The sequence below is a fragment of the Eupeodes corollae genome, chromosome 1 (genome assembly GCF_945859685.1).
Source record: "Eupeodes corollae chromosome 1, idEupCoro1.1, whole genome shotgun sequence".
NCBI lineage: Eukaryota > Metazoa > Arthropoda > Insecta > Diptera > Syrphidae > Eupeodes > Eupeodes corollae.
The window spans coordinates 123,651,027-123,723,115 of record NC_079147.1 but is presented as its reverse complement, the minus strand read 5'-3'; the positions used below and the strand labels follow the sequence as shown (position 1 = coordinate 123,723,115).

The 72,089-nt window shown below is 31.4% G+C and overlaps 1 protein-coding gene across 2 annotated transcripts; it reads left to right on the top strand.

The window, feature by feature from the left end:
• Window positions 1-36,844: 36,844 nt before the first annotated feature.
• Window positions 36,845-63,181, top strand: LOC129942683 (CD151 antigen-like). 2 transcript variants are annotated; one of them, XM_056051723.1, is made up of 5 exons: window positions 36,845-37,076; window positions 62,253-62,447; window positions 62,512-62,685; window positions 62,739-62,954; window positions 63,013-63,181. In XM_056051723.1, the coding sequence occupies exons 1-5, from the start codon at window positions 37,020-37,022 to the stop codon at window positions 63,154-63,156; spliced, it is 786 nt and encodes a 261-aa protein (XP_055907698.1). In that variant the 5' UTR covers window positions 36,845-37,019; the 3' UTR covers window positions 63,157-63,181. The 2 variants fall into 2 exon arrangements, with proteins under 2 accessions (XP_055907698.1, XP_055907699.1); XM_056051724.1 differs by lacking the exon at window positions 36,845-37,076 and adding an exon at window positions 62,038-62,061.
• Window positions 63,182-72,089: the final 8,908 nt, after the last annotated feature.

Sequence of the window (72,089 nt, the reverse complement as noted above, 5' to 3'; positions counted from 1 at the left end):
CGAACACCCGAAACTTCTCCATCTGGGAAGGGGCAACGCTGAACCACACAGCACAACCATAAACGATCATTGGCCGTATGAGGGCCATGTAGCAAATTACCTTCACTCTGGGGTCAAGCCGACTGCTAAAAAACAGCCGTTTCGTCAGAGCGAAGGCTCCTCTGGCCCTGGTCAGAGCAGCATTTATATGTCTGTCGAAATATAAATACTGATCTAACCAGATACCGAGGTACTTCACTACACTTTTGCTCGCTAATGGCTGCCCGTGAAGATCAACGATGACCATCTTGCGCCAATTTTTACACGTATCCCTCGTGGCCCTAGCCAACGGAGTCCGGAACAGAATTGTCTCTGACTTCTGGATATTTATTTTCAGTTTCCAGTCGTCGCAATATCGCTGAATCTTGTCGAAATCACGCTGCAAGAGAATTCTAATAACCTCAACCTTTCGGGCCGTTCTGTACGCAATTAGATCATCGGCATACGCAATTGCTTTTGTAAGACTACCTATCAGATCGCTGGTGTAAATGCTGAAGAGAATCGGCGAATTCACCGCTCCCTTTTTTAATTGAGAATGTTGTGGTAGAAGTTACATTGCCACTTTTGACAACAAACTTTCTACCGTTAAGCATATCATAAAGTATATACAACAATGGCTTGCTTATGCCAAGCCTGCTTAGTTTTAGGTAAAGACCCTCTAACCATACGGTGTCAAAGGCCTTTTCCAAATCAACCAGAACAGCACCTGTGCATTGTTGTTTTGATTTATTCCATTGGATATCAGAAACGAGTTTAGACGCAGCATGACCCGCCTTGAACCCGAACTGTTTATCCGGAATTATTTTGTTGTCCGCAGCCCACTTAGTCAGAGCCCTATTAATGATCTTTTCGAAAACTTTGCTGATGCTCGGAAGAAGACTTATCGACCGAAGATTTGACGGGTTGGAGTTGTCCTTTCCCTTTTTCGGGAGAGGATGAACCACAGCGGTCTTCCAATGCGCTGGATAATATGCATTATTCAGTGCATTATTGAAGAGCGTGGTGTATATGTCAATTCAGTCCAACACACTAACCATCATGCCACGGGTACTACCCACAGGCACTGCTTCTTTTGAATAATCTTTGATAAATTTTCTGTAATAGCCCGTAAGTGTCCCAAAAATGGTTTTATTTGTTTATTTGTGCATGGAATAGGTATTTCATCAATAGCTTATATTTTGTCTGGATTTGGTTTTATACCATTTGTGGTTATAACATGTCCCAAGTATTCTATACTTTTACTAAAAAATGTGCATTTATCTATGTATTTTTAAATTATTTTCCTTAATTTTCTGAAATACCTTATTTATTGAAGAAATATGTTCTTCTAATGACGTGCTGAATATTAGAATGTCATCTAAATAAACAACACATATATTTCCTATTTGTCCTTTTAAGACGTGATTCGCTGAAAAGTTGCCGGTGCGTTTTTAAGTCTGAATGACATCCGATTAAATTCGTAATGTCCATTGGCTGTAGAAATGGCTGTTTTATTCCTATCTTCGGAATTCACCAATATCTGATGAAAACCTTTCGCCAAATCTAATGTATTTAAGTATTTAGCTCTTCCCAATTTGCTAAATATATCATCAATGTTCGGAATAGGAAACTTGTCTTCCACGGTTATTTCGTTAAGTTTTCTATAATCCATACAACACGCCATGTCGTAAGTCCTGAATTATCTATCTTTTGGGTACGATCCAGATAGGAGCATTATATGGACTACTACTTTCTTTTATTATACCTTGATCTAGCATTTAATTTATTTGCTTTTCTACTTCTTCTTTATGCACTTCTGGATATCTTTATAATAGTGTATTATTGGTTTGCTATCCTTCGTATCAATTTTATGAGTAACTTCCTTACATTAGTTGAGGCTTTTACTCGAAAATTTGATGTATTATGAGTAATATGATCTACTTCCTTTGGTTCTGGAATATTTTGCTAATAAAGACGCTTCGTTATTAATAGAATTATATTCAATTCTTTTATGTTCCAATAAATAATATTTATTTTTTAATCTTCGGAGAACGTCGGCATAAGAATTATATAACTGAATTATATTTTTGGTATAGACTTTATCAGCTAATTACATTAATTTTAAAAACGACTCTTTTTCACCAAAATTTCAAGTTAATAATTTTGTTATTTCTTGGCAGTTATTTGGGTCCCAACACCACCCCGTAATACTACCTCTGGTGCACTATCTGTGATTTTAGCTTTAATTTCGTTCATTATGAATTTCGTTGCTTCATTATATTGGCTTACTACATTTTATAAATACAATAATGTTTCATACTCTGCCATTCAAATTTGGCAAATTTTTAAAGAGTTTCAATGGTTCAATATTTATAGTTGCAATTTTTACATTATTTTCTAATTCCGCTTCTTGGTTGAAATTTTCTTCAGGTTCTGTTGACTTTATATCGGTTTCCAATGATGCTGGTACACTGTAGGGTTTGAATTTCTGCATTAATCGATCACGTTGGGGCTTTTGACTGCTTTTCCTTCTTTTTTTCTTCTTAACTTTTCAATTTTAAAAACATTTTTTTTTGTTCACCTTATATATCCGCTCTGCATTGTTTTTTTTTTCTTTTCACTAGTTGTATTTTTGTTTTCACGATCAGTTAAGCATTCTCTCTACGAGACAAATAGAATTGTCTTTTTAGATCTTTTATCACTGCTTTTCACTGATTTGTATTTGCGTATATATTTTTTTGTTTTTGTTTTTATCCTTATTATTAACTATTTAATTTAGTTGTAAGGATGATCTCGAATTAAAATTAAATATGCTGATATGCACTTTGATGTGTATCTTGTGTTAGCATTACAGTTTTATATTGATAAAGGGTGTTTTGTATAATTATAATGTGATGGTAGGGTGTTCTAGGAACGTAATAACTCCCACATTAAGTTTGATGCTCTCGTGAGTATCTATAATTTTATTGTCAATTTTCAATTTTTTGGTTTCTTTTATGTTGCAATATCGATATAAAATTTAATTACAACGACTATGATTATGATATATGATACAACATGTTTTACATTATTTTAATATTTAATTTCTTTTAATTCTTATAAATTTTCAATTTGGTTTATATGGATGTCTTCTAAAGTTTGATTTTTCTTCGTTAAATTCAATGAGTTATATAATGGAATTACAATATTTTGTTTAAAATTTTCTCTCTGAATTGAGTAGAATGTTTAATTTATTTGAATCTTACAATCTTTAAAATTTATTAAATTATTCTTAGTAATTTCATATTTAATGTTATTACAATATTCATTTAAATTTGTTTCCGCTAAGTTTTTTGTTAAGATGAATCCATCCTCTAATTCTAATAATTTATGATATTTATTTTATTTTATAATTTTGATATTTATTTTTAAATGAGTTTTGCATACATAGTGGACATTTTCTTAATGTTTTATAAATAAATTTTGTTCATATAATAAATTGTTACAAATTATACAGTTATAAGTTGATATTTCTAAATACTGGTATTTTTAAAGCGAACACTTATTGGTTATTTCTGGTTAATAGGCTACTCTCAATGTATTTTAATTTATCAATAGTTACATTATCGTATATTTTCATCCCTAGTCAATATATATCTTCCTAGAACCACTAATCTTGAAAACACTATGTTGTCTTTCAATTTTTCTATTTCATTATTTAATAACATAATGTCTGTTGAGTTGATAAAATTTCTTAACACGTATTGGTGTTTGTTTATTCTGTCTGCCATAGTTTCTAATTCTGTTTGGAATTGCGTATTTATACTTATTTGTTTCTTTGATTCTGTTATAGCGTTTATGTATATACATAGTTTTCTTCTATAATTTTTAAGTGGTTCTCAATTTCTAATATTTAATCGTTGTCCATAACTTCAAAAAGAAAATGGAGTACAATGCCTCCTATGTTTATTATTCCTCTCCTTTGTCTCGAATAATTGAGTTTACTATATAATTTTGACTTTAAATTTCCTAATGCTTCTGTCATAAGTCTTTTTAGTCTTAAGTCTTGGAAATTGTTATAACCTTTTTCTATAAAAATTTAAATTTGTTTAATAATTTCGTTTCTAAATTAATTATATGAAGTATTTTATCATATTTTTCAATTAATTGGGTGCGTTCTTGTTTAATACTTATGTCTCCTGTTTGATTATGAATTTCTTGCAACAAAAATGTTGACTTCGCCATAGCCTATAGTTAATGCGAACAATATAATTAAGGTAACGATTTTCATATTGGCTGCAAGGAGATTAAATTAATATTATCACTGTTTTGATATTTATACTTGCTCTTGAAATGTGTTTTATGTATTTTCTTATTATTCACATTATATTTATTATTAATTTTTTCTACTTTTGCCTTCTTATATTTTGCGGCTATTTTCTTTGATGTCCTTACTGCATCTGCATTGGTTCAACAAAATCTGTTTTGTTTTGATTTCTTTTATTCATATAATAGACACACCATATAAAGACCGGAATCTTTCGTACGTTTTACCCTCCAACACACATTTTTTTACATTATTGTATTTGTAATTTTGACATTACGTCCATTTTGAATTGTGAAATCCAACAAAAATTCGATGCGGTGCATTGACTTGTTTTAATAGGTTTTTTTTTGTTAAATTGCTGTGGTGGAATTTTAGATTTCATTTTAGCTGTCAAATGACGCATTTGTTGTTTTGTTAATTTGTTTAAAAATGCAGGATCTAAATGAAGATTCCGAATGGAAAGATGTCTTCCGTGCAAAAGGTATCCTTCCACCCATGCTCGAGAATGCCATTGAGAAGCGAAATGGTGGTGAGAAGCAGAAAAATATCGAAGACATGAACATGGACGAATTTGAAGACTCCGAAGACGAAAGTGTTCGCGATTAATATCGTCACAAACGAATGGCATAGATGCGAGCATTCGCAGATAAGGCTCTTTTCTGTTCAGTGTGGGAAATTTTCGGATAAGATTACATCAACGAAGGGACCAAAGCTGGAGAAGGTAACTGGGTTGTGTTGCATTTGTACACAAATGTTGTGCCGCTCTGTTTGCTCATACACCAGAATATGCAACACTTCCTGCGGTCGTAGCCACCACCTGCATTCCAAATTTAACAGAGAAGCATCTGCGAACCAAAAGGCCAAATGAGAAAGTAATTCATTGGTGCCTTGGAGCTTCGTGGTTAAAAATTGACCACCGATGAATTAGAATTCATGTTCGGTCAGTGTGACAAAATGCTCATCGACCTGGAATCCGTTGATTTCTATTGATTTAGCAATTAGGAAGAAATATTGTTAGATTTTTAATATTTATTTTTGTGTTCGAATGGATTTTTATATATTCAAATAATAATAAAAAAGAAAATGGAACCGTAGGTTCCACGAAAAGTTAAAAGCCGAATGCAAATTTTAATAGTGTTTTATTAACTCCGAGTCAGCCGAAAAAAAAAATTAATGAAAAAATGCTTAAACATTTTTAATAGGAAAAAAAAACATTGGAGCTCACTTGGACGTGTTCTTTTAATTTTTGTTGTTTTTAACTAAAAAGTGTGAATCCAAAGTTCTTACTCACACTTCAAGGATTCCAGGAAGGTATAAACCATTCCTGTAGGTACACTATTGTTCCAAGGACACGACCAAATGAATTCCAATATTTGCATTTTTAAACATTTTCGATAGGAAAATACGAACATTGGAACTCACTTGGAGGTGTTCTTACAAGTTTTTTTGATTTTTACCAAAAAGTGTGAATGCAAAGTTTTTACTCACACTTCAAGGATTCCAGGAAGGTATGAACCATTCCTGTAGGTACACTATTGTTCCAAGGACACGTCCACATCACGAACTCTTTATATTATTATTATTATATTCAAAATTAAAAAAAAAACTATGTTTTACATTTTTTGCTAAAATATTTCAGGTTTTCTTTACATAATACGACAAATGAATTGAAAAGTGTATTAAACGTGGTACACACTTTTAAATATAGTAATGTTAAAAATTAAAAATTTCTTGCCACTTCTTCTTCTTACAAAAGTTTCTTTTGCATTTAAATAAGCTGGGTTTAAGAAAAAATAATTTACCCTGTGTGTACCTTAATCCATATTCGATTATTACTATCAAAATAAGACTACGTAAATACCCAAGGAAGGAAAAAATAATTCAACTAAAATATATTTTTTTTGCTAATTTTCTCAAGAACAAGAAGATTTTATCTAGTTTTCAGTTTTTGATCATAAACAAATATGAACAATGAATTCTAAAAACAATAATAGATAATCTTAGTTTTAAAAATTACACTTCAAACCTTTTTTTTACATTTTTTGCCCAAATTTTGAACTTAAAACAATTTTTTTTCAAAAACTATGCAAATTAAAACGTCTGTTCCATTAGTAATCAGAAAATATGAACCAAAATATAATAATAAGCATTAAGCACGATCCTCTTGATCATAAAATATAATTTAAATATTATGTTACATATTAATACAATCACGTAGGAACATGTTGTTTTCTTAATAAGTGATTCATGTATAAGAAACCATAAGGTCTTTGTTTAACAATATTTAATGACAGTTAACAGCAAAAATGTTTTTCGATTTTAGTCTTAAGTTGGCATCTGAGATGTTTGGATTAATAAATATTTATTTAAAAATGTAATATCTCAACGAACTATTCTAATTTACACAGTTTTGACTTGATTTAAAGAAAAGCTAATGTGTAGTAAAATACTACCTTACCGATATGTATTATTATGTATTGTTCACTACCGTTTGCAGCTATGACAACACTGCTTAAAATTGAATTTTGCTCGCAGAGCATAGCGAAGAACGACAGAGTGAGGAACACTTAATAAACTTTACTATTGAATTGAAAATATAAAATAAAGTAATTTTAAATATAACTAGTGAACTTAAAACTAAATACAATTGTTATTTCATGGATAAAATATACCATGCTTGTTTTTATTATTAAATATGTATCTATTTATTGGGTGTTATACATAAGGCGTTGAATCTGTGAACTCTCGTTCTTGTACACCACATGGCGACCGTGAGAAAAAAAAGAGGTTGGAGAACACGTTTTCTAATTTTTTTGATTAAAAAAAAAATTATTATTAAAGTAAGTGAATAATACACACTTTTAATTTTTTGGCGCTTCTGGCCGTGTATTTGAAATTCTTTTCGTTTCATATGACGAATAAAAAAATTACTTGGGATCACCTTCATGAAACATATTATTAATTGGCAAAGGCGCCACATCGATAACAAATCAGAACACACAAAAAAATTCGTGCATCAACGTCACACCAGATCACACGATAAAATCGACTATATATATTTACATACATTCTTTGGTATGTACATGCAGTTCCAGCACTTTCATAAAAGTCCATCAGTAATACTACATATAAACATGAGTATATACAATACTATATACTAAATAACAGCAATCATATTAACAAAACAAAAAAAACAAATTTTTGCAACTATACTCATGCTGACAACAAAATTAAAAACATAAATAATCTACATATACCTACATATATATTGTTTAATTACTAACGATTACTTACTAAACTAAAATTATTCTAATTTTATATTATATTAATTTAATAATGTTTTATAAACAAATTATAAGTTATTTTTCCATTACTTCCGATTATAATACCATTTATTGAATGTAATGCTTTGATTAACTAGCTTTGTAGGCAACTAGCAATATTTTTTATATTCCATTTTTTTTTGCATTTTACCTATTTTCGTTAATTCCTTTGCTTTCATTCCGTATTTCGTGACATTAACTCAAGTTCGTGATATTTACTCAATGTGCGACCAAGAAATTAAACTCAAAAACTATTTCTATAAACTGAGTGTTTTTGTTGTTAAGGTAAAAAGAGAGAACGTATACTCATCAAACGAATTATCAAAAGCCAACACAGTAAAAAATTTAAAAACACTATTTGATTCTTATATTAAATATTTTGATGATCATTTTGAAAAATTTCCACAATATAAACAAAAACTTTATAAAAGACAAAAGGATTTAGCGGTAAAAAAATGCAAATCTTGTGTTGAATTCTTAGGATTTGAATATGCTACAGACTTTCAATTTGCTTTGGAATTGTGTGAAGACAAAGACAGTTTAGATTCAGATTCAAATTCCGATTACGATTTAAATAGAAGTAAATTTGTTTTGAACTTGGATGAAGTTGTGAAAGATACTCCCTTCAATCCAAAAGTTGAATTGGAAATAGAGAGCTATTTAGAAAAACAATTAAAAATGGCAGCATTTGATTTGAAATTAGCTAACTCATTAATACCAGACTTTGATGGAAATCCCAAAAACGTTACTGATTTCCTAGACAAATGTGAATTTTACAATGATACACTTAATAATACTTCGAAAGAAACTTTGTTGCAATTCCTTTTGAAGGTTAAGTTGTTGAAAAATGTAAAATGTAAATTTAAAACGGAAGTTGTACGAACGAATTTTGAGTCTTTTAAAAAATCTATAAAAGATAGGTTCAGTGACAAAACAATTAAAGAAGAGAAAATAAATCAAATAGAAAAATTAAAACAAAAAAATTCGGTAGCAAGTTTTGCAACTGAAATTGAAAACTTAAGTGCCGAGTTGATTGAACTTAAAATGCAAAGTAAGGACGAAATTGCTCGTCCTATAATAAGATCCGAAGTAGACGAAATGGCTATACGAATTTTTTCAAGGGGTTTAGAAAGAGTTGAAATTAGACAGGCGTTAATTTATAAAGAACCTAAAAGTTTAAGCGAAGCCATCAAATTTGCGCTCGAAGCAGACTCAAAATTTTGTCGTATTCAGGAAACTAATATTAACACATTACGATCACAAAATTCAGAAAACGATAGTGAAGATAATCAAAATTGTTATTACATTAGAAATTCAAGGAATCCCAGAAATAACTCATTTACCCAATTTAGAAATAATAACATGCAAAACAGAAATCAAAATTCAAACAATAGGTATTTCGACAATAATCAGAATAACTCGTATTATAATACAAATATATCACCCATGAATAGAAATTTTAACAGAAATTATAACAATTACAGAAATTATGACAATAGAAACCAAGGAAATTATAGACAAAATCAAAACCAACAAAACAGTAGAACGTTTTTTAACCAAAGCAGGAATAATAACGTCAATAGCCAAAATCGTTACAATAACCAAAGTAATAACCGGAATAATAGCGAAACCCAAAATCAGGGAAACTTCAACCGCCCTCAACAGGGTCGCCAGGTCGTGGCTCAGTTGAGGGATTGTCAAAACTAAATATTTATTCAGTTAATGCTCTTTCAGGATCAGATTTTGTTAAAGTAAGAGTCAAAATGACAAATAATAAATGGTGTTATTTGATGATAGATAATGGAGCCTCTATTTCAATTTTCTCTTCTAAGAAAATCGATCTAAATCAGAAAGTAATTTTAAGTGAGAATTGTGTTATAAAAGGTATCACTCAAGGAAAAATAGTGACTATAGGAAAAACTTTTACAAAACTCACTTTTGAAAATGAATTTTCTCTTATACATGAATTCCAAATAGTTCCGAAAGATTTTCCCTTAGAAGTAGATGGCATTTTGGGAAGGGATTTCTTAAAAAAGCTGAAAGCAACAATTAATTATTCAACTTATCTATTAGAATTTAAATCTGACTCGGATGATTTAATTTCTGTTCCACTTTGCGATAAAATCGATGACCTAATATATGTACCAGGTAGATCAGAAGTAATTAGACGTTTAAATGTTGAATATAAAGAACCCAGTTTAATACTGTCTGAAGAAATCGAACCTGGAATTTTTATTTCAAATTCCATTGTACATAATACGCCATATTTAAAAATAATAAATACAAATATAGAAGACAAAAAAATTAAAAATTTTATGCCCAAAAGTTTACCGTTGGCAGAATACTATGTTCTTGATCCGTCCAAAAGAGAATTCAGCATTTTTAACCTTAATTTTTCGAGTGAAATTCAAGAGCAATCAAAAGTAGAAACTATTTCACGATTAGATAAAATTAAACAATCTCTCAATTTAAGTTCAGTTCCCAATTATGGAAAAGATTCAATTCAAAATATTTGCTTTGAATTTGAAGACATATTTTATTTGAAAGATGACTACTTAACTACAAATACATTTTACAAACTGAAAATAAATCTCACTGATGATATACCAGTTTATACAAACAACTATAGAATACCGCAAGCACATAAAAACGAAATTGAGAGACAGGTAGAAGATTTGCTGAAAAATGATATAGTTGAGCATTCTTTTTCTCCATATAATTCACCTTTGTTGTTAGTACCGAAGAAAAATAGTTCTGATATTAAAGGCTGGAGAGTAGTTGTTGATTTTAGAAATATTAACAAGAAGGTTATTTCAGATACTTTTCCTCTCCCCAGAATTGACGAAATACTCGATCAATTAGGAAGAGCGAAATATTTTTCAATCTTGGCCCTTTATTCGGGATTTCACCAAATTGAAATCAACCCTGATTTAAGAGAGTACAAAGGTTTTTCTACAAGTTCTGGTCACTATCAATTTAAAAGATTACCATTCGGTCTGAAAATCTCACCTAACAGTTTTCAACGTATGATGACTATAGTATTATCAGGTCTCTCTCCCGAATCCTGCTTTCTTTACGTAGATGACGTGGTTGTTTTTGGTTGCTCGCTCAGTCATCATAATAAGAATCTTATTAAAGTGTTTGAGGCTTTAAGAAAGCATAATTTAAAACTCAACCCAAGTAAATGTCAATTTCTTCAAACCAACGTTACTTATTTAGGACACCAAATTTCCGATAAAGGCATCCTTCCAGACCCTTCAAAATACTCAGACGAAATACGGCGTTTCGTGGCATTTTGTAATTACTATCGTAGATTTGTTCCCAGTTTTGCAAGAATTGCACATCCTCTAAATAAATTATTAAAAAAGGATGTTGAATTTGAGTGGACACAAGAATGTCAAACAGCTTTCGAAACATTAAAAAAGAAATTAATGCAACCCCCAATCTTACAATACCCAGATTTCTCGCAAGAGTTTAAGTTAACTACAGACGCTTCCGATATAGCCTGTGGAGCAGTTTTATCCCAGGTTAAAGCTGGCCATGATCTTCCTATTTGTTATGCGTCAAAAACTTTCCAAAAGAGCGAAAAGCATAAAAATCCCTCATTAAAGAATGTATTGCAATACATTGGGCGGTGGAGTATTTTAAGCCATATTTATTGGGTCGAAGATTTAAAATATTTACTGATCATAGGCCACTTACTTATTTGTTTGGAATGAAAAATCCCACATCGAAATTGACAAGAATGCGACTTGACCTTGAAATGTATGATTTCACAATTGAATACGTCAAAGGGAAGCACAACGTATGTGCCGATGCACTTTCAAGAGTACCAGTAGATAGCGACGATTTAAAACAATTGTGTATCAACGCAATGACAACTCGAAGTATGACGAAACAAAATGTTCCTAATTATCATCAAAACTCGGATACCCATACCAATATTATTGCTGACCTTAATGTATACTCAACCTTGAACGAAAGCGAAGTAAAGACGTTTCATGAAATTAATTTCATTATTCAACCAAACTGGGAAAAGGAATTTCAAACCATTACGTATAACCAGAAAATGAAATCAGTCTCCTTGAATACATTTTTAAAATCAAATCTTTTAGAAGATACTGCTCTAGAGCAAGCATTTTCGCTTTTAGAAATCAAATTAAAATCATATAATATACGAAAGTTTAAAATAAGTCAAAATGATTCGATATTTAAATTTATAACAGTTAAAAACTTCAGAGACATTGGGAACCAGGTACTAAAAATATTAAAAATTGCACTTTTACCATTAAAAATCAGTTTAAACAACCAACTTGAAATACCCGAATTAATTCAAAATTATCATGAAAGCCCTCTAGGGGGACATGTTGGAGTAACAAGATTAATTAAAAAACTCACAGAAATACACATTCCCAAATATGAAAAAAACTAATACAGACATATATTTCAAATTGTAAAACATGCAAAATAAATAAATATAATAGAAAAAAATACAGAATTTCTCCAAATCACAGATACCCCGAACACTAGCTTTGACACAATTTCAATAGATACAGTAGGACCTCTACCTATAACAAACAAAGGCAATAGATATATTTTAACAATAATTGATGAATTAACCAAATAAATAACACTGTGCCCTATTATAAATAAAGAAAGTAGCACTGTAGCTAGATCGTTTATTGAAAACTACATTTTAAACTTTGGTGCAGTTAGAAAAATAAAATCAGATATGGGAACAGAGTACATGATTTCACTTTTTAAAGAAATTATGCAAATCCTAAAAATTCAACACAGACATTCCACACCATACCATCCAGAAACAATAGGTTCATTAGAAAGGAACCACAAGAATTTAAATGAATTTCTTAGAATACATGTCAATAATGAACTCAGTGATTGGGACGATTGGGTTAAATATTACGAATTTTGCTATAATACAACACCATGTGTTGTTACCGGTTATACACCTTTCGAGCTTGTGTATGGTAAAAAAGCTAATCTGCCAATTGATTTTAAAGCTGCGGAAATTGATCCAATTTATAATATTGATGACTATAGCAAAAAATTAAAGTTTAAATTACAAACAGCTCACGGAAGAGCCCGACAAATGGTAGAAAAGAGTAAAATGCAAAGAAAATATAATTTAGACTCAAGAATTAAAACGCCATTAGATTTTAGAATTAATGATAAAGTTATGCTAAAAATTGTAAATCAAAACAAATTAGAACCAATAAGGAAAGGACCATACATTATTGGTAAATTATTTGAAGATTCAAATGCTTTGATTAAAGAAGTATCTACAAGTAAAACTAAATTAGTACACAAGAATCTCTTGTCAAAATATTAAAAATAAAATTAAATTTAAAAACACTTCCACATTTTAATATAAGACTATACCTAACAATTTGATAAAATGAAAAATAATTCTTTATTATAGAAACGATGATCAACAAAAAAAAAAAAAAAAAAAAATTGTAAGACTAACAAAAAAAAAATTACAACTCTGCAAGTTAATTTTTTTTCTCAAGGAGGGAGGTGTAGTAAAATACTACCTTACCGACATGTATTATTATGTATTGTTCACTACCGTTTGCAGCTATGGCAACACTTCTTAAAATTGAATTTTGCTCGCAGAGCATAGCGAAGAACGACAGAGTGAGGAACACTTAATAAACTTTACTATTGAATTGAAAATATAAAATAAAGTAATTTTAAATATAACTAGTGAACTTAAAACTAAATACAATTGTTATTTCATGGATAAAATATACCATGCTTGTTTTTATTATTAAATATGTATCTATTTATTGGGTGTTATACATGAGGCGTTGAATCTGTGAACTCTCGTTCCTGTACACCACAAATGGACAAAATTGTTGGTTTTGAAAAATTTATAAAACTTAGTTGTAAGTATTAATAAAATAAATAAATTGGGTGGCGCAACAGTCCGTTGTGAACCAGGGCCTAGTGACTTACAACTCTCAACCATTCCTATGTGCGAGTACTGTTGTCAGGAATGGAAGGGACCTATAATTTAAGGCCAGTACCCGCGCAAATTAATTTTTTTAAATTAAGGTGGCACAGGCAGGGATTGAACCCAAGACCCCTTGCATGACAGTCCAACCCACTAACCATCTTGCTACGGGTACTACAGGTTTAAGTATTACCATTATTTCTTTTTCATTTAACTTAGATATTTTTTTAAAATGTCCCTACGTCCTAAATGGGGGGAAACAAACCCGCTCCCATAGTAAAAAAGGCTTGTTTTTAACTGTTCTACACATATCCGTCATCAGCCTTTGTCGCCTGAGTTATCGTACTCTTCCCAAAAAATGCAATAGCTAATGTAGCCGTACCCACTAGGCGCCACCCCTAAAGAATTTCTCATCACTATTCCTTATTTTCGTGGTGAATTGACTTTAGAGGGTGGTGAATTGATGTTAGCAGTGGTGAATTGATGTTAGACGTGAGGGTGTGTGTAAGTTTACATTTCAGCTTGTAGGCAAACCAGAATGACAGATTTGTTTCCGATCCTTATATGGTGTGTCTATGATTCATATTATCGTCTTTAACTTTTTGGACTCTTTTTCTTATCCCTTCTAAGTTAATAAAATCTATTGGTTTTCTTAATGTCGTTGAATGTATTGTACAGTCAAAAACACTCTATATAAAGATATAAATCCTCGTTAGACATCTTGGTTTGCCTACCAGCTAAACCGGAAATCAGCCTCATAAACTTTTTCATAGTGTGCGTGTAATTTCCCCTCTAATTTATTAAATTTCCCCAAAAACCTCAGTAAGTGTGTCAATGTATGCGTGAAAAAACGTCAATTTTTCTCGTTGAATTCGTTCACATTACAAATACAACAATGTAAACAAATGGGTTTTGGAAGGTGATACGTACGAAGGATTTATATCTTTACTAGAGTGTTTTTGGTACAGTTATATACACTAACTGCTTTTATTACTTTTTCTTTTAAGTTAAATATGCTCTTTTTCTCTTCTTGTGCATTATATATTCTTACATGCTCATTTAGTGTTCCGTGTACTCTTTCTATATCTGAGTTTCCTGTCCTATGATTTGGGGTCATTAATTTTAATTTAATTCCCTCTTCATTGCAATATTCTTTAAATGTTAGGCCATTAAATTCATTATCGCATACTATTTCTTGTTGTTTGCCTAATATAGAATACCTAAGTTTAAGTTGCTCAATTATTTTATGACTGTTTCTACTGGCTATTAGAAAACCTGTCAAATGTTTAGTATATTTGTCTATAATTGTTAAAAAGTAAATATCATTACTTGGAATTTATATAGCATATGTAAGAGCTCATTTGGCTTAAGTGCTATTTTGCTTATTTCAAACTTTATTTTCTGCGGGCTTCTATCATGTTTCGCTATCTGACAAATGGTACAATTAATAATGTATCTTTTTATTAATTCCCTTAGTTTCGGAAAATAGCATTCATTTTTTGTTTCAAGGTATGTTTCTTGTATTCCTCTATGATTTAATTTCTCATGAATTTTTCCAATTAGATTCAATGCATCGTCTGTATTTTTTAAATCTTTTAAAAGGGCATGTTAGTAATATTTATTTACTTTGATTGCTGTAGAGTTCACCATATTTTTTCTGAATTTAGCAAAATAAGTTATCACTTGGCCAATAAATTGCCACTTTTTCGTGATTGGGTAAAAATTACTTTAATGCTTCAGTATAATTATCGCCTACATCTTTTGATCTTCTTACACCTTGGTATATAATTTCAATATTCTTATGTTCATTTTCTGATTCTACAACTTCTATTTGATGCTAAAACATGTTTGTAGGTAATTCTGAAAATCCTATGTGATCATTTATTTCTTCTATTTCACTATGATTTGTGGTTACCGACGTATCTTCAATTTCATTAACTGCGTTTACTTCTAATCTACTTAAGTAATCTGCTACACGATTTTCTTTTCCTTTTAAATACTTTATGTCAAAGTCATATTCGTTTTAACTTGTTTTCCATCTCTGAAGTTTTGAGTTAGGTTTTTTATGGTTGCTTAGCCAAATTAAAGTTCTGTGATCTGTTTGTATCTTAAATTTACGTCCATAAAGATATGGTCGAAAATATTTTACTGACCATACAATATTTAATATTTCCTTTTCAATGGTGCTATATCTACGCTCATGTTTATTGAGGGTTTTGGTTTGATTGTGAAAGAACTGATCCGATGGCATAATATGATGCATCGGTTGTTTAAACGAATTCTTTATTATAATCAGGATATTTTAAAACTGGGTGGCTAGAAATAAGTAGTTTTAATTCTTCAAAAGCTGTTATATATTCCTTGTCTGTAATATTTATCCTTGTACCTTTCTTCAAGTATTTTGTCATAGGCACTGCTTTTTTTTTATTTTTGGGTGGCGCAACAGTCCGTTGCCTAGGGCCTAGAGACTTACAACTCTCAACCATTCCTGTGTGCGTGTACTGTTGTCAGGAACGGAAGGGACCTACAATTTTAGGCTGAATCCGAACCGCTAATTTGAGAAGCACTTTTTCATGACAAGAATTACTCTTGAAGGATTTGTCAATTCCTCGCAAGAGGCAGTACCCGCGCAAATTAATTTTTTTAAATTAAGCTGGCACAGGCCGGGATTGAACCCAAGACCCCTTGATGACAGTCCAACTCACTTTTTTTTTTTCCAAATTCATTTTTATTTATTCAATCTTAAACCTATCTTAAAGCTAGACAAAAATTCATAAAACTAGCCTAATTATCCATAACTTACAACTAACTTAATGGCCCCATACGGACACTCTAAGTTAAACTATAACACTTAAAACTAATGCCTTTCGGCCCTAAGATCTATTTTACTTCATTTAAATTTCATTTCATTTATTTTTGTATTTATTAGAAAATTTGAACAAAAAACTAATATCAATATCCTTTTTTATTTATTTTTACTTACAAACTACTTAAAGTTAGGTCCTTAAATAAAACTTAAAACTAACTTAAACTACCTATTCTACCTATAAACTACTCAAAACTAGAACAACCACAGCAGCAAATGTAACATTTTTTGTTTTTATATTTTATTGTCTTTTTTGTAGGTTTTTTAATTTTTTTTTGTTTTTATATTCCTTGTTTTTTTTTTTTTTTTTTTTTTTTTTTTGTATTGTTTTTGTGCCACCATGCCTATTCTACTTAAAACTAAACCCTAAAACTATAAAACAAGTATGTAAGCCGGCCAAGGCTTAAAAACCCCATCCCGACTACCCACTATTAGTGCCGATTGAAGCCACCAAAACTGGTTCTCCTGCTTCACCCTATCAGTTCGGTCCCGCTCGGACACAGCCCTACTGAACCGAAGGAGCTCCGCTCCACCTTGTGCCAAGACGTACCGATTGTACGGGAGTCGCCTATCTACGGTTCTTCGTCTGACGTGGTAGATTAACGGGACTGCCAATCTAACCTGTTTCAGACCGCATTTGTCTAAAAAGAGGAATGCCTCTGGTGGAATGAACCCGCTCAAGCGTGCACTTTCAAAATATTCGTCGTTCGGATAGAACGCCCCGAAAATTAAATTGTTGGTCGAAGACATAGCTCTTGCAATGTGACCTCGAACGAGTTTTATCACGAAATTGTCAATTCTGTTGATTCGAGCCCCGTTGTATAGGACCTCGTTGGAATAGTAATGCACATAAGAAGATTTGGCTGTTCGATATAAGCCGGTACAGCGTCGTAAACACTGCCGCTCGAACACCCGAAACTTCTCCATCTGGGAAGGGGCAACGCTGAACCACACAGCACAACCATAAACGATCATTGGCCGTATGAGGGCCATGTAGCAAATTACCTTCACTCTGGGGTCAAGCCGACTGCTAAAAAACAGCCGTTTCGTCAGAGCGAAGGCTCCTCTGGCCCTGATCAGAGCAGCATTTATATGTCTGTCGAAATATAAATACTGATCTAACCAGATACCGAGGTACTTCACTACACTTTTGCTCGCTAATGGCTGCCCGTGAAGATCAACGATGACCATCTTGCGCCAATTTTTACACGTATCCCTCGTGGCCCTAGCCAACGGAGTCCGGAACAGAATTGTCTCTGACTTCTGGACATTTATTTTCAGTTTCCAGTCGTCGCAATATCGCTGAATCTTGTCGAAATCACGCTGCAAGAGAATTCTAATAACCTCAACCTTTCGGGCCGTTCTGTACGCAATTAGATCATCGGCGTACGCAATTGCTTTTGTAAGACTACCTATCAGATCGCTGGTGTAAATGCTGAAGAGAATCGGCGAATTCACCGCTCCCTTTTTTAATTGAGAATGTTGTGGTAGAAGTTACATTGCCACTTTTGACAACAAACTTTCTACCGTTAAGCATATCATAAAGTATATACAACAATGGTTTGCTTATGCCAAGCCTGCTTAGTTTTAGGTAAAGACCCTCTAACCATACGGTGTCAAAGGCCTTTTCCAAATCAACCAGAACAGCACCTGTGCATTGTTGTTTTGATTTATTCCATTGGATATCAGAAACGAGTTTAGACGCAGCATGAATTGTGTCATGACCCGCCTTGAACCCGAACTGTTTATCCGGAATTATTTTGTTGTCCGCAGCCCACTTAGTCAGAGCCCTATTAATGATCTTTTCGAAAACTTTGCTGATGCTCGGAAGAAGACTTATCGACCGAAGATTTGACGGGTTGGAGTTGTCCTTTCCCTTTTTCGGGAGAGGATGAACCACAGCGGTCTTCCAATGCGCTGGATAATATGCATTATTCAGTGCATTATTGAAGAGCATGGTGTATATGTCAATTTAGTCCAACGCACTAACCATCATGCCACGGGTACTACCCATAGGCACTGCTTCTTTTGAATAATCTTATAGCCCGTAAGTCCCAAAAATGATTTTATTTGTTTATTTGTGCATGGAATAGGTATTTCATCAATAGCTTATATTTTGTCTGGATTTGGTTTTATACCATTTGTGGTTATAACATGACCCAAGTATTCTATACTTTTACTAAAAAATTTGCATTTATCTATGTATTTTTAAATTATTTTCCTTAATTTTCTGAAATACCTTATTTATTGAAGAAATATGTTCTTCTAATGACGTGCTGAATATTAGAATGTCATCTAAATAAACAACACATATATTTCCTATTTGTCCTTTTAAGACGTGATTCGCTGAAAAGTTGCCGGTGCGTTTTTAAGTCTGAATGACATCCGATTAAATTCGTAATGTCTATTGGCTGTAGAAATGGCTGTTTTATTCCTATCTTCGGAATTCACCAATATCTGATGAAAACCTTTCGCCAAATCTAATGTTTTTAAGTATTTAGCTCTTCCCAATTTGCTAAATATATCATCAATGTTCGGAATAGGAAACTTGTCTTCCACGGTTATTTCGTTAAGTTTTCTATAATCCATACAACACGCCATGTCGTAAGTCCTGAATTATCTATCTTTTGGGTACGACCCAGATAGGAGCATTATATGGACTACTACTTTCTTTTATTATACCTTGATCTAGCATTTAATTTATTTGCTTTTCTACTTCTTCTTTATGCACTTCTGGATATCTTTATAATAGTGTATTATTGGTTTGCTATCCTTCGTATCAATTTTATGAGTAACTTCCTTACATTAGTTGAGGCTTTTACTCGAAAATTTGATGTATTATGAGTAATATGATCTACTTCCTTTGGTTCTGGAATATTTTGCTAATAAAGACGCTTCGTTATTAATAGAATTATATTCAATTCTTTTATCTTCCAATAAATAATATTTATTTTTTAATCTTCAGAGAACGTCGGCATAAGAATTATATAACTGAATTATATTTTTGGTATAGACTTTATCAGCTAATTACGTTAATTTTAAAAACGACTCTATTTCACCAAAATTTCAAGTTAATAATTTTGTTATTTCTTGCCAGTTATTTGGGTCCCAACACCACCCCGTAATACTACCTCTGGTGCACTATCTGTGATTTTAGCTTTAATTTCGTTCATTATGAATTGTTTCGTTGCTTCATTATATTGGCTTACTACATTTTATAAATACAATAATGTTTCACACTCTGCCATTCAAATTTGGCAAATTTTTAAAGAGTTTCAATGGTTCAATATTTATAGTTGCAATTTTTACATTATTTTTTAATTCCGCTTCTTGGTTGAAATTTTCTTCAGGTTCTGTTGACTTTATATCGGCTTTCAATGATGCAGGTTTACTGTAGGGTTTGAATTTCTTCATTAATCGATCACGTTGGGGCTTTCGACTTAGAATTTATTAACTGCCCTTATAGTTGCTCTTCCTTTTTTTTGGTCTTAACTTTTCACTTTAAACAAATTTTTTTTTGTTCACCTTATAATTCAGCTCTGCATTGTTTTTTTTTTCTTTTCACTAGTTTTATTTTTGTTTTTACGATCAGTTAAGCATTCTCTCTACGAGATAAATGAAATTGTCGTTTCAGATCTTTTATCACTGCATTTCACTGATTTGTGCGTATATATTTTGTTTTGGTTTCCCAATTTGCTAAATATATCATCAATGTTCGGAATAGGAAACTTGTCTTCCACGAGTATGTGGAATTAACTCGTGGAAGACAAGTTTCCTATTCCGTTCAACGTATAATAATAGAATCCGAAATCGTTAAGATCATCAAAATGAACCAACGCCCTAGAAAGTGACGCATATTCCAAAATATAATATACACCAATTTTCTCCAGACAAGCCAAACGATCAAATATCAATTAGTACAATACAATATACAATAAAGTATAAATACACAAAATCATCAATGGAAACATACCAGAGTCGAGACAAGCGAAACTTTTAAATACCAATTAGTAAGAACACATCTTTGGATAACAGATGTTTTTATTTGTCAAATAGTATAAATATTAATATCATAGCAAACCAAAGGATACTTCTTTTAAGTCAGTGAATAAGTTCACAACACATATTTTTTAAGTCAATTAAGAACCTTAAGACGTTGTGACCATTTGTATAACTAGATTAAGTTTGAATAGATTAAATAAAGTTTTTTTTATCAAAATTTAGTGTTACATAAATTAATTGGGGGCTCAACCGGGATAGCCTTACAAAGCTATTTAACGTAAATATAAATTGAAAAATAATAAAGTAAATTTAACGTAAAATCAGTGAGTGCTATCCAGTGCCAGAAATATGTTCTTCAAGTAATACAAATGACCGATTGTATAAAGACGTATTAAGTAATCAGTGAACATCAAGAAATCTGAAAAAAAGTAAGATAGTGTTAACAATACATTACAGACAATAAAGTCAGTGAAAGCTCGAGTGGGGAGGTTCATGTCCTCGTCGTGTTCTGCATTTTTTTTCGATTATTTGTTGTCTTGTCTCCCGTCCCCGTCGCAGTCTCGTTATGTTAATTTATTTAAAACAATACGAAACAAAAAAAAAAACTGAAATATAACCAATTACCAAAACAAAATTAAAAAAAAATAGTGATAAAAAAAATATAATAAATTAAACTAAAACAACAGAAAATAATAATGATACAAAAAAAACGGTGAAAAACAACAGCATTCATATTGAAAAAAAAGCAACACAAAGGGAAAAAGAAATAAATAATAAAAAAAAAAACCTACCAGAACACAGTAAGTGCATTCCCTTCACTCTTTCTTTCATTTTTCTCTACAGTTGAGTGGCTCAGCAGGTGCATGCATTGGGCTAAGCTTTTTGAAAGCTCGCTCAATGATGTGTTGGTTCATTCAATAACAAATGGATTGTAGATTACTGTTTTGATTGTCAGGGTCCGGACCAATTCAACGTCACAACTAAAGGCATAACACTAGTAGTGAGGTTGTATTGTAAAGATCTTTAAATAATCTTATACAGTAATATACTTAGAAGTTCGTTTGTTTTGATTTTAAGATTTTTTTTATATTGCAATGACTGGTTATTTTAGAGTAGACTATAGTAATGTTCGTGGGCTAAGATCGAATTTTCTGTCTGTATACATCCACATTAATTCTAGCAGACCAGCTGTTTTGGCATTGAGTGAAATCCAAGTAGGTGAAGATTCCGATCCTGCTGAATTTTTTATTCATGGTTATTGCTTAGTGCCATTATTCTTCTCACACCATGGTCTCGCCATATATATTAGGAATGATGTTGCATATCAACTTTTACCACAATACGGTCATTGTACCAACTCCCTTTTTAATTTCATGTGGTTAAAACTTTCCGTGAATAAGCACATCATTCACTATTGTTTTCTTTATCGGAGCCCAAACCTGGACAGAGTTTCAACTTCTCAGGAATTTGATGCTCTGTCTGACTCCATACAAAGAATTGTCTCCCTGTATCCTCACACTGAAATCGTTATTACGGGCGATTTCAATGTTCACAATTCTTCGTGGCTTCGCCATTCGGGCCAGACAACGCCCGAAGGAATGTGTGCTGAGATTTTTGCTGAGTTTAACCATCTTACTCAGCTTGTCAATGAGCCTACTCGAATATCAGACGTTAACGGCCGAGCAGAAAATACCCTTGACTTGTTTCTCACTTCTGATCCTGATAAGTACACAATCAGTGTATTGACGCCTCTAGGCACATCAGACCATAGTGTTATATCTGCTAATTTCTCGTGTCAAACAAATCCAGTTAAAGAAAGAGCTCCAAAGAGAACCGTTTGGCAGTACGAGAAAGCCAACTGGGACGGTCTCAATAATTTTTTCAGGATCTTTAACTGGTCGCTATGTTTCCTCGGTAGCGACGTAGACTCCAGTGCAGATATGATTTCTAGCATGATTCATCTGGGAATGCAAATGTTTATGCCGAATAGGGTTAAAAGTATTAAACCCAAGGTTAAATCATGGTTCGATTCGAGCTGCAAAGAGGTTATCAAGGAGAAAGAGGTGAGCTTCTGGTGTTTTAAAGCCAACCCAACTGAGGAAAACCGGAAAAAGTTTAAGCAAGCCAGGAAGGCCTGCAACGCCTATATTCGAAGGACCAAATTTTTACATGACCAAAAATTACGGCGAAAAATACTGCAATGTCCCAAAGGCAGTAAGAATTTTTGGTCATTTGTAAAAAACATGAGGAATTCTTCCTCTTCCTCGGTTCCTACACTTGTTGTCAATGACACTCCTTTAGTTAGCTCTATTGATACAGCCAACTTATTTGCAAGGCAGTTCGCCGAAAATTCCACCTTACCAGATAGTGTCATGACTCCCCCAGTTCTTGAACGCGTAAATGATTCTATGGGACCAATCTTTTTTCGTACTCAAACTGTGGTGAGAGTTCTTAAAGATCTCAACATTCATAAATCCGCTGGCCCAGATGGTATCGCCGCTATTATTCTGAAGAGGTGTTCTTCCACGCTAGCAAAACCACTGCGTAAGCTTTTCCATCTATCCTATTCTTCTGGGCTCGTTCCGAGTAGTTGGAAAACTGCATTTGTTCAGTCAATTCCAAAAAAAGGCGAATCTTCTTCTCCCACAAATTAAGCTTCTTAATGACCGGCAATACGGCTTTCGTAGCAATAGGTCCACTGGTGATCTCATGGTTCATCTCACCGAACAGTGGAACAGATCTTTACATCGTTTTGGAGAAAGTAAGATTATTGCACTTGATATTTCAAAGGCATTTGATAAAGTTTGGTATCTTGCTCTCTTATCGAAAATGCGTGCTTTCGGTACCGACGAATCTCTTCTTCGTTGGATTAGAAATTTTCTTTCGAACCGTTCAATACAAGATGTTTTGGACGGATTCAAGTCTGAAACTCATAAAATAAACGCTGGTGTGCCCCAGGGCTCCGTTTTGTCTCCGACCCTCTTCCTCATTTTTATAAATGATCTCCTGTCTGCTACTTCTAATCCAATACATTGTTTCGCTGACGATAGCACTCTTAGCTTTTCATACTCGTTTCCAGACTCACAACCCTCCTCTTCGGATGTGGAACTGCAACGGCAAAATATGATTAGCTCATTAAATAACGACTTACACAGCATTGTACAATGGGAAATAAAAATTCATGTGGAATTTAATGCCTCGAAAACGCAATGCTGTCTTGCATCGTTAAAGCGAGATAAACCGTCTTTGCCACTATCTATGAGTGGCACTTGCATCAACGAAACAGAAAATCTTGACATCTTCGGAATGTGCATCAGCAACCACCTATTGTGGAGCGATCACATACGCGATGTTGCCAAAAATGCCGCAAGATGTCTAGGTTTTTTGAGACGTTGCAAGAAATTTATTTCTCCGTCTGATCTGGCTACAATCTACAAAACCTATATACGTCCGAAACTTGAATATAACTCTCATCTCTGGGCTGGTGCTCCAGTAACTTATTTAAGCCTCTTGGACAGTATTCAAAAAAGAGCTTTTAAAATGATTGGTGACATTAACATCATCAACTCGTTTACATCACTCGAACATCGACGCAAGGTTTCTTGCCTCACCCTTTTTTACCGTTATTTTAACGGACTATGCTCTAGTGAAATAGCCAGTTGCATTCCTCCCCTTAAACAATTTAACCGTAATACCCGCGCTTCTAGGAATGCCCATCAGTTTACCCTTGAGCCCAACTTCGGACGTACTATGAAGTACAGAGATTCTTTTTTTAGCCGTACTATGCGAATGTGGAACGCCTTGCCACGCTCTATCTTTCCCTGTCATTGCAATGTTCAGAAATTTAAAACCAATGTACACCGACACCTCCTATCCAACCCTTCACTCTTTTCCTAATGCTCACACTGTGTCTTTGGCATATTAAAGGTATAAAAAAACCCTTTTAGTGTTTGCTAATTATAAAAAAAAAAGTATCGAACATTGTATCGAAAAAAATAGAAGAAACGAAATAGTGAGTCATCACAAAAATATTTAATTTCAACCAACCCTAAAAGAAGATAGAGAAGGATAATTCTACACCAAAGAATCCCAGAGAGGTACAGTGCGGAATTGCAGACAAAGAATCCCAGAGCGGTTTGCAGTTTTAAGTAAGAATTATATTATATATATTAATTATAATAGATTATATAAAAAGGTGTTATGAATAGATTAACCAAATATAAAGAATCATTTAAAAGTAAACTTAAGTTATAAAGTGTTAAAGAAGATCAAGATAATTTTGAATTGCAAAAGTAAAGTAAAATTAAATTAAATTTTGAGAAATCGGAAATAAGTGAATTAGTAATCAGGGAAGTTTAACAATCACAAATAGCTGATTTAACAGCAAAATTAGATGGTCTCATGACTGGAAAACCTGCAACCAAAGAATTCCAAACAGAAGAAATTAAACCAGAAATTATAGATACAATGAGTTCAGATGTAATAAAATCGGTGCCGATTTTTACAGGCGACGCCCAAAAATATGTTTCATGGAGACAAGCTATTGGTCATGCTATGAAGATAAATAAAAAAGGTAGTGTACACTACTTTTCAGCACAAGTTATACTTCGAAATAGGTGTATAGAACAAGCAAATGATATTTTAACTAATCACGGTACGGTATTAAATTACGAAGCAATTTTATCAAGGTTAGAATTTGCGTACTCGGACCAACGTCCAATACATGCTTTAGAACAGGAAATAAGTATTTTAAGACAAGGTAAAAATTCCTTAATGGAATATTATAATATAATAAATCAAAAAGTCACAGCGTTAATTAACAAAACTGTCATGACGCACGGTGACGGTAAGGCAATCACAAACGAATAATTTGAAAAATATAGAATAGATGGATTTAGAGTTTTTATTTCGGGAATGAACGGTCAGCTCTCAAACATAATCTTTAGTATATGTCCGGATTATCTTCCAAGTGCACTAGTAAAAGCACAGGAATTAGAAAGCAATAATAATAGAGCATTATTTGCTTACAGATATGAATGTCCAACTACTGGGAATAAAAATGAAACATTGAGGTTTTTACAGAAAGATAAACCTATTCATAAAAATAATAATGTCTTCAGGAGAGATACAATGCAATGGAGTACGATCAATCAGCAGATCCCAAATACAAACGAACAAAGAAATACATATCAAAATGCTAAAAATAGGAATTACTTATCCTATAATAACCAAAACAGGTACAGAAACCCATTCAATAAAGTTGTAAGAATCAGTAATTTGAACGAGAAGAATGAGATAGGTAGTCAGACCGGTTTACCAAACTAATACAGAAAGATAGGCAACAAAAATATAAAAATTTTGTTTGATACAGGCGCAACAAGCAATTATTGTCGACCAGGGCTACTCAGTGAAAGAAAAGAATTAGTCGCAAAGAAACAGGCAACGACAGTGAACGGAGCAGTAATAATTGAATTTTATTACGAAGTTGAAATATTTAATAAAACAGTGATAGTGTATGAATTAAATAATTTCGGTTACGATATATTAATCGGTAACAAATTCTTAAGAGATAACAAAGCAGTAATTCATCTTCAGAATAATAATATAAAGGTAAATAATGAAGAAGAAAGAATTTATTTTGACAAAGAAGTCATAAAGAATATAATTATGAAAAAAAAAGTGAAAATTTAGAAGATTTGAGATCAGTGAACAGATTAAAGTGGAACATACAAATATAAATATAATAGATCTGCTATTCAGATCAGATATAGTTGCTGAAATAAATACAGTAGAAAACAAAACAAAGTCCATATCCTCACAGTGCAAATGAATTTAAAAAAAAAAGAAGTACAAAAATTAATAGAATCAGGAAAAATTAGAGAAAGCAAAAGTGGTTATAATAGTCCAGTATAGGTAGGTGCCAAAAAAGGATTTAACGAAGACAATACACCAAAAATGAGAATGGTAATCGATTTCAAAAAATTAAACGAAAATACAGTTGTGGATAAATATCCAATACCAGACACAAATGTCATATTAAGCAATTGAGGGAAAGCAAAAATATTTATAGTATAGATTTGGAAAATGGTTTCCACCAAATAAAAATGAAAGATTCAGACATAAAAAAAAACAAGTTTCAGTGTCAATAATGGCAAATATGAATATTTGCGAATGCCATTCGAGCTACGTAATGCTTCGAGTATATTTCAGAGAGCAATGGACAACATATTACGTCCATTTATAGGAAAGTTTTTCCACATTTACATTGATGACATTATAATCTTTTCAGAATCAATAGAAAGTCATAAAAACATTTATCTATAATTACAAAAGTTTTAAAAGAAGATAATATGAAAATCAGTTTAGAAAAATCAGAATTTTTAAAAGATTCAATTAAGTTTTTAGGATATGTAGTTGCACAAAACTACAGTAGGCCCTAGTTCACACAGGACTGTAGCGCCACCTTAAGTAAGTAAGTTGCACAAAACATAATAAAACCAGATGATGAAAAGGTTAAAACAATTAAACAATACCCTTTACCAGAAACTTTTAGACAACTTAGATCATTGATAGGTATGATAGGATATTATCGCAAGTTTATTAAGAACTATGCACAAATAACAAAACCATTAACAAAGCATTTACAGAATGAAAATGGTCAAGTATCAACATACTTAGCAAAGAAAACTAAAATAAATTTAGACAAAAAAGCAATTGAAACTTTTGAAATATTAAAAAATAATCTAATAAAAGAAGTTGATTTCAATAAGAAATTAATTTTAACCACAGACGCCTCAGACGACGCTGTAGGAGCAGTTCTTTCACAGAACGGAAAACCAATAAAATTTATTAGCAAAACATTGCAAAAATCAGAACGCAGTTATGCGGCAAACGAAAAAGAACTATACGCAATAGTATATGCTTTAAAAAATTTGAGAAACTATTCTTATGGTGTAAAAGATCTTGAAATACATACAGATCACCAACCATTAACGTTTTCATGCTCAAAGAAAAATCCGAATGCCAAAATGAAGAGATGGTATTCAATAATAGAAGAATAATAGAAGAAAATAATTTACAAACCAGGAGTAACCAATATAGTGGCAGATGCATTAAGTCGACAGAATTTAAATATGTTATAAGATAACAATACACAACATAGTGCAGAAAGTTGCGAAGAATATTCGGAAAAACTAAGTAAATGTGTGAATAAATTCAAACACCAAATAATATTTGAACAATCTGAAACAGAATCTGATGAAACAATACATTTTTTAAACAACAAAAGAATAATGATTTACCTTAGGAATAATGAAAATATAGTCAATATTTAAAAAAAAATATATAACCCCAGGAACAATAGGAATTTATGGAAAGACAGAAGAAATTTATCAAGTAAGAGATAAATTGAAGGAATTTAATAATAAATTCATAGAATTCGAATTTTTAGCACAAGATAGAATAAATAAAAAAGATCAAGTAGAAATCGTAGAACAAACACACATAAGAGCACATAAAAATGCTTAAGAAAATACCAAACAAATAGAGAAAAATTACTATTGGCCGACAATTAGGCGAGATTTTGAAGATTGTTAGATTTTACGACATATGCAATATAAATAAATACGATCGAAACCACATAAGGAAAAGATTGGTGAGGCACCAATTTCAAAAAAAGAAGGGAAAATGCTACACATAGACATATTTAACGTGTATCGATAAATGTAGTAAGTATGCAAGCATCCTGGAATTGAAAGACAAAACTAATTTGAAGGAAAAAGTATTAGAGATACTACAGATATATCCAAAGTGTAAAAAAATAGATATGGATAATGAAACAAGTTTTAAATCACCAGTATTCCAGTCTTTAATGAAAAGAAATAATATAGAAATATAGAAATATTTCAAACGAGATATCCAAGTACCATTACGCCCCACCTAACTTTCAAGAGCCTATTTTAGATTCACCTATCACTATACAAGAAGTTTCTTCTATTGTCAATGGACTCAAGGATGGCAAAGCAGCTGGATCGGATAGGATACCTGTAGAATTTTACAAGTACGGATCGAATAATCTCATTCAGACGCTAACCGGCCTAATTAACAGCGTTATGGAAAATGGTGTAATACCTGAACAGTTTAAGGAAGCTTTAGTGTTTCCCATTTACAAGAAAGGTTGTGCAATGAATCCTTCGAACTACAGAGGTATTTCCTTTCTAAATGCCTCCTATAAAATTTTCACTTCAGTACTTCAGAATCGGCTCAAAATGTGGATTTCATCAAAAAATCTCTTAAGTGAATTTCAGGCGGGCTTTAGATCGGGCTACTCTACTACTGATCACATTTTCGTGTTCAAAAGTATTGCTGACTCATATCTCGCAAGAAGTAAAAAGTTGTATGTCATCTTCGTGGATTTTAGAGCAGCGTTCGACACGGTCGACCGGGATGCCCTAATGTACAAGCTGTACGGGCTTGGAATGTCCTTAAAATTTGGTCAACTTATTCAAAATATCTATCGAGATACGAAATCGTCAGTATGGAATGGTGCTAATAGATCAGAGTGGTTTGCATCCAAAACAGGAGTCAGACAAGGCTGTCCTCTAAGCCCCGATCTATTTGCACTTTTTATAAACGACTTGGTCTATTGTCTACCTGGTGGTATAGAATTTGCGGGACTGCAAATTAAAGCCCTTCTTTTTGCAGATGATGTAGTGATGATGGCAAACTCACCTGAAACTCTACAGCTAATGTTAAATAAGCTCCAAGAATTCTGTAAGTTGTGGAATCTTATGGTTAATCCGGATAAGTCCAAAGTTATGGTAATTCGAAAGGGAGCAGGCAGAACTAGTGCAAACGAGAAATGGTATTACGAAGGGCATGCTGTTGAGGTTGTAAAAGAATACAAATATCTTGGTGTACTATTCACACAAAATATGAAAATGGATAAACATTTAAAAGATAAATTATCTAAGGCGAAAACTGCAATAAACGCTACCTGGAAAAATTGCTTCAACAACAAATTCATAAGGCACAGTAGTAAATATCGGGTCTTTGAAACTGTAGCAGAATCAATCATCTTTTATGCTGCACAGGTATGGGGAGGTTCAGAATATGAATCGGTTGAGAAACTTTTAAGGTACTACCTGAAACGAGCATTTCAACTCCCCCCCAACGCACCGAACTATATGCTTATGATTGAGACTGGATTGCCACCGTTACTAATTAAAACACTCAAACTACAAGTTGACTATGTTCTCCGTGTCATGCAATTGCCTGATCACCGGCTCCCTAAGATGGTCGCCATTCAAGTGGTGCAAAGCAAAAGAGGATTTTTTAAAGAATGGGAATGTTTAGCCGAAGAGTGTGGATTTGTACTTGATATAAATATAGATGATCCAAGTACTGCGAGACCCTTATTGTATGACCTTATAAAAAAAGTAGACCTTAGATATAGGGAAAAACAAGAGGAAGAAGCAGCAGGATCTCTTCACCGAACTATATATAATCGCCTGGATTACACTTTCAACGAAAACAACTACTTCAAAGATGAAAATAATACAAGCACAATTTCAATGATGTTCCGATTACGAGGCGAATTGCTGCAACTCAATTACATACCACATAGAAGTGAATTACCGATTTTATGCGATTTATGCAACCGGTGAGAACGTGAAGACATCATTCAGTTCTAGGGAAGGTGTCCAGTTTTGCGTGAAATAAGAAGAAACTTATTTGGAAATGATACCTTAACCGAAGAACATTGTATTTTCTTAATAAATCTAATGAATGTTGATTTATTGTATGATTTCCTAAAAACTGCTCTTAGATATAGGAACAGAATTAAAAACGGTGATTTTTGAAATTAGAACTTACCTACAGTTAAAAAAAAAAATATGCAAACGGAATCTTAATCCTTAATTAAAATAAAGACTGAACTATTAAATTAAAAATGTAATTTTATCAAACACATATATAGAGTTTATATTGTATTTTCAATCTGGCAGACGGCAAATGCCATGCTCAAACGATTTTATGTATCCTAAATATTGTATTCAATCTCTAAAAAGAAAAAAATATGAACCAATAAAAATCTAATCTACTACTACTACTAGAAATATTTTATACAGACCCTTGTCACAATAAGGCAAACGGACAGATAGAAAGATTCCACTCCATATAAATTATTAGACTTCACAGAAATAATTTTTAGAGCAATAAAAGAATAAAATAACTCTATACACAGTATTACTAATAAGAAACCAACCAATAAAATAGGGAAAGAAGTAATAAGTAAAGAACTAAAAAATAAACAAGAAAAAATGTTGGAAGTTCATAATAAAGGAAGGAGAGAAATTCAAGTTGAAGAAAACCAAATAGGTTATAAAAAGGTAGATAAAAGAAATAAAATGGAACCTAAATTTCATAAGGTTATTATAAAAGAAGACTTAGGTCATGCAGTTAAAACTCGCACAGGTAGAATTGTTCATAAAGATAATTTAAAAATAAAACCTATTACAGGAATTCAAAATGAATACAATCATAATAATAATGATTATCACTGCAGCACTAAGTAAAGTAGAAGTAGAAATAGTAGATTATAGCAGAGAAGAATACATCCTAAAAGAAGATCGAGATACAATAATAACTCAAGGAACAAGGAATATATTCCATATAACTAACCTAACAATAATAGAAAGTGTACTTAAGCAAAGCGATGAGGCGGTACAAAATGATATAAATTATACACAAAAAACGAATAAGCATTATGCAGAAATTGAGATAGTTAATAACTTACTTGAACAGCTCAAAGAGCATTATTCTAGAACTAAACGTTCTTAAATTTTATAGGTACAGTTTGGAAAATCATTGCCGGAACTCCAGATCATTATGATGAAGAAATTTTAGAAGATAAAATAAATGATTTGGTTAAAAATAATAATCAACAAATGATTACTAATTCAAAAATGTTTAAAGTAATAAATGATTTTGTATATACTGAAAAAGATGAAATAATTTCAAGACAATTAAAAGTAATGTTATGAACTATAAAATATAATAAATAAATAATAAAATATAATAAATAAAAATAAATAAATATATTTTGCAAAGCTAGGAAAATTAAATCCAGCAATTTTAAGTAACAAAGATATTAAAGAAATACTAAAACATGAGAATAGTACTTTTTCAGTTACAGATCTAATTGCTGTAAGTAAATTTAAAATATATCAGAAACATAATAATATTGTAATAATGATTAAATATCCGATTATTTAAGAAATATGTAAAACATATATTACTAAAAGTATTCCACAAAAGGATGGAAAATTATTAATAGAAAATAAGATTGCTAAATGCAATAAATTTATTCATTTACAAAATTGTAGAACTGAAACACAAAGCAGACATTGTTAATATAACACAACAGAATAATGTTTTACTAAACTATTCAATAAGAATTATACTAAGTGTATTAAGATAAAGTAAAATAATTATCCATTAGAAATATTAAAAGAAGGAGCAATATTAGCTAACGGAAATTATGTTCTAAACAACATTACTTTAAGTAATTTACTTATAAAGGTATATACTTAGTAACCTATAATCAAAATGTAACTATTGATAATCAATTCTTTTCAAATGATACAAATATTATACAAGCATACCTTAAGGGTTATTCAAATACTTTATATGAAGTAGATACATATATAGATGCTTTGAATGAAGATCTAAAATTTAAAAATATTAATTTTATAGAAAATGTCAAGACCAATTCAAAAGAGAATATTGGCATATCAATTCTATTTACTATTATATTAACAATTGTAATAATGTATATCATTAAATTAGTCATATCATTGAGACGAAAAAAACATCAAAAGATTCAAGTCAACATTGAACTGGAAAGAACACAAGCAGAAGACCACTTCAATGCATTAGCAGAGAGAAAAAACTAATCGAGAGAGCCATTAAATTAGTCATATCATTGAGACGAAAAAAACATCAAAAGATTCAAGTCAACATTGAACTGGAAAGAACACAAGCAGAAGACCACTTCAATGCATTAGCAGAGAGAAAAAACTAATCGTCTCCGTTCCTTTGAAACCTCTTACTCTCATTTCTTATTGCGTGTTGAATTCGTATCGGTGTATACATGTTTTCACCTCGGAGAGCAGAGAGAATTGAGACATTTGATATTTCTTTCTCTCTCTGGTTTTCACAAATTAATTCTAGCATACAATTTTGGTTTGTCAATAAATTGCGGTAAACGTTATAACGGTAGATTGTGGTGAATTTGTTTTTCTTTTCTCTTTCTTTAAGTTACAGATAGATGGCATTAACAACCAAAACCAGAAAATATGTGTTCAGAAAGAGTGTAACAAGGTTAAGATTTCTTAGACTAGACTTTATTTGTCATGAACAAGTACATGTTTTTATAAATGTATGTTATGTTTATTTCAATAGTAATACCTCAACTAATAACTTAACTGCTGTTTTATCTAAAATATACTGCATTGAATTATTTTAAATCGAATTAATTATAAAAGGCGGAAATAATAAAGGTCTACAGTTTACCGGGAATATTTATATAAAATATCCATATCTTCTGCAATTGCGGTATCAATCGATATTTTCTGGAACATAGTGTTAACCTAACATTTATTTGTCATGAATTAGTTTTTTTAGCTTTTTTATACACCAAAAAAATTAAGTATGAAATTTGGCTGCGATAATAATTACTTGAACACAGCATTTTCTATGTTTATAGTTATTCAGGCTTAGCCCTTAACTTAGATTTGCATTTATTTATGAATAGCCTAAAAAGTTTAGCAAACATCTATGAATAAGCCACAATGCACATTCAGAAAAACTGTAGTTAGAACTTTCCCTCTGAGCGATAATTAAACGTATAAATGCAGTTAATAGTAAAAAAAATAATAGTTGTAGTGCTTTCAGAGTTTTATGTTTCTAGGTCCCAATTCTCACTGGACTGTTGCACCACCTAATTTGTTTTACTTACTCAATGATTAAAACTGTATTCAAATAACTAACTAATATTTCTCTAAATGCGTAATTTAAAATTGTTTCTAAATCTTTATTGCTCCATCTAACAAGAGTAATTATTTTCTTCATATTCGAATGATATTACTCCCAAACGAACACAATGAGAGTACCAACAAATTTTTCATCCACAATTTTGAATTTTCTTTGAACACTTCTGAACAGCTGACTTCATCCGCCATTTTTCAAAGGTGTTTGCCATTTTTCATGTGTGGGGAGTATGCACATCTTCTTGCATAAGGATTTGTTCCCCACATTTTTTGTATACGGAGTTAATACATATGCAGGTTTATGTGCAAATCGCAGCTTGTAGGCAAAAAGAGAGCAACCGTCGGAGTTGGTTCTCTCGTTTAGTTTTTTTCTCTCTTGCATTAGTTGAAAAAGCAAAAGAAAAATATGCAGCAAAAGGAAGATCGGGCGACCTTTTTAAAAGTACGGTGGGAGCTAATACCACATCACGTTCAACGTATAAAAATAGAATCCAACCAACCAACGCCCTAGAAAGTGACTCATATTCGAAAAAATAATATACACCAATGGAGAAATACCAGACAAGCCAAACGATTAAATATCAATTAGTACAATACAATATACAAGGACAATAAAGTATTAATACAAAAAATCACCAATGGAAAAATACCAGAGTCCAGACAAGCCAAACTATTAAATATCAATTAGTAAGAACACATCTTTATATAAATAGGAATATCATAGCAAACCAAAGGACACTTCTTTTAACTCAGTGAATAACTTCACAACACATATTTTTAAGTCCTTAAGACGTTGTGACCATTTATAAAACGAGATTAAGTTTGAATAAATTAAATAAAATTTTTTTTATCAAAATTAAGTGTTACATAAATTAATTCACTGTTATTTCGTTAAGTTTTCTATAATCACGATTTCGTAAGCCCTGAATTATCTATCTTTTTGGGTACGACCCAGATAGGAGCATTATATGGACTACTTCTTTCGTTTATTATACCTTGATCTAGCAGCTAGATTGATAAAGCCAATTTGCTTGCAGCACAGTTTTCTGTTAATTCAATGCTACCAATGAGTAACATGACCCCTCCTGTACTTGAAAGTGTAAACTATTTTATGCGACGAATCTTCTTTCGCACTAGTACAGTTGCTAGAGTACTATAAGATCTTGACATTCACAATTTCGCTGGCCCGGATAGTATCCCCGCTATTCTTCTGAAGAGGTGCTCATCAAAGCTGGCAAAGCCACTGCGTAAGCTTCTTCATCTGTCCTAAAAAGGGCGAATCCTCCTCCCTCTTCAATTATCGTCCAATTGCACTTACGCCCCTTCTTTCCAAGGTCCTGGAAATGCTGATTAATTATCAGCCTAAGAAATATCTTGAAGCTTCTTAATGACCGGCAGTATGGCTTTCGTTGCAATAGGTCCACTGGTGATCTTATGGTTTATCTCACCGAAAAGTGGAACGAATCTTTACATTGTTTTGGGGAAAGTAAGATTATTGCATTTGTATATCAAATACATTTGATAGAGTTTGGCATCAAGTTCTCTTATCGAAAATGCCTGCTTTTTGGTATTGATGAATCTCTCCTTTGTTGAGTTAGAATTTACCTTTCAAACCGTTTAACTCAAATAGTATTGGACGGGTTCAATGCACAGGGTTCCGTTTTGTCTCCAAATGTCTTCCTTGTATTCATGAATGATCTTTTATCTGAAACTTCTAACCCACTACATTGTTTCGCTAATGACAGTACCCTCTGCTTTTCATATTCGTTTTTAGATTCTCATTCTTGTTTTTCGGATGCGGACTACCAACGGGAGCGTATGATAAGCTTATTAAATTCTGATCTTGACAGCATTGTCCAATAGGGAATCAAAAACCATGTGGAATTTAATGCTTCGAAAGCTCAATGCTATCTACTGTCACAAAAACGTAACCCTTCCACTATACCACATGTTCATGGGTGGTACTTGCATCGAGGAGATTGAACAACTATTTTTCCTAGGTATGTGCATTAAAAACCACTTGTTGTGAAGTGATAACACATTTGAAATCGCCAAAAATGATGCTAAGTGTTTGCGTTTTCTCCGACGATGCAAGAATTATTTTTACTCCTTTTGATCTGGCTATAATTTACAAAGCTTTTATTCCTCCTTAACTCGAGTATAACTCTTATATTTGTGCTGGAGACCCAATAAAGAACTTGATTATTCTGGATAGAATTGAAGAAAAAGCTCTTAAACTGATATTAGATCGTTCTCTCGCCGAGACATTTGCTTCTTTTGAACACCGCTACAATTTAACCGTAATACCCATATTGATAGAAATGCTCATCAATTAACCTTCGAGCCTAATTTCGGACGTACTGTTAAGTACAGAGATTCTTTGTTTAGCCGCACTACAAGAATGTGGAATGCTTTACCTGACTCAATATTTCCCATTGTTTTTTTAATCCTAACCTCTTTTCCTAATTGCTCGCTGTGTTTGACCATTATAAGGGTATTCATAACCCTTTTAGTGCGCGCACAATATAAAATTAAAAAAGTTGGCCATCTGGAGACTAGAGGTATACCGCAGCAAAAAACAAAATTTGAATGCACAAAAAGCGTTTTTGGTAAAGCAAATACCGGTAAAAACCACGTCTAAACGTGAGAGGTCTCTACAGAAAGCCACACCGACACCAAAACCTAAATCCCACTAACGTTCCAAGTTTAACTGACGTCACGAAGAGCAAAGTCGTATTTGAAAGGTTGCTGATGGCATAATTTCATTTGATCGATGGCACTTGATCAAAGTAAAGCTGTCAAATATCTCTTAAGTTTAGTTGCTAACAATTGTTTACATTTCAAGAAAAATCAAATCGAAAGTTTCTCACCGAAAAATAAAATCTTATAAAAAAAACATAAATTGCTTAAAATCGATTGTCAACTCAAACTTCCTTTAGAACACAGAATATCGTATCAAATTTGTTTCATTTTGAAATGTAGAGATTAACTGGTTCTTGCTTGTTTTTTGTTTAATATAAAGCTCTAAAAAACAAAAACGAAGAATTAATAAAAATTAATTTTCGAAATCAGATATGTATAAATTAAAGTCCTACTAAAAATATGGCTTATTTAATATATCATTTCCAAATCTTTAATAACGGGAAGTTATTAGTTGATTCACAGCCTCTTTTTAAATGTTTCATTGTGGATTTCATAATGCTGAATGCCAGGACATCGTCAACCTACCGTCTGGTTTTATAGTTTCATTGTGAATCCAACTTCACAATCTCGTCTCGTTTACTCAACGAGTAGCGCAGTAAATGAGCTCCCAATATCTATTTGATACTTGCTGACGAATAGGCACATATTCAGTTTAATATTTAGAAATCAGAACACTTTAAATTAAATGAAATAATAAATATTCAGTCCGTGTTTTTAATTATACATAATAATCTAAAATGTTGAGTTTTGTACAACTTGAAGTATAATATGTAAAATGGGTTTATCGTTATGTGCCAAATATTTTGTGTTAACTTTCTCATGTTTTTATTGGGTATGTTTAAAGCTTATACATAAATGTTTATTAAATCAAGTATAGTTATTGACAGCCTATGTTTTAACCTCTTATGTTGCACTAAATCATTGATTTTAAATTTCTTTTTATTATGTTTTCTAATAAAATGATGTGAAAGTTATACTTTCAAGCACTTATTTTAATCATAATAGATTCTCTTATATTAAGCATTTGCTTGAATGTGTAATGTGTATGCATAAACAAGTAAACACAATTCAATGAAAGGAAAAGCCTCCCTGATAATTTTTTTTAAAGACCTCGATTTTAGTAAAATAAATAACTTAATCTTAAAGCATATACAAAATTAGACGACGACTAAGTATTGTTCCTGAAAATGTTTTTTAGGTAAATGTTTATATGCAAGTCAAAATAAAATCAAAACAACAACTATTGCATGCACACATTATTAAGATAAAACAGTATTTGTAACAATTGTATTGTGTAATGCGATTTAAACAAATTCAAACTTGTTTGGTCTCCTTTAAAAATGTTAAAATAATTTTGATTAGATAGTCATGTATGTATAGCGTCACAAAACTAGCTGTTCTGTTCAACTTTTTAAAAGGAATTCTAAGTTATAAAATAGGGTTTATCTCTCAACCTGTTTGGAAAGGGGATACCGACATAATTTCCAAGTTCAAAATCTCCAAAAACATAATCCCCTTTTAAAATCCCCAAAATCATTATCCCCAAATACAAAATCGCCAAAATTGAAATCCCCAGGATTAAATCCCTATGCCGATAATCCACAAACGAATTCCATACATCTATTGTTTTCAAACTCCGTGAATGCATGTTTGTTTTCATCATTTGAGTGTACTTTTCGGAGCTAAGCAAAAGTTCAGAAGATTGCGACTTTTCAATACTTTACTTCTGGTTCAAAACCAATTTTCTGGATGCGGAAAAAAGAAAGCATGAATCCGAGATAAAGTCAGCTGTCGTTTGCTAAAAAATAATTTTCCTCACACACAAAATGTAGTTGAAGCTTGGCATCGCCGTCTCAAGTGCATTGTATTGATAAAAAACTGATGATTTTTTTTTTGGTAGATAGATATGTGCAAATAAATAATAATTATAGCAATTTTAGAGCGAGGTAACATTTAATTCTATTTTCAAAGTTCACTTTTTCACATGCAACACACGCAAAAATGGTTGGTTTTGACATTTATTCCCTGTTTTTTCTTCAGTGTTCCCACACTTGATTTTTCTTGTTAATAATTTCTTTGATTTTAGTGCTTAAATGCAAAAAGTACTTTGCATTTACCCAAACTCGCACCTACCCCAAATCCTATGGTGTTTCCAAGCAGGGGGGTTGCAGGTTGGCAACATGCCCCTCTACCTGTTAGTCCGCTGCACTATTGGGAATGATAGATGTTGTTATCACAATTGAGAAAAAAGGCAGCGTTAAAAAACGTTAATTGAAAAAATCGAGCGTGAAAAAACATAGATAGTATTAATTTCTTATGTTTTTGTTGAATAAAAAGAAAAAGACAAATTAACTTTGTTTTGAATTATTCCCAAAATTAAAATGCTTAAGGACAGATTCACCATATTTCGAGAATATTTAAAAAATTATATTTGGCGCCAATTCTGGATTTGGGAATTGTCGGGTTGGGGATTTTGGTTTTGGAGATTTTAGATTTGGGGATTATGTTTTGGAGATTTTTTCTTTGGGGCAAGGGTACCCAACCCTTGGTAAGCTGTGTGTCAGTTTCTTAAATATTATGTAAAAGAAAAATTTGTCTTATTTGTAATTAAGTGCCAATGGAAAGTTATTGTAATAGGTCCAATTTTTCGCATCGAAAATTGTGAAATGTTTCAGCGTTTAAAGGAATATTAAAAAACGTTTTAAGTGCGTGTTTAAGTACGTACGCACGTCCGAAAGGCTGAGCGTTCGTTCTCCGAATGCTTGTACATTCACTATACTCTATTTCGTTCTCCATATGCAAGAAATAGCAAGGATATCAACTTCAAATGTTTTTTATTTTAATGATATCTAATTATATAAAAATAACGGCTGTTTTTTATAAATTAAAAAAAAAAAGAATAGGAAGCTATCAATGTCCTAGCCTCTTTCTTCTTTTGTTAGAAATTGTTTTACTGAGAACTCTGTTTTGGTAAGTCTAAAACAAATTATGGAGTGCACGATTTTGACCTTAGTGGAATTGTCAATAAGCATAATAGCCACAATTCATTTAATCCAAGAGTAATTGTCGAAAAACCAACGCATCCACAAGGAATGACTGTTTGATGCTCGATATCGTAAGATGACAACGACTCCTTACTTTAGCCAGCAACAATTCAACAGCTTAAGGATGGATGATTCGACACATTAACTGTATATAAACTTAACTATGCCTTTTATTTTTAATATTTCCATACTTAATTTATCCGTGCCAATATTACCACAACGCACTTACGATGAGCCTCTGATCGTAGTTTGACGCTTGCTATAAAGTAACTACTTTCTGAAAATTCTGAAGCGTAAAAAAAATAATCAAAAGAAAAGAAAATTATTCCCTAAATAATTTGTATAATAATAATAATAATTTGTATTTTATTAAAATTTAACCACCCTTTACAATACTTTGCGTAATAAGTTCGTTTGAATACGTTATAAAAGAATAGCTTAGTTTGTATTACGAATGGACGTTTTCCTAGTAAATTAAAAACATCATATCTATCTGACTGACTTCAATGGCTGTCTTTATATAACACATAATCGAATTGTAGAAGCTCTCCACGAAATCGCCCGTTCATTGAGATATGCTCCATCAAAAATAATGCTTCTGAAAATTAAAATGTTTCTTATAAAAACATCACGTTTTTAAGCTAACTTATTTGTTTTGATTTCAATCCCAATTTTTGATTTTGTATGTCAATTTCTTGATATTTTGATTTTGTTTTTCAAATACTTATGAATATGATGAGTCAAAAACTGCTTAAACTCTTGAGGAACGGTTCCGTGATCAAAGACTTGTTTGAAAAGCTCAATGGTTAATTACTCATAGAACTCAAAACTTATTTCTTGGCAGCCTTCCACCTACAAATGTTGTACTAAGCTTTTAGGGTTTTAGTTATATCTTTGAGTTATTCTCAAATCATCTTAATATTAGTAATGCTCATAGTTCTGGAGAGTGGATTGAAAACATCCTTAAAATGATGATGGAGAATTTCACGTTTTCTGTTAGTTCTTAGAAAAGTATCGAAATAGATTTCAGGAAAAAATATCGAGGCAGATTAAGAAAAAATAGAAGTAGATCTCGAAAATCTTTTTTTCATATTAATCTATCCTTATCAAAATTTCTTAAATTAAGTAATTCATAATTTATTTTAATAAAAACGACTTTGAGCATAAGTTATCTCATAATTTATGTTTAAGAAACTATCAAGTGGTATAGTTAAAAATAATTAAATTAATCAAAACATAAATAAAACATGGTATTGTTTATTATTTGTTTAAATTGTACTATATGTTTGAAGCTAGAAACAGAATATTTACCTTTTATACGTATATTCAATTGTTCGATGTTCAGCTCTTGAGTAGGCTTGAGAAACAAACAACAAAATATCAAATTGCTGAATTAATAATTTTTTTTTAAGTTCAAGGAAAGCATTACAATTCTGATACTACTGCATAGGGATATAAAACATCATAAGAGAAAAGGGATATCCCAAAATATACAGAGGTATTATGCTTCGCATGTCGTTATCCTATCTCTTTCGTTTGACGCCTATAAAACAACATATGTTTGCCAGTGCAGATGCAGACTTTTATATAAAGGTACTTACTTTACTCGTTGCAATTCTACGCGGAACTTGACTCTTTCTGATTCCATGATTTTTATATGTATGTATTCCAAATTCAAAGTTAACGGCAAAAGATTGCACTAAGAACTTAGATATGTCAACGAGTAAATGCAACACTTCCAAGTTACCTATTAATTTCATCGTTAATTTCCATTTTCCATACATTTCAGGGTCCAAAGATCAGTCTAAAGAAAATAAAGTTGATATGTACCTATCACATGGTTTGAGATCGCAAGGAGACCCCCTCTATTGACTATATTTGTCCATGATAAACCTCTGCTATCTTTATCAGCAACAAATTCTATAGTTGGTAATTCAATTTATAATTTTTTAAAGGTATCCTGCAAAGTACTCCAAAGCATGGTACTTTATATCTGAGATTTTTTCTTCATTCAGAATTTTCTATGGTTGTCTACATTTACTGTCACGATCAGACAAATGGACGTAAGAAGTTTACGTTCCTGGTCCTGGTCAATAGAAACATAAACGATATTTACCTTTGGTTTCTTTCTTTCTTTCCATTTGAGATAGGATTTCTTTTGAAAACCAATTTTAAGTCCAGAAGCCGCTTTTATGGGTGTTGAATATAATATTATAGCTTTTGAATTAAAATTGTCAAACCACGTATCAATCTGCAATAAAAAAATAACACATTTATAATAATGTAATATGTATACAGTCTTTATCTCTTTTAATATCGTGTTATAGTAGAATAAAGTAAGAGGCAACATATAATGCTTCGTTAAGCATCAAATAATTAAGAGGAGAACTCGCTTCGTTAAGCATCGAGAAACATCAAGTGATTAAGAGGAGAACTAACTTCGAGAACATTCAGCGCAAAAAAGAACCTCGAAGGGGCAACATCTAGTGATTAAGAGGAGAACTAGCTTTGTTAAGCATCGAGAGCAACCTAGTAGTTTCTCGAACCGATTTGAGCTATATAAATAGGCGCTCATAAGCGAAGCGGGATTATTATTGGTTGTGAACTGCGATAAAGTAAAGACTGTGTTTAAAAAGTAATAATTGAGTGAAGACTGTGTTTGAAAAGTATTAATTGAAAGTGTTCAATAAATAAGTTGGAACGATTTAAATAAAGTAAAATTGTGTTTTATTTGCAAGTGTGAATAAGTTTTAATTGTCGGACCAAGCCGAATATTACATTAGTTTTAGAAGTGGGATTAAAACTTATTGAGAATAAGAACAGAGAGCAGTGATTAAACTATTTTGTGTGAAGTTAAAAAAAAAAAATTGTAAAGTTTTGAAAGACTTAACTGTCCCTGAGCTAAAGGCCGAACTAAGCAAACGTGGCTTAAGTTGGACAGGAGTCAAAACCGAACTTTTTAAACGGTTGCAGAAATATCTGGAGCAGCAAAATGAAGACCCAGATACATTTGCTTTCAAATTAGAAGCAAAAGTGGAAGTAGTAAACGCAAATGTTGCCTTATCTAACATTGTGTCAGTTCTTTTAGCCAAATTTGAAGAAAATAAAAATGATGCTGCTAGAATAGCTGAATGTTCTCAAACAACTATAAACTCAAGGGAATGATGTCCTGAAACAACTAGAAGCCCAAAGAAGCGACCAAAAGCAGGAACAGCAGAATATTTTAGAGTGATTCGACGAACAGAAAAACCTTTTAGAAAAAAGATTTGCGGACTTCAAAGAGAAAATCAAAACTGCACGTTTCGGGAAAATTGAAGAACAAATTGAAACCATCACAAATGAATTAGAAAAAGATGAAAGCTTGAGAACCTTCTGGTGAGTGCCCAACGAAGAGAGAAGTGAATCTTCCAAGCTTTGATGGGCAGATTCCGTGGTCAATCTACAGGAAACAGTTTGAAACAGCAGCGTTAACAAACGGCTGGGACGATCACGAAAAATACATTGCTCTTACGCTTGCTTTAAGAGGATATGCTGCTGAACTGCTACTAACCATCCCAGCAGAGAAGAGTGGTGACATCACAGCTCTTGTAAATGCAATGGAACAGCGGTTTGGGGATAGCCACATGACAGAAGTCTTCCGAGTTCAGCTTAACAATAGAACACAGAAAAGAGGTGAAACGCTGCACCAGCTTCAGGCAGATATCGGGTGATTGGTTCACCTGGCATATCCAACAGAATATAAATCAACTTGCTCTTGAAGCCTTTGTGAGAGCTGTGGGCGATGTACATCTTCAAAGGGCTATCCGCACTGCCGGAAAGCGAACACTATCAGCAGCATTGGCTTCCGCTCTGACGATGGAAGCTGCAGAATAAGCTTCCCAAAACGTGCATCGCGTAAGAGAAATAGAAGTCCAAGAATGTTCTTATCAGAAGGCTACTGTGCAAAGTAGTCAGCGAGACGGACCAGCACGATGCTGGAACTGCAATAAGACTGGGCATTTACAGCGACAGTTATGATTACCGCGAAGAGGAACCGCATGGTAGCACTGCGCAAATAGACGTAATTCAACCGGTCAAACCAACATCAACAACATTGCTTCCGAAGTTGTTTCCCCACATGAATAAGAACCAACTTCGAGGGGCAGAAGCTGTTTTTTAGTATCGATGGCCACAGAAACAACAGCCAGGTTTCTCAAACGAAACGTGACAACAAGAGCGTGACCCTGGAAGCAAGTATAAACGGAAAAAAAAATAAGTGGCTACCATTGACACCGGTGCCACGGCGTCAATCATACGGCAAGACCTCGTTAAGAAGGCATGGCTCCACAATACCAACAGCTATCGTCTAAGGACTGCAAAAGTTTATGGTGAGGTACGTCTTAAGATCCGGATGGCAGAGTTGGAATTCTCTCACCTGTTCCTGGTAGCAGATATATTTGACGAGTGCATTGTCGGCATCGATTTCATGAAAGATCACGGGGTGATATTGGACATCCTGAAACAAGTCCTGAAATATCGAAACATCGAGATTCCGATGATCTATGGCACTAACTCGTATGAGACCTCGTCATCTGTGAAAATCGTCATCAAAGAAGATCTCACTTTGCCTGCTTCTTCAGAAGTATTCGTGTGGACGAAATTGAAGGCAACCATCGATACCTCATGTTCGAACCAACATCTGTAAAGTCTTCCCGAAACGTCATCATTGGGAAGACTCTTGTGAGACCTTTAAAGAACATGGTTCCAGTATGAATACTGAACATCAAGCCGTATGAAGTTAAGCTAAGAAAAGGTGAAATTGTCGTTCAACGCGAATCTATATCAGCGATAACAAGGATCAACGAAGAAGAGTCAAGGCAATCCTTGAAGTCCGGAGAGCTGAACTCCATAAAGACGAACATTCTCAAGTCATCTAATCTTGGCCACCAACAACGAAGAACTGCAGAAGGTCTTTTCGAAGAATATGCAGACATCTTTTCGTCATCAAAAGGGAAATATGGCAGAACGCAACTGGTGCACCATTGAATCAATACCGGGGATGCAAGGCCAATTCGTCAACCTGCAAGACGCCTTCCACTAGCCGAGGTTGGCTCCAGTAGTCCTGGTAAAGAAGAAAGACGGATCAACCCGCTTTTGCGTGGACTATCGAAGGTTGAATGATGTGACCAAGAAGGATAGCTACCCTCTGCCTACGATCAGTGATACTCTGGACGCAATGGAAGGAGCACAATGGTTCTCAACTTTGGACTTGAAAAGTGGTTACTGGCAAGTCGAAATCCATCCTGAAGACAAAGAAAAGACAGCATTCTCAACAGGAAACGGATTGTGGCAGTTCAAAGTGATGCCTTTTGGACTTTGCAATGCTCCAGCGACTTTTGAGCGCCTAATGGAATGCGTCCTACAAGGACTCACATGGAAATCTTGCTTTTTCTATTTGGATGACGTCATAGTATACAGGAAAACATTTGACGAACACTGTACAAATCTGAGAGCCGTGTTTCAAATACTTCCAGGAGCCCACCTAAAGCTTAACCCAGAAAAGTGTTCACTCTTTAAAACCTAAGTGAAATATCTCGGACATATCATCTCATCCCAAGGAGTAAAACTAGATCGTGATAAGGTTGACACCGTGAAGAATTGGCAAACACCACAAGACAAACACCAACTCCGAAGCTTTCTGGGTCTAGCCACCTACTATAGGCGCTTTGTGAAGGACTTTGATGGAATCGCCAAGAGTCTACATCAGCTAACAGAAAAAAGGAAAGCAGTTTAAATGGTCAGGTGAGTGCGAGCGCAGCTTTCAAGAGCTCAAGCAACGCTTGTGTAATGCACCAGTGCTGACCTAGCCAACTCCTTTCATAATTGATGCTGATGCCAGCAATGTCGGGATAGGTGCTATACTTTCGCAGGTGCATAATGGCGAAGAAAAGGTGATTGTCTATTACAGCAAGGTACTATCGAAGTCGGAAAGAAACTATTGTGTGACCAGAAGAGAACTTCTTGCACTGATTTTGGCAACAAAGCACACTATGGACAGAAGTTTCTTCTCCGAACTGACCATCTAGCACTTAACTGGCTTTTGAATTTCAAGAATCCAGAGAGTCAGTAGCAAGGTGGATTGAGATGCTGCAGACGTATGATTACGAAATTCAACATCGGAAAGGGAAGCTTCATTTAAATGCAGATGCACTGTCTTGGAGAACATGCAAGCAAGACTGTAAGCATTGCAGACGACAAGAAGAAAAAGAGGTGGTTACTGTCCAATGAACCAGAGCCGATCTCATTTATGGCTGGAGCAACGACGACAACAATTTTACTGGCTACATGCAAGGGAAGTTGTTGAGAAGTGGTGCCGAAAATGCGATAAATGTGCTGAAACCAAAGGCCCGAACGAAAAAAAAACACAGCCAAATGCAGTAGTATAATGTCGGTGCCACCTTCGACAGGATTGCAATAGACGTGGCGGGTCCATTTCCGTAACCAAATAATAGAAATCGTTATATTCTGGTCGTCATGGATTACTTTAGCAATTGGCATAAAGCATACGCCATTCCAAACCAAAAAGCCAAAACAGTCGCAGACCAAATTGTCTTCAACTGGGTGAGCAGATTCGGCGTTCCATTAGAACTGCATTCTGACCAGGGAAGGAATTTTGAATCAAACATATTTCAGGAAGTTTGTGGGCTTCTTGACATCAAGAAGACAAGAACAACACCACTTCACCCACAATCTGATGGCATGGTCGAACGATTCAACCGAACCCTGAAGGAACATCTTTGCAAAGATGTGGACGACAACCAGCGAGATTGGGATCTACACATTCCACTGTTTTTGATGGCGTATCGAAGTGCAAGGCATAGCTCAACGAAGGGGCAACATCTAGTGATTAAAAGGAGAACTAGCATTGTTAAGCATCGAGAAGCGAAGCGGGATTATTATTGGTTGTGAACTGCGATAAAGTAAAGACTATGTTTAAAAAGTAATAATTGAGTAAAGAATGTGTTTGAAAGGTATTTATTGAAAGTGTTCAATAAATAAGTTGGAACAATTTAAATAAAGTAAAATTTTGTTTTATTTGCAAGTGTGAATAAGTTTTAATTGTCGGACTAAGCCGAATATTACAATAACATAACATGTATTATAAACTTAGAGTATTGATTAGCTCCGATAGTTCCTGCCAATTAGGAGCTTTTAGAATATCTAACATTCCCATTCGATTTAAAGCTCACAAATTTGTTTGCAAAAAAAGTTGAGTTGCATATTTGACCTATAAAATAATATTTTAAGTAAAAAATAAAATCACAATAAGTAAAAAGGAATTACCTTTTGCCTCTTGCTACGTTTCACATTAAAATCATTGAATAATTATAAATGGAAGGGACAAAGATCCTGCTTATGGTTACACTTATTGTTCAAAGTGGTTAGTATTGAACGGCGAGCTGTTTGAAAATTGTAACGACTTATCACAATGTTTTTCAACGTGTGGGTCGCCTTTAAAGGGAGGTCACGAAGAGAGAATACTGCAGTTAAAAAAAAAACAATGAAGGTTAAAAAGATTTATTAAGAAAACTGATAATTAAAGGACATATTCATTAGTGTCAAACAAACAAAAAATAAAAATAACCTATGAGATAATCCATCTTAAACATTTGTATCACATTAGCAAACAAATTATTCTCAGTGCGAGGAGTGCGCTTGTTTTTCAGAAATCTATTTCTCCCATCGTGGATCCGTTTTTGCTACATTGAGAATTAAATCGTTTTCCAAATAATATCAAAATCAAATCAAATGGGGTGGCGCAACAGTCCGTTGTGAACCAGGGCCTAGTGACTTACAACTCTCAACCATTCCTGTGTGCGAGTACTGTTGTCAGGAATGGAAGGGACCTACAATTTTAGGCCGAATCCGAACGGGTAGTTTAAGAAAGCACTTTTTTATGACGAGAATTACTCTTGAAGGATTTGTCAATTCCTCGCAAGAGGCAGTACCCGCGAAAATTATTTTTTTTTTAATTAAGGTGGCACAGGCAGGGATTGAACCCAAGACCCCTTGCATGACAGTCCAACGCACTAACCATCATGCCACGGGTACTACTAATAATATACTGTGCTTTATTTCCAATCATAGTAAATCCGAATTTCAAATAACTGTCATCATACAACAAACATGTTCGATATGTCAAAGTTAAAATGTACGAAAGAAAAGCTCTAAAGGCTATTTCCACATTTTTATTTTAAAATTCGAACACAAGTGGCAACCGTGATAGATGCATGTCGGTCAGTAGTATCACCGGCTCAAAATTTCAAACAGAAATGTTTCAAGTGTGTCGTTTCACAAAACAAAATGGAGTAAGGGTCATGAGTAGTCACAACACATGTAGACACATTGTGTTGTGAGCACAACGTTGTAGGCACAACACATGTAGACAGGCACAAAAAGCAAAATTCGTCCATTGCGTAGCTGGTTTTTGAACCATAGCAGTTTAAAAAAAAGGGTGACCATTTTGGTTAGCCCCAAATATCTTATGAACCAATGACGGTAGAGACTTTAATTAAATTTTTTATCATATATTGTAAGGTATATTTTTGGTAAAACACCAGTATATTTTTGGAAAAAAGTCCAATTACCGGTTTTTTTTTATAAAAAATAAAAACTTAAAAAAAACATTACTCAAAGTTGGTAAAAACTGAACTTCGACTCAAATAACTTTTCAAAAACTTAAGATTATGGCTTTCTTATTTTATACAAAAGAAATATTTTTTCAACATTCTGAAAAATGTTGAGAAAATAAAATTCTAAGTTTTTTTTTTACAAAAAATAAAAACTTCAGCAAAAAATTAATAAAAGTTGGTAAATATTGATTTTCGACTCAAATATCTTTTCAAAACTTTAAGATATTGGCTTTAAACTACTTTTATCTTTCAAAAACTATTGTTGTCAACATTCAGTAAAATTTTGAGAAAAATCGAATTGACAGTTTTTTAACAAAAATTAAAAACTTTAAAGAAAATTTAACATAAGTTGGTAAAAATTGATTTTCGACTCAAATATCTTTTCAAAAATTTGAGAATATGGCTTGCAACTAATTTTCATTCATAAGAAATATTATTGGCAACATTCAGTAAAATTTTGAGAAAAATCGAATTAACATTTTTTTAACAAAAAATACAAACCTAACAAAAAAAAACAATACTTAAACTTGATAAAAATTTACTTACGACTCAAATAGTTTTTAAAAATTAAAAATATTGTCTTCAAACCCTTTTTATTTCACAGAAAATATTGTTTTCGATATTTAGTAGTTTTTTCGCTCTCCCCTCCATGCATTTCTCACTTTTCGAAATCCCTACTGCTTTTTTTATACACAGGTATCTTTGAAAATGTTCCTATAGGTATGTCTATTCAGGTAAGATTTTACATATAAAAAAAATTACTGTTTAAAATGAAAATATATATATAAAATATATACATTACTTTTGTTATTATTTGTTTAAACAATGAAAAAATCGAGTGCACACACAAATTTTGTGTAAACATTGCAATTTATAGTTTAAAACATAATATCCCACATCGACCATATTAATGCATTCACTATAACTTTAATCCGAGGCGCTCCACTATTTGTTGGTATGCAAAAAGCATTCGATGTAAGAATATTAATTTTTTGCTCTCCTGTGCAAACAAAAAGTAGACATTGGTTTAGTTACGAGCAGAGATGGCAGAAATGCGATTTTTTTTAATTTACTACATTTGTTACGTCTGCTACATAAATGAGGTAGTTGATGTAGTTAATGTTGTTAATGTAGTTTACGTAGTTAAATGAAGCAGACTTAAGGGTAGACGTAGTTTGAAATGGCCATTCAACCACCAAATTGCATCGAAAAGATAAATTTTTTGCACAATCCGAACCATATGAAGACTTAAGCAGCTACAGATACTGATAAAAAGATAACAACAAATATCAAGTAATTATTGTTTGATGACAATTTCGTCCAGTCAATAGAAGAAGAAATTTATATCTACGATGCAGTCTGCAAACTGATCCACAAGTGTCAAGATGATGCAACCATCATCTCTGAAGCTGTAGATTTGTGGCTACAGCTGCAATTGCCAGAAAAATATGACCACTTTTTGATCGCAAGGCAAGAAATTGCGCTCCCCATCGATGCAATAGCGGCATATAGCTTGGATCCAAGATATCTTGGCAAAAATTTAACAACACCGCAGTGAATCGAGGTAACAATACATTTCATTGAAATTTTCTCAGCTGGAGAACTAAATGATTACGATAAATTCCTCAAAGATCAGGGCATTTTTGCTTCATTAAATAAAAAGCTTAGAGAAAGTAATGATGGGGATATTGGCGATGGCAAAGGTGGTGGAAGTGAAGTTTTGCTGCCAAAAACTTACTTGAGTTTGGCATCAAGACAGCATCCAGGCATAATTCCTTTTTAATAAGTATTCCAGCGTCATCTACAGCAATAGAGAAGGTGTTCTCGCAGTGGTCGTTCGTCTATACGAAAATTCGGAAAAGGCTTAACCAAAAACATTCCCAAAAATTGATAGATATACACTATACATTTAAAATAAACGACAAAAATGAAACAGATGATTATTAAATTTGCATTTTTCTTTCATTTGAATAGAAATAAAAGAAGGGGTGGAGGTGTTGCCGTAGTAGTAAGACAACCTATTCAACATAAATTCCTTCCTTTTTTGAATACTAATATAATACTGTAACATTCCGCTTGGTCCTACAATTAAAATTTATACACACTTGCAAATAAAACACAATTTCACTTTATTTAAATTGTTCCAAAGTTATTTATTGAACACTCAATTCGCTTTACGAAGCGAATTCTCCTCTTAATCACTAGATACTTAACGAAGCACTATATGTTATCCGTTATTTTATTCTACTATAACCAGAGATGGCAGAGTAGATTACTTCAGGTAATCTACTCGGTAAACTACGTGTAGTTAATTGGATAAACTACATGTTTGATTTGTTTCATTTACTACCCTACATTTGTTACGTGTGCTACCTTCACAAAAAACGTTAAATTTCAAAAAGAATTTAAAAAAACAGGTGAATAAGTAACGACTTACTAGTGAAAATCACTAAACTATACATAAGAACCAAATATGTTGCGTAAATGAACTAAAGCAAAGAATTCGAAGTTTTATAAAAGAAAAATGCAAATTTAATAATCATCTGTTTTATTTTTGTCGTTAATTTTAAGAGTATAGTGTATATGATATCTATCAATTTTTTGTAATGTTCATGGTTAAGCCTGTTCCGAATTTTCGAGAATTAGTTTTTCACACTTTCACAGTTATCTTTTTGATGCGATTTGTCAAATTTGGTGGTTAAATGGATATTTCAAACTACGTTTTGACGTCTACCGCTACGTCTGTTAGATTTAACTACGTTAACTACATTTAACTACATTAACTACCTCATTTATGTAGTAGACGTAACAAATGTAGTAAATCAAAATAAATCGCATTTCTGCCATATCTGACTATAACACGATATTAAAAGAGATAAAGTGTATACATATTACATTGCCCAATCCTTAGGATTGATCGTCCCGAACAAATCCATCGTTCTCATCACCAATGTAGCGATGTAGTCGGTCGCGATTTACAACTTTAGGTTTTCCTCTGACTCTTTTTTGTATCCGGTACTAGACATCGTTGATTTTTTTACGACTGTATATGTACCTCCCCAGTCCTGATCTGCAGCTTGGAACTCTGTTGTTGCCACTCGTATATCGTAGCGTGTCTTCATTCTTTCACTGAACATCTTTATTTTCAACCTGGTATTGTCGTGGATCTGAAGGAGTCTTTCTCTTAGATCATTAATGTCATCAGCTTGCGGCTCCGACGTGGGACATCCGAATTTTATTTCGTTCGGCAGTCTGATGTTCCTTCCTATTAAAATTTTAGACGGTGTATGGCCAGTTGAGCTTTGTCTTGCACTTCGATACGCCATCAAAAACAGTGGAATGTGTCGATTTCAATCTCGCTGGTTGACATCTTCATCTTTGCAAAGATGTTTCTTCAGGGTTCGGTTGAATCGTTCGACCATGCCATCAGATTGTGGGTGAAGTGATGTTGTTCTTGTCTTCTTGATGTCAAGAAGCCCACAAACTTCCTGAAATATGTTTGATTCAAAATTCCTTCCCTGGTCAGAATGCAGTTCTAATGGATCGCCGAATCTGCTCACCCAGTTGAAGACAATTTGGTCTGCGACTGTTTTGGCTTCTTGGTTTGGAATGGCGTATGCTTCAGGCCACTTGCTGAAGTAATCCATGACGACCAGAATATAACGATTTCCATTATTTGTTTACGGAAATGGACCCGCCACGTCTATTGCAATCCTTTCGAAGGGTGCTCCGACATTATACTGCTGCATTTGGCTGTGGTTCTTTTTGTGTGCACAGGTATCGCATTTTCAGCACCACTTTTTGACATCTTCCCTTGCATGTAGCCAGTAAAATCGTTGTCGAACCTATTCTAGTGTCTTGTTCACTCCTAGATGGCCTCCAGAAACTCCACCATGCATCTCTCGCAGAACGTCCATAACCTTCGATCTCGGTAAGACTAGCTGCGTTACCTGCTGATTCCCTTTAACGTCAAAGGACACCCTCTTGGACTTGAAACGAGTCCCACTGTACCCAATAGGCCTTCAGAGTCGGACTTATATTGGAGATATCAGTCCATTCTGGTTTTTCCTGGTGTTCCTTCTATGCGAGGATGGGTTCGATATTTGAGTCTTCTTGTTGGGCCTTCCTCAACTCGTTGTTGCTCCAGCCATAAATGAGATCGGCTCTGGTTCATTGGACAGTAACCACCTCTTTTTCTTCTTGTCGTCTGCAATGCTTACAGTCTTGCTTGCATGTTCTCCGAGACAGTGCATCTGCATTTAAGTGAAGCTTCCTTTTTCGATGTTGAATTTCGTAATCGTACGTCTGCAGCCTCTCAATCCACCTTGCTGACTCTGACTCTCTGGATTCTTGAAATTCAAAAGCCAGTTAAGTGCTAGATGGTCAGTTCGGAGAAGAAACTTCTGTCCATAAAGTGCTTTGTTGCCAAAATCATTGCAAGAAGTTCTCTTCTGGTCACACAATAGTTTCTTTCCGACTTTCCGATCCAAGTTGTTCACAAAGCGCCTATAGTAGGTGGCTAGACCCATTAAGATTCGGAGTTGGTGTTTGTCTTGTGGTGTTGGCCAATTCAACCTTATCACGATCCCGTTTTACTCCTTGGGATGAGATGATATGTCCGAGATATTTCACTTCGGTTTTGAAGAGTGAACACTTTTCTGGGTTAAGCTTTTCCAGTATACTATGACGACATCCAAATAGACCAGGCAAGATTTCCATGTGAGTCCTTGTAGGACGCATTCCATTAGGCGCTCAAAAGTCGCTGGAGCATTGCAAAGTCCAAAAGGCATCACTTTGAACTGCCACAATCCGTTTCCTGTTGAGAAAGCTGTCTTTTCTTTGTCTTCAGGATGGATTTCGACTTGCCAGTAACCACTTTTCAAGTCCAAAGTTGAGAACCATTGTGCTCCTTCCATTGCGTTCAGAGTATCACTGATCCTTGGCAGAGGGTAGCTATCCTTCTTGGTCACATCATTCAACCTTCGATAGTCCACGCAAAAGCGGGTTGATCCGTCTTTCTTTTTTACCAGGACCACTGGAGACGCCCAAGGGCTTTTAGAGTTTTCGATCAGACCTTCTTCCTTCATGGTGGTTATCAGTTCTTCAACCTCACCTTGTTTGGCCAGTGGAAGGCGTCTTGCAGGTTGACGAATTGGCCTTGCATCCCCGGTATTGATTCAATGTTGCACCAGTTGCGTTCTGCCATATTTCCCTTTTGATAACGAAAAGATGTCTGCAAATTCTTCGAAAAGACCTTCTGCAGTTCTTCGTTGTTGGTGGCCAAGATTAGATGACTTGAGAATGTTCGTCTTTATGGAGTTCAGCTCTCCGGACTTCAAGGATTGCCTTGACTCTTCTTCGTTGATCCTTGTTATCGCTGATATAGATTCGCGTTGCCCGACAATTTCACCTTTTCTTAGCTTAACTTCATACGGCTTGATGTTCAGTATTCATACTGGAACCATGTTCTTTAAAGGTCTCACAAGAGTCTTCCCAATGATGACGTTTCGGGAAGACTTTACAGATGTTGGTTCGAACATGAGGTATCGATGGTTGCCTTCAATTTCGTCCACACGAATACTTCTGAAGAAGCAGGCAAAGTGAGATCGTCTTTGATGACGATTTTCACAGATGACGAGGTCTCATATGAGTTAGTGCCATAGATCATCGAAATCTCGATGTTTCGATATTTCAGGACTTGGTTCCCGATGTCCAATAACACCCCGTGATCTTTCATGAAATTGACGCCGACAATGCACTCGTCGCACATATCTGCTACCAGGAACAGGTGAGAGAATTCCAACTCTGCCATCCAGATCTTAAGACGTACCTCACCATAAACTTTTGCGGCCTCTCCAGTTGCAGTCATTAGACGATAGCTGTTGGTGTTGTGCCTTCTTAACGAGGTCTTGCCGTATGATGGACTCTGGGACACCGGTGTCAATGGTAGCCACACATTTGTTGCCGTTTTTACTTGCTTCCAAGATCAGGCTTTTGTTGTCACGTTTCGTTTGAGAAACCTGGCTGTTGTTTCTGTAGCCATCGGTACCAGAAACCAGCTTCTGCCCTTCGAAGTTGGTTCTTATTCGTGTTCCGTGTGGGGAAACAATTTCAGGAGCAATGTTGTTGGTGTTGCTTTGACCGGTTGAATTACTTCTATTTCCGCAGTGCTAGCATGCGGTTCCTCTTCGCGGTAATCAGCACTGTCGCTGTAAATGCCCAGTCTGACTACTTTGCACAGTAGCCTTCTGACAAGAACATTCTTTTAATTCTATTTCTCTTACGCGATGCAAGTTTTGGGAAGCTTGTTCTGCAGCTTCCATCATCTGAGCGAAAGCCAATGCTTCTGGTAGTGTTCGCTTTCCGGCAGTTCGGATAGCCCTTTGGACATGTATATCGCCCACAGCTTTCACAAAGGCTTCAACAGCAAGTTGATTTATAATCTCGTTACCAGCTGTTGGATATGCCAGGTGAACCAATCGCTCGATATCTGCCTGAAGCTGCTGCAGAGTTTTACCTCTTTTCTGTGTTCTATTGTTGAGCACTCACCAGAAGATTCTTGAGCTTTCATCTTCCGCACTTTTTCTAATTCATTTGTGATGGTGACGTCAGTTTTCTCGAAACTGTGCGTCGACAGTTTTGATTTTCTCTTCGAAGTCCGCAAATCTTCTTTCTAAAAGGTTTTTCTCTTCGTCGAATCGATCTAAAATAATCTGCTGTTCTAGCTGTTGGTTGCTTCTTTATGATGTTTCAGGACATCACTTTTATTTTCTTCAAATTTGGCTTAAAGAACTGACACCATGTTAGATAAGGCAACATCTGCATTTACCTCTTCCAATTTTGCTCCTAATTTGAAAGCAAACGTATCTGGGTCTTCATTTTGCTGCTCCAGATATTCCTGCAACAGTTTAAAAAGTTCGGTTTTCACTCCTGTCCCACTTAAGCTACGTTTGCTTAGTTCGGCATGTAGCTCAGGGACAGTTAAGTATTTTAAAACTTTACTCTTTTTTTTTAACTTCACTGCTCTGCACAAAATAGTTTAATCACTGCTCACTGTTCTTATTCTCAATAAGTTTTAATCCCGCTTCTGACACCAATGTAATATTCGGCTTGGTCCGACAATTAAAACTTATTCACACTTGCAAATAAAACTAAATTTTACTTTATTTAAATTGTTCCAAACTTATTTATTGAACACTTTCCATTAAAACTTTTCAGAGTCCTTACTCAATTATTACTTTTTAAACACAGTCTTTACTTTATCGCAGTTCACAACCCATAATAATCCCGCTGCGCTTATGAGCTCCTATTTACATGCCTCAAATCGGTTCGAGAAACTACTAGGTTGTTTTCGATGCCTAACAAAGGTAGTTTTCCTCTTAATCACAAGAAGTTGCCCCTTCGAGGTTCTTTTTTGCTCTGAATGTTCTCGAAGTTAGTTCTCCTCTTAATCACTATATGTAGCTGCTTATTTTATTCTACTATAACACGATATTAAAAGAGATAAAGAGTGTATTCATATTACAATACAAAGTATTGGTATTGCAGTTCCATTTTCTAATGGCTCTTCATTAAAAATTGTCGTTGCATACTTTCCGGGTGGTCGTGCATCTCCTCAGAAAAAGTTAGACTTGAACAATGATTTATAAAAGCTAGTAAATATTAACAATAATTTTCTGGTTAGAGGCGATTTCAATTGCAAACACAGAAATTGGGGATGACTAAGAGCTAATACCTCGTGTAACATCCTTAAAAATATACATTTTTCTCATACTTTAGTAAGTATTTACTGCCTTCTAATAGAAGAAACGAAGTTTTTGACATCAAAAATGCCAACTGGAAAATGTTTAAGGGTATGTCTCCCGCAGAAGCGAATTTAGAACTCATGTAAATTTATTTGAATGTATTATTGAAAGAACGTTACTCTCTTCATTATCAAATTCAAAATTTGAATTTCCAATATATAACTCTATAATTGCCTCTTGATCTTTTTTGTCTCTCAGAGCGAGGGATATATTTTTGCACAAGCAGCCAATCAAAGAAATAGATATAGAAATAGAACAACGTTGCATGATAAACCGGTTTTTTTTTGTAAGGCTAGTTAGGCAGATTTGTTGTTGTCTTTTGCATATGGTTCGAATTTTATAAAGCAAGTGGGTATTTTGTTATCGAAGGAGATGTTTTTTTCTTGAATTTCTTTTTTTGGTCGACATTTTCTAATTATTGAAAATACCTATTGTATTTTAATATTTTTTAACTTCCCTTTGGAAGTTCTTGAAATGGGTACGATTTGTCAAATTGAAAATTTTGACATTTCTCGAGGTTTCAAGGTCCCTATAAAAGGTTTTTAGAAACATGTCTGTGATGCGTGTGTACGTACGTTGATACGTCCGTACTTTCGCGACGTTTTTTTCGTCGTCCATAGCTCAAGAACCAGAAGAGATATCGACTTCAAATAAATTTTGTTATACAGATAATAAGCCAGAAAGATGCAGAAAGGGCTCTCAAGAAAATTGCGTAGGTGGTTTTTTTACCATAGCAGTTTGAAAAAAAGGTGAAAATTTTGTTTAACCCTAAATATCTTACGAACCAAAAACGCTAGAGACTTGAATTAAATTTTATATAATATATTGTAACGTGATATCAACCAAGTATATTTTTTGAAAAAAATCCATTTAAAGGTTTTTTTTATAAATAAAAAAAACTGAAGAAAAAATTTGTCACCTCCCAAATTTTACGACTAAAATATGATTTCATCTCCAAAACAATTTTGTGCAACGAAGAATAATGTTTTTGACATCTGATAAAATTTTGAGAAAAATCGAATTGACAGTTTTTTTTATAAAAAATAAAAATCTTAAAAAACTTTACTCAAAGTTGGTAAAAATTGAATATCGATTCATATATCTATTCAAAAAGTTGAAATTTAGGCTTCAAACTTATTTTATCTTATAAGAAATATTGTTTTCAACATGCTGAAAAAAGTTGTTAAAAATTGATTTTCGACTCAAATGTCTTTCCAAAAATTTTTGGTGTTGGCTTCAAACTAATTTTATCTTATAAGAAATATTATTTTCAACATTCAGTAAAATTTTGAAAAAAATCGAATTGACAGTTTTCGTACAAAAAATTGAAAACCTTAAAAAAACTTAACAAAAGTTGGTAAAAATTGATTTTTGACTCTTTTCAAAAATTAAAAATATTGGCTTCAAACTTATTTTATTTTACAGAAAATATTGTTTTCAATATTCAGTAATTTTTATATAAAAATCCAACAGTCCGTTTTTACATACAAAATAAAATCTACAAAAAATAGTACGCAAATTTGGTAAAAATTGATACGAGTACATATAGACAAACTTTTAAGCAAGACAAATCGACAGACGGGTTGGGACGTTATCAGTGTGGGTCGCATTCCTGCTTCGTTTTTAAGAATTTTTTCCGTGGTACGCAAAAAAAATCAAGAAAACAAAATATATGACAGCGAACTACACTACAATGTGCGACTACAAAACTTGCCGAATGTTGAACCAAAAATCAAATTCTACTTATACGATTGACTACGTAACACCCAAATCACGAGTCCATGACCTTACATCATACCACATACTAGAAATAAAAAAATATTTCTAAGAAAAGTTTTTTTTTTATATTTTCTGTTATTGTGTACCACAAGCAAAACAAAGAATACAAAAACTAAAAAAAAAATCGAAGAGAGGATGCGCGGGCGAAATTCTTTTGCAAAGAATTCTCTTCCTGGGCGCTGAGATGCGGTGGCATTCTTGGGAACTGGAAACTTCATTGCGTGCGTTTACAAAGAAATTTGTTTTTAAGAAATGCATAATAGACCTCTTTTATAAAAATTAAATTAAATAAACAGTAGACGCAAGAACTTTTTATTTTTTAAATAGAATAAACAAAATGCAAAAAAAATATTTTGGTGTTATATAAGCTCCCAATCCCTCACAATTGCACCACAAATGTTGTTATATTGAAATGCATTTTTAATTGTGTTGCAACAAATATTTTTTTTTCAAAGTCGATAGTATGAGTAATATATATGACCCTTTTAAAAAAAAATTAAAACTAAAAAAAAAAAATCAGTTCGCCCCATGAATTAGCAAAAAATATTGGAAAAAAAAGAATGCATTTTGGATTTTTGGTCTAAAAAAGTTACTATAACTATTTAAAAAAAAATTGAAAGCAAATATCTGAACATATATTTAGAATTTGAAAAAAAACGTTGAATTGACTTAGATGGCTGTTATACTTTGGAAGTTTTATCAACTTTTGCACCTATGCCACAATGCAAATTTGCCCTATTTTTCATAGTTTTCTACAATTTTTCTTGGAATAAATAAATAAATAAAAAAAAAAAATCGGTGCTATTTATAAAAATTTATTGTTTTTTTGGAAAAAAATATAAATAAAAATAAACAATTATATTTAACACACTGCCCCATTGCTTTTCGCAAGTAACTACCTGAATCTAATGATTTTTTATTGATTCTAGTGCTGTTAAGGAACTATGTCTCTGTCTTGACTATCAGAATATATAAAATACGAAACAATTGCTTTACAAAGAGATTAGTTACTCATAATGATAATAAAAATATGTTGAGAATATCCATCGATGATAATTTAATTATTCCTTTATGTATCCCACCGCTCCACCAAATTAAGTGTTATGCCGGACTTAGAGGACACAAACTCAAAAGGAATTTATCTTCAGGCCAGGTTTCTGTTGGGTTGGGTACTCCCCCTGGTGTTTCCGTCTTTCTTTTTATCTTCATTGATGAATATTTTAATTGATGTGTGTAGTTAACACTATCACACAAGAAACAAGAAACTTCCCTTTTCTTTACTTGAACGACAAATTTAATTGGAATTGAAAAGATTTGTTTCTTTATTTTGAATATATTTATTTATTAACTTGAATGTTCGACTTCAATAATACTTTAACGTTCTGATTTCTAATAAGCCCCCTTTTTTTGTTTTACACCTCTATATATAGTAAGATTGTGCTGACAAAAACAGAAAATATTTCATGGGAATTCAAGTAACCTACTCTTAAATATTTTTATGATGACTTTGCATCTGGGAATAATAATAATATGCATAACATGCATAACAAGTGCTTGTGCGGAAATATATCCCTCGCTCTGAGAGACAAAAATCGATTTCGAGACGCCTGCGGTTCATGAAATACCGGTACATTTCATTAAATGATTTTTTCATCTTCAATGGTTGTTTACATTTATTATTGAATTCTACTTTATTTATATCATCTATATTTTCTACATCCATTAGCTTAAAACATTCGTTTGAATAACTATCATTTTCATTTAGACTCTTTTTTGTTTGACTCTTATTTGATTTAATTAACATCTCATTTTCTTTAGATTGCTCAAATTCAATACATTTATACAATTTTATGTTAGCCATTTTTAGAAAATCTCTACCTATTATAACCGAATGATGCATATTGTTATTGCTTACCACAACAAATTTTATTTTTATTTCTATTTCTTCAAAATAAATTATACTATCAACACAACCTTTTATTAATACCATTTAGTTTTATACATTTGATTTTGCTTACAATAAAGTTTAATTTAACATATTGCTCCCGTATGATGCTAAAGGGGCTGCCAGTATCTAATAGGGCTGTCAAGAATATTTTATAATTTAAATAATTGATTATAAAAGTACAATACAAAGACCTTACATAATCATCTTCGTCATCGTTATGATCCACGTGATGGGAAACCACCGCCTTCTTGTTCTGACGTACTGCTGCTTAATGTCCCACCTCAGCGCAAAACATGACACGTTCCAAGAGCGCCTCTTGGTTTTCGGCATTCTGATGCAAAGTGCCCGATGGAGTTGCAATTGTAGCACCTGATTTGCTGCTTCTGTTCTTGTTTCACTTGAACTTCGTTTCGGCGTGCCATTGTCAGGCCGGAACCTGATGCTTGCATTGATGTGGGTTTTAATTTAGGCGATTCGATTTGCTTGAATGAATCTGCCAACTGGTGTCTAGTAGTGAAACATTGCATTCGTGCTTGTGCCCGTAGGTAGCCATGTCGTCTGGTATCCCGTCGATGAGGTTTTCGATGATCTCCTCGTCGTCCAAACCCAACTTATTGGCCATAATCAATTTTTCGTGATAATAGGCCTGAAAGCTTTTAGCCGTTTGCCAGATTCTACATTCGAATGTTCTCTTCAGTCTCAAACGGCTTTCATTTGAAACGAACATTTCTCCCATCTCTCAATAGCTGCTCAATTCACATTTGTGCCAAGTCACTTTTTGAGTGAAACCACTTCCGTGCGCTGCCACTTAACCGACAAGAAGCCAATATACGCGCGTTATTGTGGTCCAATTTGTTAGAACTGGAAAACTTATAAACATGATGCGTAAAACTTAAATTTTGGTTGAAGAACAAATTTGTATATTCTTTTCACAAAACCACTGACCTAGCGAGATTACAAATATTTTTACTTTGGTACAAAAGTACTTTTCGGCTTATGTAGTTAAGCCTTTAAAATCAACACACTAGCTTAGTGGAGAGCAGTAAGAATAGCTTCTCACCAATTCACAAATCTTATGCAATCAAATTTGGCAAGAGAAATAACAAGTTGATGGTCTTTTTATTTAGTCTTTACTTAAATCACTTATTTTCAGCATTTTGGAAATGTCGTGAGTAATGTAAAGAAAATAAACAACGACTACACACAAACAAAATAGGAGTAGAAAAAAGAGATGAGTATATAAAAATGTTTTCAATGTTCCTGCGTTGTTTTATTTTCATGATGCGCATGTTTACATTCTGTAACTTTCGTTTTTGATGTTCCTGCAACTCTCGCATCGACAAAATTAAGTCGTTTAACTCTGAAAATTGAAACAAATATGAGTTTTTGGTTTGCATTTTTCAACGGTCTGAGCGAAAATTAAACACATGAACGCGGCTTATAACAAAAAAATAATAGTTGTAGTGCTTTCAGAGTTTTATGTTTCTAATTCTAATTGGACTGTTGCACCTCCTAATTTATTTTACTTAATGATTAAAACTGGCTTCAAATAACTAACTAATATTTCTCTAAGTGCGTAATTTAGAATTGTTCTGGCACTTTTTATGTTTACTTCGTACTCCCAAACATCCACCATTTTTCAAAGGTGGTCGCCATTTTTCAAAGGTGGTCGGCATTTTTCAAAGGTGGTGAGTATTTACATCTTTTTGCATAAGATTGTGCTCCCCACATTTTGTTTACATGAAGTTAATACATAATGCAATTTGGTGTGCAAATCGCAGCTTGTAGGCAAAAAGAAAGCAACCGTCGAAGTTGATTCTCTCATTTTGTTGGAGCCAATCAAATCATCATACAATCTATTACTATTACTTACTATCTTAATTTGTATGTACTTTCTCTGGCTTAAATGAGATGAAAGAAAATGATGTGGTAAGCATAAACATTCTGCCTTCAATTAATTACCCTGGTTACAAGATGAGATCGAATGGAATTGAGATTTCGATTCAGGTATATGGTGGCATGAAATGACATTTGGGGTTTATTTGTGTGCGTACTGCTACGTGAATAACTTTCAAATAAATTTCAAATTTTATAACAATGCTCTCAACACAAAGCCGAGCGCCAAATTAAATTCAGCTTAGAACTAAAAATACTCTATTTACATAAATGGAGTATTTTTGCTTAGAACAAACTAGAGGGAAAAAATTTTCGATTCGATTTACCTCTTTCATTGGGATTGGATCGAGTAATCCTATTTCGACCCGATCCAGGTCTATATGGCTCTAAATCCTGATTCAATACTCCTTGTAAACGCGGTAAATATGAATTTAATGATGAGACGATTCCGTCCCAACTCGAAATATAAACAAATTGAAACAACATTTGAAGAGTATTATGTATTTATGTAACTATAGACAATGTAATGGTCTTATAGCGATGATTTGAACAAAGAACTCTATGATGAAGAATAAACATTCAAAACGAGGAATGTGCAGACAAAAAATTTATTATCATGCTTATGCATAACAGGTTCCTAGTCCAGACAGGAATATAGCTTTAGCATAATAAAGTGAGTATAAGTACCAATTATGCATTTGCACACAAATAAAATATATTGCCTCAATTAAAATTTTTTTATTTTTGGAATTCACAATTCGACTGAAATATACATACAAAAACACACAAATAACATTTTTGAACCAATTTATATCGTATTTGCGTATAAAATTAACAATAAATAACCTGGTGTTTTTGTTTTAGATTTCCGGAGCTTTTGTAGCTGCTGGTTGCTTATGGGTTCTAAATGATCCTATGTTTTCCCCAATGTTAACTGAGTCTGGAAGGTTTTTGAAATCGATCGTTTACTTAGTTCTATTTGCCTGTTTTATTATACTTTTGAGTACATGGTTCGCTTGCTACAGCATTTTGAAAAGATCTTCATACTCGCTTGTAACTGTAAGTCAATATAAATTAACGAATCAAAAGCTAAAATTATAAATAAGTTCTCTTTTGTCTATAGTTCCTTTTAACTTTAGTAATTGTAGTTGGAATTAAAGTTATAGTCGGTACTTGGATATCTTATAACAAAGATAGAATTAGCGATTTTTTAATAGCTTCTGTAAGATACTCGATCCAGCAAGAATATGGACAAATAAGTACAACTACTGTTACATTTGACCTCATTCAGAAAAACGTAGGTAATTTAGACGTAATAAAAATAGTGTTGGTAATAAAATCTAATTTTAGTTTAAATGTTGCGGAGCGGATGGTCCAATAGATTGGATGTCAAGCCAGTATAACAATGTTGGCCAAGAAGATCTAGCCAATATTGCATTTTCATCTTTAAATTTGTTCTACAGTATCCCAGAATCCTGTTGCCGGCATGAAATAAGCGATGTTGCTTGTGAAATTGCTCGAAAGCGGAAGGTTGATGCAAGTCTCCATGCAGGAATAAACAATCAAGTAGGTTTTCAATTTTGGTTTTAATGATACAGCCTTATGTTATAAATTTTCTCCTTAGGGTTGCGTGCGAAAGTTAACTGAAATAGTTTTACATAATTCTGGATTATTATATACAACTTTTATCGTCGTTATATTTGTAGATATAAGTGTTATTGGATTAACTTTATATTTATGTTGTAATATATTTCAGAAAAAAAAATAAATTAAGTAAATTCTCAACTTCTTAATTCTCGTATATAACTTCAAAAAAATTATTGAAAATTTATTCTATTAGGGTATGAAACTTATTTAACTACGCTTTTCGAAATTTTGTTTTTAGAATTGTTTTATTATGCTTTGAAACGTGTTAAATTTTGTAACTTGCATAGTAATTTATATATTTACGCTATATGTAAATATACCTAATCTCAACGGTAAGAGAGACATGTTCGAGCTTATCAAATATAAATACATTTTTCTTGAATTTAATAATCAGTCCAGTAACTTTTCCATTCGAATAAAAGGAGACTTAGCGTTAAATCCGGTATCTTAGCGAAGAATTCAGGATGTCAAAAAAGTTAGTATTTTCTACACTAAAGGATATTTTTTTTAATTCAATAATGTTTTACAATGTAAAAATGAACTATAATTTGAACTTAAAGTTGTGTCTACAGATTTAAAGGCTTGCAGAATACAGTTGTTCAAAAACTAGCTGGAAGACTTTTTTTTTTTACAAAAAATTGACGAATTAAAACAATAAAAATAGAAAATTTGCCATAAGTTATACCTTAATTCTAAAATGTTATATGATGGCGGCTTACATCCCCCTGATAGGCAGAAAGAGAATTTTTTCAGAAAAGAAAGTAAGAAGGCTTAAGATTAAAGAGATCAATGAAGTGAATGCAAGATGGTTAATAATCGACAAAAATGTAAGCTTTTCTTTACACTTACATTGCACACTACTCAGCATATAAATGAACAGAATAGAGAACACAGCACCTTGAGCAACTAGACCATGTAAGGTGATAACAACACAAGAAATCAATACAAGACAAAAGAGAAAGAATAACAGAAAGAAAGAACATATGACAACAGCACGCGGTAGGTTTCGAGACGATCCTCTCTTTGTCTACTAACCATGCTAACTGGGAACCGCAGCTTAATTAACTATCATTATCATTATCATTATCATTATCATTATCATTATCATTATCATTATCATTATCATTATCATTATCATTATCATTATCATTATCATTATCATTATCATTATATCATTATCATTATCATTATCATTATCATTATCATTATCATTATCATTATCATTATCATTATCATTATCATTATCATTATCATTATCATTATCATTATCATTATCATTATCATTATCATTATCATTATCATTATCATTATCATTATCATTATCATTATCATTATCATTATCATTATCATTATCATTATCATTATCATTATCATTATCATTATCATTATCATTATCATTATCATTATCATTATCATTATCATTATCATTATCATTATCATTATCATTATCTCATTATCATTATCATTATCATTATCATTATCATTATCATTATCATTATCATTATCATTATCATTATCATTATCATTATCATTATCATTATCATTATCATTATCATTATCATTATCATTATCATTATCATTATCATTATCATTATCATTATCATTATCATTATCATTATCATTATCATTATCATTATCATTATCATTATCATTATCATTATCATTATCATTATCATTATCATTATCATTATCATTATCATTATCATTATCATTATCATTATCATTATCATTATCATTATCATTATCATTATCATTATCATTATCATTATCATTATCATTATCATTATCATTATCATTATCATTATCATTATCATTATCATTATCATTATCATTATCATTATCATTATCATTATCATTATCATTATCATTATCATTATCATTATCATTATCATTATCATTATCATTATCATTATCATTATCATTATCATTATCATTATCATTATCATTATCATTATCATTATCATTATCATTATCATTATCATTATCATTATCATTATCATTATCATTATCATTATCATTATCATTATCATTATCATTATCATTATCATTATCATTATCATTATCATTATCATTATCATTATCATTATCATTATCATTATCATTATCATTATCATTATCATTATCATTATCATTATCATTATCATTATCATTATCATTATCATTATCATTATCATTATCATTATCATTATCATTATCATTATCATTATCATTATCATTATCATTATCATTATCATTATCATTATCATTATCATTATCATTATCATTATCATTATCATTATCATTATCATTATCATTATCATTATCATTATCATTATCATTATCATTATCATTATCATTATCATTATCATTATCATTATCATTATCATTATCATTATCATTATCATTATCATTATCATTATCATTATCATTATCATTATCATTATCATTATCATTATCATTATCATTATCATTATCATTATCATTATCATTATCATTATCATTATCATTATCATTATCATTATCATTATCATTATCATTATCATTATCATTATCATTATCATTATCATTATCATTATCATTATCATTATCATTATCATTATCATTATCATTATCATTATCATTATCATTATCATTATCATTATCATTATCATTATCATTATCATTATCATTATCATTATCATTATCATTATCATTATCATTATCATTATCATTATCATTATCATTATCATTATCATTATCATTATCATTATCATTATCATTATCATTATCATTATCATTATCATTATCATTATCATTATCATTATCATTATCATTATCATTATCATTATCATTATCATTATCATTATCATTATCATTATCATTATCATTATCATTATCATTATCATTATCATTATCATTATCATTATCATTATCATTATCATTATCATTATCATTATCATTATCATTATCATTATCATTATCATTATCATTATCATTATCATTATCATTATCATTATCATTATCATTATCATTATCATTATCATTATCATTATCATTATCATTATCATTATCATTATCATTATCATTATCATTATCATTATCATTATCATTATCATTATCATTATCATTATCATTATCATTATCATTATCATTATCATTATCATTATCATTATCATTATCATTATCATTATCATTATCATTATCATTATCATTATCATTATCATTATCATTATCATTATCATTATCATTATCATTATCATTATCATTATCATTATCATTATCATTATCATTATCATTATCATTATCATTATCATTATCATTATCATTATCATTCTTATCATTATCATTATCATTATCATTATCATTATCATTATCATTATCATTATCATTATCATTATCATTATCATTATCATTATCATTATCATTATCATTATCATTATCATTATCATTATCATTATCATTATCATTATCATTATCATTATCATTATCATTATCATTATCATTATCATTATCATTATCATTATCATTATCATTATCATTATCATTATCATTATCATTATCATTATCATTATCATTATCATTATCATTATCATTATCATTATCATTATCATTATCATTATCATTATATTATCATTATCATTATCATTATCATTATCATTATCATTATCATTATCATTATCATTATCATTATCATTATCATTATCATTATCATTATCATTATCATTATCATTATCATTATCATTATCATTATCATTATCATTATCATTATCATTATCATTATCATTATCATTATCATTATCATTATCATTATCATTATCATTATCATTATCATTATCATTATCATTATCATTATCATTATCATTATCATTATCATTATCATTATCATTATCATTATCATTATCATTATCATTATCATTATCATTATCATTATCATTATCATTATCATTATCATTATCATTATCATTATCATTATCATTATCATTATCATTATCATTATCATTATCATTATCATTATCATTATCATTATCATTATCATTATCATTATCATTATCATTATCATTATCATTATCATTATCATTATCATTATCATTATCATTATCATTATCATTATCATTATCATTATCATTATCATTATCATTATCATTATCATTATCATTATCATTATCATTATCATTATCATTATCATTATCATTATCATTATCATTATCATTATCATTATCATTATCATTATCATTATCATTATCATTATCATTATCATTATCATTATCATTATCATTATCATTATCATTATCATTATCATTATCATTATCATTATCATTATCATTATCATTATCATTATCATTATCATTATCATTATCATTATCATTATCATTATCATTATCATTATCATTATCATTATCATTATCATTATCATTATCATTATCATTATCATTATCATTATCATTATCATTATCATTATCATTATCATTATCATTATCATTATCATTATCATTATCATTATCATTATCATTATCATTATCATTATCATTATCATTATCATTATCATTATCATTATCATTATCATTATCATTATCATTATCATTATCATTATCATTATCATTATCATTATCATTATCATTATCATTATCATTATCATTATCATTATCATTATCATTATCATTATCATTATCATTATCATTATCATTATCATTATCATTATCATTATCATTATCATTATCATTATCATTATCATTATCATTATCATTATCATTATCATTATCATTATCATTATCATTATCATTATCATTATCATTATCATTATCATTATCATTATCATTATCATTATCATTATCATTATCATTATCATTATCATTATCATTATCATTATCATTATCATTATCATTATCATTATCATTATCATTATCATTATCATTATCATTATCATTATCATTATCATTATCATTATCATTATCATTATCATTATCATTATCATTATCTTATCATTATCATTATCATTATCATTATCATTATCATTATCATTATCATTATCATTATCATTATCATTATCATTATCATTATCATTATCATTATCATTATCATTATCATTATCATTATCATTATCATTATCATTATCATTATCATTATCATTATCATTATCATTATCATTATCATTATCATTATCATTATCATTATCATTATCATTATCATTATCATTATCATTATCATTATCATTATCATTATCATTATCATTATCATTATCATTATCATTATCATTATCATTATCATTATCATTATCATTATCATTATCATTATCATTATCATTATCATTATCATTATCATTATCATTATCATTATCATTATCATTATCATTATCATTATCATTATCATTATCATTATCATTATCATTATCATTATCATTATCATTATCATTATCATTATCATTATCATTATCATTATCATTATCATTATCATTATCATTATCATTATCATTATCATTATCATTATCATTATCATTATCATTATCATTATCATTATCATTATCATTATCATTATCATTATCATTATCATTATCATTATCATTATCATTATCATTATCATTATCATTATCATTATCATTATCATTATCATTATCATTATCATTATCATTATCATTATCATTATCATTATCATTATCATTATCATTATCATTATCATTATCATTATCATTATCATTATCATTATCATTATCATTATCATTATCATTATCATTATCATTATCATTATCATTATCATTATCATTATCATTATCATTATCATTATCATTATCATTATCATTATCATTATCATTATCATTATCATTATCATTATCATTATCATTATCATTATCATTATCATTATCATTATCATTATCATTATCATTATCATTATCATTATCATTATCATTATCATTATCATTATCATTATCATTATCATTATCATTATCATTATCATTATCATTATCATTATCATTATCATTATCATTATCATTATCATTATCATTATCATTATCATTATCATTATCATTATCATTATCATTATCATTATCATTATCATTATCATTATCATTATCATTATCATTATCATTATCATTATCATTATCATTATCATTATCATTATCATTATCATTATCATTATCATTATCATTATCATTATCATTATCATTATCATTATCATTATCATTATCATTATCATTATCATTATCATTATCATTATCATTATCATTATCATTATCATTATCATTATCATTATCATTATCATTATCATTATCATTATCATTATCATTATCATTATCATTATCATTATCATTATCATTATCATTATCATTATCATTATCATTATCATTATCATTATCATTATCATTATCATTATCATTATCATTATCATTATCATTATCATTATCATTATCATTATCATTATCATTATCATTATCATTATCATTATCATTATCATTATCATTATCATTATCATTATCATTATCATTATCATTATCATTATCATTATCATTATCATTATCATTATCATTATCATTATCATTATCATTATCATTATCATTATCATTATCATTATCATTATCATTATCATTATCATTATCATTATCATTATCATTATCATTATCATTATCATTATCATTATCATTATCATTATCATTATCATTATCATTATCATTATCATTATCATTATCATTATCATTATCATTATCATTATCATTATCATTATCATTATCATTATCATTATCATTATCATTATCATTATCATTATCATTATCATTATCATTATCATTATCATTATCATTATCATTATCATTATCATTATCATTATCATTATCATTATCATTATCATTATCATTATCATTATCATTATCATTATCATTATCATTATCATTATCATTATCATTATCATTATCATTATCATTATCATTATCATTATCATTATCATTATCATTATCATTATCATTATCATTATCATTATCATTATCATTATCATTATCATTATCATTATCATTATCATTATCATTATCATTATCATTATCATTATCATTATCATTATCATTATCATTATCATTATCATTATCATTATCATTATCATTATCATTATCATTATCATTATCATTATCATTATCATTATCATTATCATTATCATTATCATTATCATTATCATTATCATTATCATTATCATTATCATTATCATTATCATTATCATTATCATTATCATTATCATTATCATTATCATTATCATTATCATTATCATTATCATTATCATTATCATTATCATTATCATTATCATTATCATTATCATTATCATTATCATTATCATTATCATTATCATTATCATTATCATTATCATTATCATTATCATTATCATTATCATTATCATTATCATTATCATTATCATTATCATTATCATTATCATTATCATTATCATTATCATTATCATTATCATTATCATTATCATTATCATTATCATTATCATTATCATTATCATTATCATTATCATTATCATTATCATTATCATTATCATTATCATTATCATTATCATTATCATTATCATTATCATTATCATTATCATTATCATTATCATTATCATTATCATTATCATTATCATTATCATTATCATTATCATTATCATTATCATTATCATTATCATTATCATTATCATTATCATTATCATTATCATTATCATTATCATTATCATTATCATTATCATTATCATTATCATTATCATTATCATTATCATTATCATTATCATTATCATTATCATTATCATTATCATTATCATTATCATTATCATTATCATTATCATTATCATTATCATTATCATTATCATTATCATTATCATTATCATTATCATTATCATTATCATTATCATTATCATTCTATCATTATCATTATCATTATCATTATCATTATCATTATCATTATCATTATCATTATCATTATCATTATCATTATCATTATCATTATCATTATCATTATCATTATCATTATCATTATCATTATCATTATCATTATCATTATCATTATCATTATCATTATCATTATCATTATCATTATCATTATCATTATCATTATCATTATCATTATCATTATCATTATCATTATCATTATCATTATCATTATCATTATCATTATCATTATCATTATCATTATCATTATCATTATCATTATCATTATCATTATCATTATCATTATCATTATCATTATCATTATCATTATCATTATCATTATCATTATCATTATCATTATCATTATCATTATCATTATCATTATCATTATCATTATCATTATCATTATCATTATCATTATCATTATCATTATCATTATCATTATCATTATCATTATCATTATCATTATCATTATCATTATCATTATCATTATCATTATCATTATCATTATCATTATCATTATCATTATCATTATCATTATCATTATCATTATCATTATCATTATCATTATCATTATCATTATCATTATCATTATCATTATCATTATCATTATCATTATCATTATCATTATCATTATCATTATCATTATCATTATCATTATCATTATCATTATCATTATCATTATCATTATCATTATCATTATCATTATCATTATCATTATCATTATCATTATCATTATCATTATCATTATCATTATCATTATCATTATCATTATCATTATCATTATCATTATCATTATCATTATCATTATCATTATCATTATCATTATCATTATCATTATCATTATCATTATCATTATCATTATCATTATCATTATCATTATCATTATCATTATCATTATCATTATCATTATCATTATCATTATCATTATCATTATCATTATCATTATCATTATCATTATCATTATCATTATCATTATCATTATCATTATCATTATCATTATCATTATCATTATCATTATCATTATCATTATCATTATCATTATCATTATCATTATCATTATCATTATCATTATCATTATCATTATCATTATCATTATCATTATCATTATCATTATCATTATCATTATCATTATCATTATCATTATCATTATCATTATCATTATCATTATCATTATCATTATCATTATCATTATCATTATCATTATCATTATCATT

Bases quoted from the DNA above. Each gene is read 5' to 3' on its own strand.
- LOC129942683 (XM_056051723.1), top strand. From the start codon at position 37,020: ATGGGTTTATCGTTATGTGCCAAATATTTTGTGTTAACTTTCTCATGT. The intron at 62,448-62,511 runs GTAAGTCAATAT...TTTTGTCTATAG, and splicing joins CTTCATACTCGCTTGTAACT to TTCCTTTTAACTTTAGTAAT. The intron at 62,955-63,012 runs GTAGGTTTTCAA...TTTTCTCCTTAG, and splicing joins ATGCAGGAATAAACAATCAA to GGTTGCGTGCGAAAGTTAAC.